Below are 71,908 nucleotides of genomic sequence, written 5' to 3'. Positions count from 1 at the left end.
AGAAAGGGTGCTTCTATAGACTCTTCTGAAAGAAAGGGTGCTTCTGTAGATCATTTCTGAAAGAAATGGTGCTTCTGTAGATCATTTCTGAAGGAAATGGTGCTTCCATAGATCCATTCTGAAAGAGAGGGTGCATCTATAGACCCCTTTTGAAAGAAGGGGTACTTCTATAGACCCTTTCTGAAAGATAGGGTACTGCTATAGACCCTTTCTGAAAGAAAGGGTACGGCTATAGACCCTTTCTGAAAGGAGGCTGCCTCTATAGACTCTTCTGAAAGAAAGGGTGCTTCTATAGACTCTTCTGAAAGAAAGGGTGCTTCTGTAGATCCTTTCTGAAAGAAAGGGTGCTTCTGTAGATCCTTTCTGAAAGAAATGGTGCTTCTGTAGATCATTTCTGAAAGAAATAGTGCTTCTGTAGATCCATTCTGAAAGAAAGGGTGCATCTATAGACCCTTTTTGAAAGAAAGGGTGCATCTATAGACCCTTTTTGAAAGAAAGGGTGCATCTATAGACCCTTTTTGAAAGAAAGGGTACTTCTATAGACACTTTCTAAAAGAAAGGGTGCTTCTATAGATCCTTTCTGAAAGATAGGGTGCTGCTATAGAACCTTTTTGACAGAAAGGCTGCTTCTGTAGATACTTTCTGAAAGAAATTGTGCTTCTATAGACTCTTCTGAAAGAAAGGGTGCTTCTGTAGATCCTTTCTGAAAGAAAGGCTGCTTCTATAGACCCTTTCTGAAAGAAGGCTGCTTCTATAGACTCTTCTGAAAGAAAGGGTGCTTCTGTAGATCCATTCTGAAAGAAATGGTGCTTCTGTAGATCCTTTCTGAAAGAAAGGGTGCTTCTGTAGATCCTTTCTGAAAGATATGGTGCTGCTATAGACCCCTTCTGAAAGAAAGGGTGCTTCTGTATATCCTTTCTGAAAAAATGGTGCTTCTGTAGATCCTTTCTGAAAGAAAGGGTGCTTCTGTAGATCCTTTCTGAAAGAAAGGTTGCTTTAATAGACAGTTTCTAAAAGAAAGGTTGTTTTAATAGACGCTTTCTAAAAGAAAGGGTGCTTCTATAGACCCTTTCTGTAAGATAGGGTGCTGCTATAGAACCATTCTGAAAGAAAGGGTGCTGCTTCAGACTCTTCTGAAAGAAAGGGTGCTGCTTCAGACTCTTCTGAAAGGAGGCTGCCTCTATAGACTCTTCTGAAAAAAAAGGGTGCTTCTATCGACTCTCCTGAAAGAAAGGGTGCTTCTGTAGATCCTTTCTGAAAGAAATGGTGCTTCTGTAGATCATTTCTGAAAGAAATAGTGCTTCTGTAGATCTATTCTGAAAGAAAGGGTGCATCTATAGACCCTTTTTGAAAGAAAGGGTACTTCTATAGACCCTTTCTAGAATATAGGGTGCTGCTATAGACACTTTCTAAAAGAAAGGGTGCTTCTGTAGATCCTTTCTGAAAGATAGGGTGCTGCTATAGAACCTTTTTGACAGAAAGGCTGCTTCTGTAGATCCTTTCTGAAAGAAATTGTGCTTCTATAGACTCTTCTGAAAGAAAGGGTGCTTCTGTAGATCCTTTCTGAAAGAAAGGCTGCTTCTATAGACCCTTTCTGAAAGAAGGCTGCTTCTATAGACTCTTCTGAAAGAAAGGGTGCTTCTATAAACCCTTTCTGAAATAAAGGGTGCTTCTATAAACCCTTTCTGAAATAAAGGGTGCTTCTAAAGACCCTTTCTGAAATAAAGGGCGCTTCTATAGACCCTTTCTGAAATAAAGGGTGCTTCTATAAACCCTTTCTGAAATAAAGGGTGCTTCTAAAGACCCTTTCTGAAATAAAGGGCGCTTCTATAGACCCCTTCTGAAATAAAGGGCGCTTCTATAGACCCTTTCTGAAATAAAGGATGCTTCTATAGACCCTTTCTTAAATATAGGGTGCGTTTATAAATCCTTTCTGAAATAAAAAGTGCGTCCCTAAAACCTTTCTGAAATAAGGGGAGCGTCTATAAACCCATTCTGAAATAAAGGGTGCGTCTATAAACCCTTTCTGCTTCTGTAGACCCTTTCTGAAATAAAGGATGCTTCTATAGACCTTCTCTGAAAGAGTGGGTGCTTCTGTAGACCCTTTCGTGATTTTTTTATACGTTTACGACATTTTGAGATCTTTCTATTATGTGAATTCTACATATCTTCTATCCATGGAAAACCTCTTTGTGTACTTTGTCAACAAAATATCTTTATGAGAATTTCACGTATAGAAGAAATTCAGAAAATCTTCTATGAACGACGTTTGTACCTTTTTGACAAAAGAAACTAATAAAATCATCACGTGGCGGTCATCCCTGTATGCTTCGTTTTAAAACGCAATATTTAATGTTAGAAGAACATATGTTTTGCACAGGCTGAATCTTCCCTTCAATGTCCAACTACTGTGTTCGTAGTGAAAATTGCCTTCAAAATCATTCAAGCATTAGGCAATAAAGATATTTGCGATTTTTTGTACTTTTTACGGGACCTTAGAACATCATTACTTTGTTTTTGTTGCTGTTGTTACACCATGTAGTTGTAGTTAACAAGCGTTACACCACATTTGACCAAATTCCACTCTCTAAATCCTTTAGCATTTTTTTATTTTACGTTACATACGATTTTTTTTGGATCCCTTTACAACAAGAAGTCTTTATCTGCATTCTATAGAACCAGGAGCGAAGCGCCGCCGCACATATTTTAGATACTAAGCTCTAAAATGTGTTACATTTTAAAAGTACTTAACACATGTGGGTTGTCGCACATAAATATCAAAAAGTTTGCCCCATAGCCAGCGTATGACTGAGGCTATTTATCCTTACTTACATGTGAATGACGGTCTTTGATGGTGATTTCAGTTCGGCTACTACAGACAAAACCCTTGGCTGGCGAATATTTCAGCTACTTTGTCAGTTTCGCTAGCTAGCCGAGAGTACATTCCACTAACAAAGTGTGAATTTTTCACTTTTCAACATTGTAAGCAACAACTATTTTTTTCACACTCTCCAGCACCCTTTTTTAATGGTTGTTACACCACCCAAACCCCACACGCACACACATGAGTCTCACATATCACCCAGCCGGAAGGAACACATAAAATTGTTTGTGGTGATATTGTCGTTCCATCAACAAACCCCACATACGTTTTCTCCTCGTTGTCTTGATTGTTGTTCTCGCGCTTCATATCATCCTCATCATCACAGCCACATTTCAAAAAAAGTTCATTTTTCAAATATTTTTTAGTTGGTTTTTATTTCTTTCCCTGCTACTAGCCAAGACCATCATCGGGCCATATACTGTTGTGGGGGGATGGTGTATCTAAGTCCTATCATATCCTTCCATTGTAAGTTTTACCATTCAACTATTGTTTTGACACCGCATTTAGGACTGCCATGACCGGAGTACGTTTTGTTTTTTCTGCCCCATTTGAAATCTTTTTAAAGCGTAACCATATTTGCAAATTGAGCGATTAACATCCTTTTTTATTTTCTTCTTAAACTATGTTGTCCTTTTCTTGTTGGGTTTTGGGGGAAGGAGGAGGGGAAGGAAGCTGTTTTTTGTTCGCGGCAAGTTTGGGTTTATACATATTTGGAAATTTGTCAATGGATACTTCCGTACATCATCAACCAGACCACATGTATAATTTCTAATGAAAGACCATGCAGTCTTCTAATAGAAGTCTATTAGGTCTTCTCATCGAAACACATAAGATCTCTCCTTCTTTCTCACAGAATACCCTTTATGTTTTCTCATACAAGTCGTAATTTTCGTTTCAAATTATTAGGTTTTCTTCTTTGAAAACTCCAATAGGACATCTCATTGAGGAGGGACAATAGACCCTTGGCCTCTTCCCACAAAATAACATTTTGTCATCTCAGAGAAGGCTAAGAAGACTAAAGGTAAGGTCACATTAGGCAAATATTTGCTCTAAATTTGTTTCCTCATATTTGCCCAAACAAATGTGAATTTCATGCAATTTTTTGTTTGCGTTCACATTAGAGGCAAATATTTGGCCTATTTTGTTTGCTCAAACAGTGACAAATAACGCAACGGGCAAACATGTTTGCCATGTGTTCACATTTAAAAAAATATTTTCACCCAAAAACTGTTTGAGCAAACTGTCGACAAACATAAATTAATTTGGACTAGAAAAATAGAAAGAGAGAAATAAAAAATATGGCGTTCGTTTATTGTTTGTTGTGGAGAATGAGAATAAAATACCATCTGTTTGGCAATGAGTGCCTTGTCGGAATGAGTTTATTTGCGTATTGTTGCGAATGTATGTACATACATACATATGTATATGATGGCACATTGACATTGTGCTTTGGAAAATTATTTTTATAAACAGTTTTTAATTTTTAGTTTGCAATGTAATGTTTTCAAAACCAAAAAGGGATTTTTTGTGTTAATTTATTAAAAATGACAGATAACACGGTGCGCCTAAATCAATTTGGAATAGAAAGTGCTTACACCTGGGAAGTTTTTTCGGATTTTGAAACTACAATGTTCAATGAAAAATCAAAAAACAAAAAATCGCCTAAGCGATATTTAAATATGTCGCGGTCAAAGTTCACATTTTTCGGGTCTTTATAGGCGTTCAAGATTTGGCTCGGAAACCGCAAGTGAAAATGTAGCATTGAAAATTCTATACACGATTGACCATTATGACTTTTTCCCATTGTTTACAATGTTTAAGATATAGAAGTTCAAATTGGGACAATGCACTGACTCCATCGACTGCTTATAACTGCATGTGACTGCAATGTCACAATTTAAAGTTATATATCTCAAGAAATATTACAATCTAGGAAAAAATTACAAAAGTTGTAGAGAATATTCACAGCTATAAGATTATCTCTAGTCCAATTTCTATAAGACTTCAAGCAAAATCCTTGAAGAGAATTTCCATTCAACGCCTTCTTTAGTCCCATTTCGATAGGACTTTCTGTTTCCAAGCAAAATAAAAACCTAAAACCCCCAAAAAATATGAACTTTGAACGGCAACGCGTTTCAGAATCCATGAAACTTCCCAGGTGTAAGCACCTACCATTTAAATTTGGTTGAGGCGCACCGTGATAAAGATGTAGTTTTTTTTTTTTTTTTTTTGTAAAAATTGGCCGACTTCTTGAAGACAATAGACACTAAAAAATAAATCCACGAAGTAGTACAATAATAACTAAAATAATTACTTAATTGTAATGCAAGCATTGAAATCAATGTCCATGGCATTTTTGCAGTCCCACTGACTAAATTTAGAAATATTTTCTCTAATTATGAGGTTTTCCAAAATAGGTTTGGATAGCGGTATTCTACTTCCAAAACATCCATCAACGATAGATTCCACAATAAAATTTCGCGTTTTGCCTCTTCTATTTTCCGTTATAAAAAACAGCTCGCATATTCCTATACCTAACAAATATACACCTAAAATGTTATCAAATTTGGTCCAGAGAATTCGGAAAAATTGATTTTGGGCATCATTCAGTATCAGAGAATACACACCTACATACATATATAAATCCCTCACCTTGCAATTGTTTATTTGTTTATTCATTAAATATTCGCTTTGTATTATATATTTACAAGTAATGTTAACTTTTTTATATTCATAATATCCTTTTTTAATAGGTGACAACAATGTGTTTCAGCAGATATTTGCCATTGTTTGCTCTTACAAAACTTTTGTAAGACCAAATAAATATTTGCACAAAAGAGTGAAAAATATTTGCTCAAGAGTGTTCACATTATGGGCAAACTGGAAAATTTTTTGTTTGCTGGCAAATGGTTTTGTTTCCCCAAAATCAGCTGTTTTCTTGTTTGCCCTTGAAAAATATTTGCTGGTCAGATTGAAGCAAACAAATATTTGTCATTTTTCGGCAAATATTTGCCTAATGTGACCCTACCTTAAGTCTCCTGATCGAAGACCATTAGGTCTGAACGAAAGAGTGCTTCTATAGGCCCGTTCTGAAATTAAGGGTGCTTCTATAAACCCATTCTGAAGGAAAGGGTGCTTCAATAGGCCCGTTCTGAAAGAAAGGGTACATTTATATACACTTTCTTAAAGAAGGGCTGCTTCTATAGACCTGTTCTGAAAGAGAAGGTGCTTCTATAGACCTGTTCTGAAAGAGAAGGTGCTTCTACAGACCCGTTCTGAAAGAAAGAGTGCTTCTATACCCCCTTTCTGAAAGAAGGGTTGCTTCTATAGACCTTTCTAAAACAAAGGGTGCTTCTATAGTCGCGTTCTGAAATAAAGGGTGCTTCTATAGACCTGTTCTGAAAAAGAAGGTGCTTCTACAGACCCGTTCTGAAAGAAAGGGTGCTTCTAATAGACCCGTTCTGAATGAAAGGGTGCTTCTATAGACCCATTCTGAAAGAAGGGTTGCTTATATAGACACGTTCTGAAAGAAAGGGTGCTTCTATAGACCCGTTCTGAAATAATGGGTACATCTATACACCCATTCTGAAAGAAAGGGTGCTTCTATAGACCCTTCCTGAGAGAAAGGGTACATTTATATACACTTTCTTAAATAAGGGCTGCTTCTATAGACCCCTTATTAATGAAAGGGTGCTTTTATAGACCTGTTCTGAAAGAGAAGGTGCTTCTACAGACCCGTTCTGAAAGAAAGAGTGCTTCTATAGACCCGTTCTGAAAGAAAGGGTGCTTCTATACCCCCCCTTCTGAAAGAAGGGTTGCTTCTATAGACCCTTTCTAAAACAAAGGGTGCTTCTATAGTCGCGTTCTGAAAGAAAGAGTGCTTCTATAGACCTTTTCTGAAAAAGAAGGTGCTTCTACAGACCCGTTCTGAAAGAAAGAGTGCTTCTATAGACCCGTTCTGAAAGAAATGGTGCTTTTATAGACCTGTTCTGAAAGAAAATGAGCTTCTATAGACCCGTTCTGAAAGAAGGAGTGCTTCTATAGACCCGTTCTGAAAGAAAGGGTGCTTCTATAGACCTGTTCTGAAAGAGAAGGTGCTTCTATAGACCTGTTCTGAAAGAGAAGGTGCTTCTACAGACCCGTTCTGAAAGAAAAAGTGCTTCTATAGACCCGTTCTGAAAGAAAGGGTGCTTCTATAGACCCGTTCTGAAAGAAGGAGTGCTTCTATAGACCCGTTCTGAAATAATGGGTACATCTATACACCCATTCTGAAAGAAAGGGTGCTTCTATAGACCCTTCCTGAGAGAAAGGGTACATTTATATACACTTTCTTAAATAAGGGCTGCTTCTATAGACCCCTTATTAATGAAAGGGTGCTTTTATAGACCTGTTCTGAAAGAGAAGGTGCTTCTACAGACCCGTTCTGAAAGAAAGAGTGCTTCTATAGACCCGTTCTGAAAGAAAGGGTGCTTCTATACCCCCCCTTCTGAAAGAAGGGTTGCTTCTATAGACCCTTTCTAAAACAAAGGGTGCTTCTATAGTCGCGTTCTGAAAGAAAGAGTGCTTCTATAGACCTTTTCTGAAAAAGAAGGTGCTTCTACAGACCCGTTCTGAAAGAAAGAGTGCTTCTATAGACCCGTTCTGAAAGAAATGGTGCTTTTATAGACCTGTTCTGAAAGAAAATGAGCTTCTATAGACCCGTTCTGAAAGAAGGAGTGCTTCTATAGACCCGTTCTGAAAGAAAGGGTGCTTCTATAGACCTGTTCTGAAAGAGAAGGTGCTTCTATAGACCTGTTCTGAAAGAGAAGGTGCTTCTACAGACCCGTTCTGAAAGAAAAAGTGCTTCTATAGACCCGTTCTGAAAGAAAGGGTGCTTCTATAGACCCGTTCTGAAAGAAGGAGTGCTTCTATAGACCCGTTCTGAAAGAAAGGGAGCTTCTATAGATCCTTTCTGAAACAAAGGGTGATTCTATATACCCTTTTTGAAACAAAGGGTGTTTCTATAGACCCTTTCTTAAAGAAGGGGTGCTTCTATAGACCCGTTCTAAAAGAAAGGGTACATCTATATACCCTTTCTTAAAGAAGAAGTGCTTCTATAGACCATCTCTGAAAGAAAGAGCGCTTGTATAGACCCGTTCTGAGAGACAGGGTGCTTCTATAGACCCGTTCTGAAAGAAAGGGTGGTTATATAGACCCGTTTTGAAAGAAAAGGCGCTTGTATAGACCTGTTCTGAGAGAAAGGGTGCTTCTATAGACCCTTTATGAAACAAAGGGTGCTTCTATAAACCCTTTCTGAAACAAGGGGTGCTTCTATAAACCCTTTCTGAAACAAAGGGTGCTTCTATATACACTTTCTGGAGGAAAGGGTCCTTCTATAGACACTTTCTGAAGGAAAGGGTGCTTCTATAGACACTTTCTGAAGGACAGGGTGCTTCTATAGACACTTTCTAAAGGAAAGGGTGCTTCTATAGACACTCTGTGAAGGAAAGGATGCTTCTATAGACAATTTCTGAAGGAAAGGATGCTTCTATAGACAATTTCTGAAGGATAGGGTGCTTCTATAGACCCTATCTGAAGGAAAGGGTGCTTCTATAGACCCTATCTGAAGGAAAGGGTCCTTCTATAGACACTTTCTGAAGGAAAGGGTGCTTCTATAGACACTTTCTGAAGGAAAGGGTGCTTCTATAGACACTTTCTGAGGGAAAGGGTGCTTCTATAGAACCTTTCTGAGGGAAAGGGTGCTTCTATAGACCCTTTCTGAGGCAAAGGGTGCTTCTATAGACTCTTTCTGAGGTAAAGGGTGCTTCTATAGACCCTTTCTGAGGGAAAGGGTGCTTCTATAGACACTTTCTGAAGGAAAGGGTGCTTCTATAAACCCTTTCTAAAACAAAGGGTGCTTCTATAAACCCTTTCTGAAACAAAGGGTGCTTCTATAAACCCTTTCTGAAACAAAGGGTGCTTCTATAGACACTTTCTGAAGGAAAGGGTCCTTCTATAGACACTTTCTGAAGGAAAGGGTCCTTCTATAGACACTTTCTGAAGGAAAGGGTGCTTCTATAGACACTTTCTGAAGGAAAGGGTGCTTCTATAGACACTTTCTGAAGGAAAGGGTGCTTCTATAGACACTCTGTGAAGGAAAGGATGCTTCTATAGACAATTTCTGAAGGATAGGGTGCTTCTATAGACCCTATCTGAGGAAAAGGGTGCTTCTATAGACACTCTGTGAAGGAAAGGATGCTTCTATAGACAATTTCTGAAGGATAGGGTGCTTCTATAGACCCTATCTGAGGAAAAGGGTGCTTCTATAGACCCTTTCTGAGGGAAAGGGTGCTTCTATAGACCCTTTCTGAGGGAAAGGGTGCTTCTATAGACCCTTTCTGAGGGAAAGGGTGCTTCTATTAACCCTTTCTAAAGGAAAGGGTGCTTCTACAGACCCTTTCTAAAGGAAAGGTTGCTTCTACAGACCCTTTCTAAAGGAAAGGGTGCTTCTACAGACCCTTTCTAAAGGAAAGGGTGCTTCTATAGACCCTTTCTGAAGGAAAGGGTGCTTCTATAGACCCTTTCTGAAGGAAAGGGTGCTTCTATAGGCCCTTTCTATAGGAAAGGGTGCTTCTATAGACCCTTTCTGAAGGAAAGGGTGCTTCTATAGACCCTTTCTGAAGGAAAGGGTGCTTCTATAGACCCTTTCTGAAGGAAAGGGTGCTTCTATAGGCCCTTTCTATAGGAAAGGGTGCTTCTATAGACCCTTTCTGAAGGAAAGGGTGCTTCTATAGACCCTTTCTGAAGGAAAGGGTGCTTCTATAGAACTTTTCTGAAGAAAAGGGTGCTTCTATAGACCCTTTCTGAAGGAAAGGGTGCTTCTATAGACCCTTTCTGAAACAAAGGGTGCTTCTATAGACCCTTTCTGAAACAAAGGGTGCTTCTATAGACCCTTTCTGAAACAAAGGGTGCTTCTATAGACCCTTTCTAATGCAAAGAGTGCTTCTATAGACCCTTTCTGAAGCAAAGGTGCTTCTATTGACCGTTTCTGAAACAAAGGGTACTTCTATAGACTCTTTCTGAAACAAAGGGTGCTTCTATAGACCCTTTTCCCATGGTTAAGGAAAGTACGGGGTTCAGGAGTTACCAAGTTGGGTGGTTTATTGATGGAGAGGAGGATAAGGAGATGGTCCAACCCAAGAGATATGATGGGTTGCCATGTCACTTCATTCGTCAGACCAGGTGCACTGTGCGCCTGAACTAACTTTGAATGGAAAAACCTTAAAAATATGAACTTTGGCCGCCATTTAATTTAAAAAGCGCTCCGGCTATTTTTTTTTTTAGTTTCTTCACCCGTTGAACATTGTAGTTCCAAAATCCGCAAAAACTTCCCAGGTGTAAGCACCTTTCATATAAAGTTAGCTCAGTCGCACCGTGGGTGGGTTCGTCCTCCCTCATTCCCTAGGGCTGTATGCCACTATTCATGATGCGCATTGAAGCATTGTGTGACGGCTCCTAGCCGAGATGGTGTTTCATTGGATCAATCCAGTACATAGAACCAGCCGTTGCGGCTTTGAAGGAACATAAGTACTTTTCATTGAGAAAGTTGTCTCATAGAAGACTTTAGGTCTTATAGTATATACTAATTTTTCTCTTAGAAGAGCTTATACAAGAGTTTTGTCCCTTATTATACCATCACACTATAGGTAATTTAGCCTGTTTTTGAGGCAAAAATTAATAGCGGTGGATATGTGGGCTTTTTATACATTTTTATTGCTTTATATGCAAAAGTAAGATAAAAGAAAGAATTACAACGTAAAATTCGGATATAGCGAACATCGGTTATAAGAAACTGCGTTTATAGCGAACAAAGTTTTATGTTTCCAAAGAATTTTTCTTAATATTTGTACACACATTCAACTTCTTAAAACGACCACGACTATAACAAACAAAAGCTGTTACCCCGCGAATAGAATTTTTTACAATTTGTTACGATTTTCAGGCCCGCTTTAAAGCAGAAGCGGATAGCGACGAATATATGATATTTAAAAGTAGGCTTTAATAAAAATTTTACAGACGAATACGTCTATAACGAACGCAGGATATAACGAACAACTTTTCTTTTTCCTACCCCCTATTCTCATTTTACCTATTTTATCCGTTCCAACCCAATAAAAGCGGTTACAATAAAAGAAAAACGGTTACAATGAACTAAAGTACTGATCCGCCAAAAGATTTTTATAAACATTGATATGTTTAAAATATTTATTCGCGAAAAGATCTGTATAAATATTATATTTTTAAAGGACCAAATAAATCACGCAATCATGATCCCTAGTTAGAACTTATTACAGCTATAATTAACAAAAATGTTGACCACAACACGTATGTACATTTTTAGAACACATGGTGAATATTTCTTTAAAGAACATGTCTTTTTAGGTCAAATCGGATGCTTTTTCGTATTTAGTATTTCCTTCACCAAACAAAAAATTAAAAAAATATATATTTTTCTGCAAGGAGGGCACCTTCAAAAAAGTGATATAACTCAAAAAACGCAAAAAATCGCACCTTGGTAATTATGTAGTTGATTCAGAACCCTTTGCTGAAGATATTCCCAATAGCAGAATCACGGCCAAACACGGCCAATTTAGTATAAGTCTATATGAAGTGAGTTTAAGAAAAATAAAATATTTATTTTTGACTTTTTGTGTTTTTTGGTCGCTACCCATAATGTTTAAGCTATATTATATATTAAATAAATTCCTCTCGCAATTACCAATCTATTCCATTTTACATATATTTACATTTGGTTTATTTTTCCGCGGTTTTAAATACATTGAAATATGTCTTACAATATATATATTTTTTAATTCTTCTTCGAAATTCTCACTTTGACTGCAATTTAAACCGCGATAATGACACTATTTTGAAATATATCATTCATATTAATAAATTTTGACATGTTCTTTTTTTAATGCCAACTAAAAAATTATTATTATTAAAAGTTGCAAAATCGACTTTTTGCCTCAAAACTGGGCAAATTACCTATAGTGCATCAGCCTTTTGGGCTAAGGAGGGTATATACACTTTGATACGATGAAAATGTGCCTCATCGAAATAATGGTTTTAGGCCCCAAGTATGTTTGGACGAAATGTGTTTCAGACAATTTGGAGTCGATCTAGCCATGTCCTTCCGTCTGTCTGTCTGTTCTGCTGGCTGGAGCGCACGATAACTCTCGAACGGATGAACCGATTCGGTTCAAATTTTGGCTTTCGTAATATTTTGCTCAAACTTAGTTTAAGTTCGAAGATGAGCTACATCGGTTTACTCCTTCCGGTACCTCCCCCACAAAAGTTCGAAAATGTTCGGAAAGTTTGTGAGCACGATAACTCTTAAGGGAGTGACCGATTTGGTCCATACTTTGTATAGCGTAATATGGTCTCAATAGGTCCACTCCTTCGGGTACCTCCCACACTAAATTTCAGAAAAGTTCAGTTTAGGACCATCTCTCGAATCGCTTTGATTTTTGTTTTAGCAACTTGTATTCACTGCCCTCCATACGACGGTACAAGTTTCATCAGGGGCAAGTCCATACATCCTGCGAAAATAGCATAAAAATTGCAAAAATCCCCTATGACACCGTGTGAGGTGGTTGGAGCGCAAGATAACTCTCGAACGGATCTGCCGATTCAGTCCAAAATATGGCCATAGTAATATTTTGTCCAAACATAGTTTAAGTTTGAAGATAAGCCATATCGGTCCACTCCTTCAGGTACCTCCCCCACAAAAATTCAAAAATGTTCGGAAAAATTGTTTGCACGGTAACTCTTGAAGGGAGTGGCCGAATTGGTCTATACTTTACACATCCTAATATATCTACCAGATATAGATCAAATAGGTTCAAATATGGACTATATTTGTCCACTCCATCCGGTACCTCCCACACAAAATTTCGGATAAGTTTACTTTAAAACATGCTCTCGAATCACTTTAATTTTTGTTGAAGCAACTTGCATTCACTGCCTCAATTACGATGGTAAAAGTTTTTGTAGGGGCATGTCCATACTTCTTGAGCAAACAGCCCGAAGACTGTAAAAACCCCCTATGGCACCATATGTTGTGGCTGGAGATCCACTTCCATAACGGTCAATGTCGATCCATACATTTTAGTATCTCCTCCGCAAAACTTTTAATCTTTAATCCTAATCAACATTTTTGTCGGTTCAAACGCCCAACATTTTGAAAACCCCCTAAATACATACGTAATTTGGGAAAAAAATTGTTTAAATATACACAGGCTGTCGGCAAAGCCGACTGATACTTTTTTATACTTGTTTAGAAGAGCTTTAGCCCTTCTATAGAAGACGGCTTTCTTATAGAACTTAATGCACAAGTCTTTAATTTAAATAAAGTCTCACCATACACGAACATATACATATGTAGTAATAATCTCTCCGTGGTCATCTCTGATTTAAGGCCATATAAGTCCTTTACGGTTTCTTAGAGAAGTACATTAGGTGTTATTGTGTATGTGTCTCTATATCCTTTTGATTTTTTACTATCCTGTCTTAACATTTTTTAACCAAACATTTTTTAGATTCCAAATTTAAAAATTACATCTTTCTTGCTAAATTTTTCTTCTCCCATTAGCCTTAAGGCTTAAGAAAATTGTTTGTAAATAAATATTAAAAAAGTGACAAACTTGTGAATATTGCACATTTACCCGTAGCTGGGGGCCATGTGCTTTTTTTTATTTCAATTTTGTGGGTGAGGAAAAAAAGGAACATTTGTGTCATGTTTTTTTTCGAGCAGAGGTATCATCACAGTAAGTTACTTGATGGTTATCAATTTTACACTGTTTTTTCGCTTCTCTACAGTGTGGGATTAGTGAATGAACTTTTTTCCTATATTTTCTCCATCAATAAACAAATTGCATTAGTTCAGCCAAGCGAGAAAATAGTTTCCGTTTTACCGAACTTTATTTTTTAAATAGCTTAAGAGGCATAAGGAGATGTATTTTTATTATTTATTTGGTGAGTAGAAATGGAGGAGAGTTAATGTCTGAGACATATTAAAACTAACCATGGGCAACAAAATAATTGTAAGTTGTGGTGATTACTGTCAGTATCTCTGAAACCAAGCAATTCAGGGGGTTTTATGAAAGCTACTTTTAAGGGACTCATTTCTTCCCTCTTCCTTTTGTTCTTCAGATCCATAAACTCAAAATTATTTCATGAACAGTTTCAACGTCTGAATTTGAAGCAGAAAGAACGATATATTTGGTTATAACGAAAAAATTCTTTAAAAAAATAAGTTCTGGTAATAAACGGACTTGAATTTTGTCTGGAATCGTACTTACATTATAGTCAGGCATACCAAATTTCAAACATCCGAAATTCCATTTCTGGGGACACTGAGACGGGGAAGTGTTATTGATATTAATAAGCAATAAATCATAGACCAGAAAAATGTGTAGAAACATTTATTAACCTACTACGAATAAAATCTGAATAGCCCCTAAGACACCTACTGATTTTTAACCTCTACTAAAGTCACAAATTGAAAGTGTCAATAGTGTGCCAATAATATTATTCGTGAGGTAGTGACAATATTCGCAAAATTGCAGCTCATATCATAAATGTTTCATCATCATCATCCTCAGCATTGGATGTACAGCATAAATTACCATGCATGGCTCCACAGTTTCAATCCACTAAAATAAGTTGCTGCAAAGTGAGAAGAAGTTGATATGCAAGTAGACCAACTACCACCAACCAAGCAACAATGAAATGAAACATAATCTGCCACAATAAGATGACGACAAACAGCTACTGTTTGTTGTTTCCTCTTCATTTGGTGGCTGTGGTTAAGTTTGTTGATCACAGCTTCCTTTTGATTGTGGCAATGAGTGAGTGACTGTAAATCACCATAGCTGGTCAAACAAATCCGGGTAGCAAGCAGCTACCCGCTACCCAACTTCTTACCTACCTTTTTCATAGACATCCTCCAACTCATACTCCTGGTGAGTATACAACATACCTGTCTCAGGCACAGATTTGCTTAACGTTTTATGTTGTTGTTGATATTCAATGGTAGTGTGGTGTGCTCTGCTGTGGCTGCAATAAAATGTTTTATTCATGAATTTTTGCAGTGCCCGCTCCCTCGCTCGCTCGCTTGACTTGTTCACTAGTTATGCTAATTTTGTGATGATGCTGTTGCTACTGCTGCTACTGCTGCTCTTGTGGTTCCTTTGGCATTTCCTCCTTGGCAGCCACTTTTTTCCTTTTTAATCTTGTCGGCTTGAATGCTGCTGTTGCTGCTGCTACCTCTAACTATCTGGCACGTTTATATCTTGAGCCTAGGCGGCATTTGCCTTTTGAACGCTTCGGAAAAACATGTTGCTAAACATATTGTTTTGCCGCCACTCGCCACTGGAGAGCCATAACAAATCGTGAGGATTTCAGGAAACAAATCTTCAGTTTATGCTTCACTCCATACATTCACTCAGGCAATAGGAGGCCGGCGGCTGTTGGTTCGTTGGTTGGCTGGCTAATCTGATTGAAATGAAATTGTACAAAATGTTATGGTTATTATTGATTGTTGGTTAGTTGACTGTGTGCCAATGTCGTTTTCTTTTACTTCTTCTTTTTATACCCTCCACCATAGGATGGGGGTATATTAAGTTTGTCACTACGTTTGTAACTACTCGAAATAATCATAGTAGACCCCACAAAGTATATATATTCTTGATCAGCGTGCAATTCTACATCGATATAGCCATGTCCGTCCGTCTGTCCGTCTGTCCGTCTGTCCGTCTGTGGAAATCACTCTAGCGTCCGAACGGATTGACGTAGGTTGATGAAACTTTGGGAAAATATATTATATGTACGTAGGACTTTTGGTATTGAAAGCGGGCTATGTAGGTCCACGCTTTCGTATAGCCCCCATACAAAATGACGCGTGACGCGTCGTCGTTTTAAGGAATTTTTAAGATATCTGTTCCATTTTACCACCGAATTGGTTGTAATTTGGTACTTTGTGTCTCCAGAGGCCAAAAAACAATCCTACCAAAGTTGGGTTATATAGGTCCACGTTTTGGTATAGCCCCCATATAAGGCCCCATATAAAGTACGCGTCATTTTAATATTCTTTGAATGTATTAGACCCATTTGACCACAGAATTGGTTGTAATTTGGTATTTTGTGTCTCCAGAGGCCAAAAAACATTCCTACCAAAGTTGGGTTATATAGGTCCAAGTTTTGGTATAGCCCCCATATAAGGCACCATATAAATTACGCGTCATTTTAATATATTTTGAATGTATCAGACCCATTTGACCATAGAATCGGTTGTAACTTTGTATTTGAGTTTCCAGAGGCTAAGAAACATTTCTACCATACAATATTTATATGGGTCCACGTGTTGATATAGCCCCCATAATACGATATCTCCCGATTTTCGATATTTTGAAGATTTTAGCCTCATTATCACACCAAGATGGCTGAAATTTGGTATTTAGTCTTCTTTAGGCTTATAAAACTTTCCCCCAGAAATTTTTAGGTATAGGTCCACGTCATCATATAGCCCCCATAGAACGGTACCTTCCGAATTTCGGTTTTTTGAAGGTTGTGGTCACATTAACCCACCGAAATGGCTGAAATTTGTGGTGGAGGGTATAAAAAGTTCGGCCCGGCCGAACTTAACGCTTTTCTTACTTGTTTTTGTTTGTTTTCGTTTGCAATATCAATAATTGATTATTAGATAGAGGACAAATTCTAGGAAAGATTTCGTAAAAGGCATACAAAACATATATCACTGCCTATTTTGAATATAAACAGAAGGAATTTTATGGTATTTTGTACAAGATTAATTTATTGCTATGGTTTGAAAAGAAGTTGTCTGTGAAGTGATCTTCTTTTCTAGATGCAATTTTTAGATAAAATTGGAATGGGAATATGAATGGGAGGTGAACCCACATAAAATACATGTTGAAGTTAAACAAGGGTCCATTGATTTTTCTCTAAAATATTTTATATACTTCAACAGAGTCCCTATAAATCGTAAAGGTTGGGACCAACCATTTTATCGAATTATGAATATCAAATTTCAACCTTAAGTCTAAATGTTCTTAAAGAAGAAGTTTTAGAGATTTTCTTTAAATAATACGATCGTTTTTCTCTGAGTAAAGTAGCAGCTCTTCCATAAAATGAACAATTGTCTGAATGTTTCGTTCATAACGAAGACCTGTAGTGCGATTATCTAACTCCTTTTTGGGGTCACCGAAAAAAATCGATAAAATTAAAATGCTTATAAATTCGCTAATTAACTATGTTTTTCGGTAAGTTAGCGACGAATAAAATTTAGTCGTTAAGTTCTACCGACATCAAGAGTGCTGCTAACTTTTATTTTAATTTTTCATTCATATTTTTGCTATTTCATTTTACCAATTTTTGTCGGTAACTCAAAAATGAGTTAGAGAATCGCATTACTGATGTCCTTTAAATTACATAAAATACAATCCTATTACAAGTGGCTCACCTTCTGTTAGTCCCGGCTTACATTAGACAATTCTCAGTTTGTTGGAGTGAGAGGTGAGGCAAATAGAAACCCTTCACCTCCGGAACCCACCCTCTCTCACCGACAAATTGAGAATAGCCTCAAACAAAATTGCCTAAAGTAATTTGTGACATAAGCCTTTTAAATTTAAATAAATTTTTATCAAATTATCATTTGTTTTTTTTTTTTCTTTAAGAATAATAAAATTTAATATTTTATTGTATCTTTGCAGCAAAGTGGCAAAAACGTGACAAATATTACAATTTAAGAAAATGTGTTAACCGCCTCCGCGTTGTTACAGGTAAGTCTAACGTTTTTATGCATTATTGTACCAAGATTTCATTATCTATAATTCGATGTGGCTGTGTAAAAATGTTTCTTTACAAAGCATTTTGATTAGTAAAGATCAAGGAGATTGTAGAGGAAAAGAACAAAACTCTATGCGAACACCATACTAATGGGTACTTTACACGATATGTTTTTTACATATGGGTTGTCACTTTTTATATACAAAATGTATATGCAAAGTGACAGCACATATCGCTCATTTACTCAAAGAGTGACACATCTCGAAAAATCTAATTCCGAAAAAAACGCGTTTTAAGATGCCTACTGAAATTTGACTTCCCAACTTAAAAATATTATTACATTAAAACTAAAAAAACTACTTGGAGCATCTATTGGAAAGAGCTAGCCAGATATCAGTGCTAAATTTCTGTGCAAGTTCAAGCATGATTTGTAGTGTTTTAGTGCTTTATAACCTCAAAAAACGTTCTAGATGATTTATTCCAAATTCCTAGAAAATAAACTGTAACTCATTGAGTTTTAGAGATATCAATTTGAAAATTTGACACAAGATAAAGTAGAAGTCTTAGAAAAAATAGAAATTGCTAACTCAGAAAAGACATTTTTTGAGTTATGCCACTCTTTGAGTAAATGAGCGATATGTAAACGAACATATCGTGTAAAATACCCAAAGCTTAACAAAATTATAGGTCTGTATGATCATATACATACATATATGTATGTAGATAGATAATTGTTTCGATTATCGTGATTGAAATTTTTGAAATAAACCAGTATGGTCCGAGGAAGCCAACAGGCACTAATATGATTTCGTGTGTGGACCTTCCTAACCATGTTATGGTAGAGCCCAGAGAGTCCCTTCAGGACATATCTTCATGATCTAGAGATAGATCCAGCGTTACAATAGAGTCACTAGGACAAGAGGCATATCACACATGAATGAATAGTATTCAAACGCGTGCAGTCATTCACGTCATAGTCGGGAATTTCATCCGCGAAGTTCACCACCTCCAATTGCATTAGCTATCGTCATAATCCAATTCCACGGCGACGGGTTCTTCTATGCCGGATTGAGCCGAAGCCACACAACACCCGAGCATCGGGTGCTACCTCAATACGCATATTTGTTGTTTGTATTTGTATAGCTTTTCTGTGTTGGGAGCGACATATCCCGGAATGGCTGCCACGGATTCTTTTGGTTCGTGCAGGGGCGCAGGAAAACCCAGGACCAATATGGATGTGCTCCGTTTGTCACATACGCATCCACCACACTCAACCTTAGATGAGCTGCAATTAATGCGAGGGACTACGACGGGGACTATGTTGCTGCATGCTGCGCGAACACTGCAATCAGTGAGTCGCAATCTGAATACACGTACTTTTTTCAGAACCATTTCACTAAAAAAATACCGAAGTACCCCCACGGCAAATTCAGTACCATTTCACATAATCTAGTCCCACAGGTTGAAAAATTCTATGTGAAACTAAAAATGCGGAATTCACACTTTGCTTCCAAGATTAAGATTGTTATTGCAACGAAATATATGTACCTTCATATTTGGAATATACCAAAATATGAACCTTTATTGATCATTTTCTTCGTTGAGCTCTTCCCATTCTTCAGATTTCATGATATAAGCCTTTGTTGTTGTTTTTTTACTGAGTAATTGATTTAATAATAATAAGTAATTGATTTAATAATAATAATAATAATAATAATAATAATAATAATAATAATAATAATAATAATAATAATAATAATAATAATAATAATAATAATAATAATAATAATAATAATAATAATAATAATAAATAAGTATATAATTAAAAAAAAATTAAGTAACAGTGTTTTATTTATAAATGCACTTAAAAGTTGAAAATAATTTTTCATGATGGAATCTCTCAAATAAAACGCTTGCCGTTCAATATTGTCACAATTTTTAATTCAAATGCAAGCGTTTTATTTGAGAGATTCTATCATGAAAAATTATTTTCTACTTTTAAGTGCATTTATAAATAAAACACTGTTACTTAATTTTTTTTAATTATATACTTATTTTCTAGTTTTTAGTGCATTTAAAAATAGAACACTGAAACTTTTAATTTTACATTTTTACATTTTTTAGATTTTCAATTTTATTTGTATATACTTGAGATTGAGCTAAAGGAAAAAATGGACCCATATTGGTTTTGGTTTCATATTCATGTATTGTCATCTAAATCTGATAAGTGTACAAAGTTTTAGTTCGATTGGTCAACTACAATGTGTGAAAAATGAGTTACCAGGTTTGAAAAGCAAATTAGATAAAAAACTGTAAAACAGTGTAAAAATGGACCAATATTGGTTTTGATTTCATATTCATGTATTGTCATCCATATCTGAAAAGTGCTCAAAGTTTAAGTTCGCTTGGTCAATTACAACTGTGTTAAAAATGAGTTATGGGGTTTGAAAAGCATGTAAAATTGAACACTGTACAACACTGTACAAATGGACCAATATTGGTTTTAATTTCATATTCACAATACATCCAAATTTGAAAAGTTTGCAAAGTTTTAGTTCGATTGGTCAACTGCAACTGTGTGAAAAATGAGTTACCAGATTTGAAAAGCAAAATACCGGAAATCGGGTGGTACCGTTATATGGGGGCTATAGGAAAAAATGAACCCATATTGATTTTGGTTTCATATTCACGTATTGTCATCTAAATCTGAAAAGTGTGCAAAGTTTTACTTCGATTGGTCAACTGCAACCGTTTTAAAAATCAGTTACCAGATTTGAAAAGGGGGTTAAGTTCGACACCGTAAAAACACTGTAAGAATGGACCAATATTGATTTTGATTTCATATTCATGTATTGTCATCCAAATCTGAAATGTGTGCAAATTTTAAGTTCGATTGGTCAACTGCAACTGTGTGAAAAATTAGTTCCCGGATTTGAAAAGCAAATTAGATAAAACACTGTAGAACTGTGTAAAAATGGACCAATATTGGTTTTGATTTCATATTCGTGTATTGTCATCCAAATCTGAAAAGCGTGCAAAGTTTTAGTTCGATTGATCAACTGCAACAGTGTTAAAAATGAGTTACCAGATTTAAACTAAACACACACCAAAGCAAGTTAAATAAAACACTGTAAAAAGTACCTTTTCAGTCAAAAAAGTACCAATTTAGTACTTTTTGGATTTTTTAAATTTCCATCCCTGCTTAACACCAGCCGTTGCTGTTCCAATCCCCGAAAATGCATGCTTTTTGCAATTTAATTGCAATGGACTACGAGTAGAGCTGGCAAAAAATCGATGGTACTATCGATAATATCGATTTTTTTTTAAAAATTCAATATCGATATACAGTTTTTTCTATCGATATTATCGGATTAAAAATCCCTAACCTAAAATCTATTGAAATGATTAGAAATAAAAAAAAAAAAAACATTGTTCCACAACATCCCATACGGGACAAGGGGGACTTCTCTCATATCAGTGAGTGCACCCCGATTCATATTAAGCTCAATGATATGGGACCTACTGTTTATCGCCGAGTCCGAACGGCGTGTCTTAAGACACCACTTGTGGAGTTTTTCAAGCCTGAAATACTCAGGAAATGTCGCCAACATTACTGAGGGGTATTTTGCCACCGTTAAAAAATGTTTGATGTTGCCTGGCCGGGGAATCGAACCCCCGACCTTCTGTGTGCAAGGCGGGCGTGCATATCATTGCACCACGGTGGCACCCAATTAGGCGGCTAAAAACTAAATTGCAGTTTTGTGTATTTTTTTAAATAAAAGCAACTGTTTTTTTATACCCTCCACCATAGTATGGAGGGTATATTAAGTTTGTTTTTCCGTTTGTAGCGCATTGAAATAATCATTTGCGACCCTATAAAGTATATATATTCTTGAACAGCGTAAAATTCTGAGTCGATCTGTGCACGTCCGTCCGTCTGTGGTAATCACTCTAGCATCCACAAAAATGGAAATAGGACTCTGAAATTTTGGGAAGATGTGTCTTTTGTTTGCAGGCAGGTCAAGTTCGATGATGGGCTATATCGGTCCATGTTTTGGTATAGCCCCCATATAACGGTACCTCCCGATTTGAGGTATTTTGAAGTTTTTAGTCACATTTTCAAACCGAATTAGTTATAATTTGACGTTTAGGGTTCCTAGTGATAAACAAACTTATATTCCAAAGGATATGGGCATAGGTCCATGTTTTGGTATAGCCCCCATATAACGGTACCTCCCGATTTGAGGTATTTTGAGAATTTTAACAACAATTTTTAATCGAACTAGCTATAATTTGACATTTGAATTTTCAGTGATCACGAAACTTCTTCACAAAAATTCGTCAACATAGGTCCATCTTTTCGTATAGCTCCTATATAACGGTACCTCCCGATTTTCGGCATTTTGAGGGTCTACATTGTTTGATGGAACTACCCTCAATTTAATTTGACTTTTGAGGTTCACTGCAGTTACAAAACTTTTCCACCAAAAAATATGAAGATAGGTTGACACTTTGATATAGTCCCGTAGGTGGTACCTTTCACCTAGCTGAACACATTTTTATACCCTCAGCATTTATGCTAACGAGGGTATATACACTTTCATACGGGCAAAATGTGCCTCATCGAAATAATGGTTTTAGACCCCATGTATGTTTGGACGAAATGTGTTTCAGACAATTTGGAGTCGATTGAGCAATGTCCGTCCGTCTGTCTGTCTGGCTGGCTGGAGCGCACGATAACTCTCGAACGGATCAACCGATTCGGTCCAAAATTTGGCTTTCGTAATATTTTGTCCAAACATAGTTTAAGTTCGGTCCATTCCTTCCGGTACCTCCCCCACAAAATTTCGAAAATGTTCGGAAAATTTGTACGTACGATAACTCTTGAAGGGCTTATCCGATTTGGTCCATACTTTGCACATCGTGAAATGTCTACCAGAGTTAGATGAGGTTCCAATATGGACTCAATCGGTCCACTCCTTCGGGTACCTGCCACACAAAATTTCGAACAAGTTCAGTTTAGGACCTGCTCTCGAATCGCTTTGATTTTTGTTGTAGCAACTTGTATTCAGTGCTCCCCATACGACGGTACAGGTTTCATCAGGGGCAAGTCCATACTTCCTGAGAAAATAGCATGAAAGTTGCAAAAAACCCTATGACACCGTGTGTAGTGGTCGGAGCGCAAGATAACTCTCGAACGGATCTGCCGGTTCGGTCAAAAATTTGGCCTTAGTAATATTTTGACCAAACATAGTTTAAGTTCGAAGATAAACCATATCGGTCCACTCCTTCAGGTACCTCCCCCACAAAAGTTCAAAAATGTTCGGAAAATTTGTTCGTACGGTAACTCTTGAAGGGAGTGGCCGAATTGGTCCATACTTTACACATCTTAATATATTTACTAGATATAGATGATGTTCAAATATTGACTTTATCTGTCCACTCCATCCGGTACCTCCCACACAAAATTTCGGATAAGTTCACTTTAAGACCTGCTACCGAATCACTTTGATTTTTGTTGAAGCAACTTCCATTCGCTGCCTCACTTACGATGGTAAAAGTTTTTTCAGGGGCAAGTCCATACTTCTTGAGCAAACAACCCGAAGGGTGGAAACCCCCCTATGGCACCATATGTAGTGGCTGGAGATCCACCTCAATATACACCGGTTGAGGGTATATCTCTGTCGGCAAAGCCGACTGATACTTTTTTACTTGTTTAGATTAGATTTGATAATTAAGACAATTGGTGTATCTATCCATGGTCGAATTTTTTTTCCATCTAAAATTGTGAAAGGACAATAATTATTCCATTTTAATTAAGACTATTTTATGGTGGAGGGTATAAAAAGTTCGGCCCGGCCGAACTTAACGACTTTTTACTTGTTCTCCTTTATATTTCCTCCATTTTTATACCCTACACCACACTGTAGTAAGGGGTATTATGTGTTAGTGCATTTGTATGTAACATGCATAAGAAAAAGTGATAGACCCATAGTTCCTTCTAGAATGCATGGAATCACTTTCTGAGTCGATTTATGCATGTCCGTCCGTCCGTTCGCAACGTACAGGTCGCATTTATTTTCCGATTTGGCTGAAAATTTGTGAAGATAATTTTTTTAGCCGTCGGAAGAACGCTATTGCTTTTGGTGAAGATCGGTTCAGATTTGGATATAGCTCCACATATATTTTTGGCCGATTTGAGGTATTTGATGCATCAAACACGCTATATCTGTCCAATTTTGATGAAATTGGAATATATGACGGAATTAGGTCTATAGTTAAATGTGCCAAATTATATCGAAATCAGTTCAGATTTGGATAAAGATCCCATATATATTGTCGCCCGATTTCACGTATTTGCTGCTTCAAACACCTATATCTGTTCAATTTTGATGAAATTTGGGATGTGTATTGGAATTTGGTCTAGTAATAAGTGTATCATATTATATCGAAATCAGTTCAGATTTATATGTGTATATCTCCCATATATATATTTTACATATTCACAGTGGTGTAGGGTATCAAATAGTCGGCCGCGCTCGACTTTGATCCCTTCCTTACTAGTAATTTCCAAATTAATGGGGATCATAAATTAACGATAATATCGAAAGCCATCGAAAGTCATCTGTGTCGAAGAAGTATCAGTCATCTGTGTAAAGAAAACAAATAAACACGATATTTCTGACGCTTATAGGTTTTTTGTTTGAGGTTTTGGGTCAATTTCTCAGGAAGTACGGTCTAGCCCCCGAAAAAATTGTACCTTCGTAACTAGGGCCGCATACACAACATGTTGCCAAAAATTTAAAAGCAATACCAGACTAGTCTTCTACTCTCTTTCCAAACTTTGCATAAGAGGTAATTGAAAGAGTGGTCAGATGTAGTCAATATTCGGACATCGGATTATCTCTGTACGAAATAAAACTATGTACAACGTTTGGACCAAATCAGTTTCTCTCTTCGAGTGTTATCGTGCGCACCATTTTAGTGAAAAGTTTTGAAGTTGGTCCTGAATTTGGGTGTGGGTTGACCTTTCTCTACATCGAACTACAACGGTTGTCATTTCACGCTTGCTTTATCGGTAAAAATCATCACAATTTATCCCCAATTTATCTGTCAATGTAATTTCTATACATTATTTCTTGAGGTCGAAGCACTCAAGGTGTTTGTCGTCAAAGTCCATGCTCCACTTCTCCAGATAAAGCGTGATTACCAAGAATTCCTTCACGTGAGCAGCTTCCTCTTGGATAGCTTTGTGGATTCCTGATTGATATGGAGATGGGATTTCAATGCCATCAAAGCTAGTGGGACACGCTTATACGAGGGTTGCACGATAACTATCTGGCCTAACAATGAAAACGCGAATATTTACCATCAAAAATTGTTTTATTGCTTTCTTAAGTAGTTTCCAGCATGATTTATACACTTAACATTATTTTAACCAAAAGTTTATTCATTTCTGCTACAAGAAAATGTTTTTGAGAAAAAAGTCGAAAAGTCATCACCCTAAATAATGTTTACCTACATACATATGTATGTATGTATGTATGTACCTACATTCTAAAATGAATATCCTTAGCAATTTCATTAATATCACAATTGGTTTGCACAAAGTTGTTTTTGTTGTTCATTTTTTTTTTAATAATACATAATTGATTCTATTTTTTCACTCTTTAACTAGTCCTCATTTAATTATTCAAAACGGCATTCAAACAAAAGAGTAGATTGATTTCATAGATGTGTGGTCTGGTGGTGGATACACAGAATGAAAAACTGAAAAACGTTGCAACCACACCTTGTTATGAATATTTCATTTGTCAATTTATACTAACGAGGAGTAGAGTCTAACCTGGAAAAATTCATCCATCAACGATTGCATTGCATTTATCAGCAAAACGCGATTTATGTATATGCACACGTCTATGTAGAACGAACACTCACACACAATTTTACAACAAAAACAAACATAAATCCATGCGTAAAGCTAATAATGTGAAATCAATCAAGCGCTAAAATTATGCATCACTAAACTCCACAAACAAATTCAAAAAATGCCAAATGAAATGCAAAATGCCATGGGAGGAAAACGGAAAACGGGCAACGAACAACGAACAACGGTGCGCAAAATTAAACAATGAAAACTTTGAAAAACTTTGTGAGATTTGCGTTTCCAAATGGCATGAAAACTTGACGATTCTCAAGTAAAACTGTAACTTTGTATATAGCGGACATGACATAGAGAGAAAATAACTGTATATACCACATTTCCATTGTGAAAATAAAACAGTTGTAAGCGAGAAAGAGACATGTAACATAATTGTGTTATAGCTTCCCTCTTTTCGCTTTATATACTTTATTGTGATTGGCTCATGGATATTCGGCCAATGAGGGCGCTGTTTGAATCGCTCTCTTTCTGTTACACCTCCTTGGTGTGGGTTAGAAGATAGTTGTTTTCTGTCTTTCATTCTGCAGCAGCAGAGGAACGACTTCTGGGTACTTTGCTGTTGTATTTATTTGTCTTTAAATTACAAAACCAAATAATGATGAGTGAGTATTCCTGCGCCTCTACCTCTGCAAATCGATTCGATTGTTCTGTTGATTTCATTTGAATTGCAAGTGTTTTATTTAGTAGTCTAACGTTGATTTCTTGCCTTTTTTGCCAATGAAGATGGAATCTTTATTTTTTCCCAGAATATAGAATATAGTTGAGCATATTTGTGTTGAAAGTAAGACTTAAGAAAAATATATTTATTTGTATTAAAATCTTTACTTTTCATTTGAAACTAACACGAACAGTCCACATATGGATGCACGGTTAGTGAATGAACTTCATTGTAACAGGACGAATGTGCAAAGCCAAACTCAAATTTCGATGAGGATTTGAAGGATTTGATGCAAAAAATAGTCCTTCCATGCATTGATTTGAAACGACCTACAACAGAGCACTATTTCCTTGCTCAATAATATTGGAATTACTACATTTTTACTACACTCATGGTTCTATGGGCTAGGTTACTGTTATGAATAAAATTAAAATTAATAGAGCCGTAAGATCGATGGAAGAGAAGTAAGAGAGAATTTCATGGACACCAAACAACCCGTGGTTTTTGATTGTCAGTTTAGGTCACCGGCAGACAAGATGCTCGTTTGTTTCATTCAGTCTCTTCTATATCTTCACGTAGCAATACTCAATGTTGTCCTCTCACTTACTTGTCGTAGATCTAATGCCGCAATCACCAGTAATGACCCCTACAACAATGTTGATCTACGTTCTTCAGTTCTACGCCCAGTGATTGCCAGCCAGATTGACTTCGATACCTTGAAGGCAGATCATAGCAGTTTTTTGGACTGGTGGCTACTCCGTTCGATAGGTAACGAATGTTTCTCTATAGACCACTTCTAAAAGAAAGGGTGCTTATATAGACCCTTTCTAAAACAAAGGGTGCTTATATAGACCCTTTCTGAAAGAAAGGCTGCTTCTCGAGACCCTTTCTGAAAGAAAGGCTGCTTCTCGAGACCCTTTCTGAAAAAAGGCTGCTTCCAGAGACCCTTTCTTAAAGAAAGAGTGCTTCTATAAATCCTTTCTAAAAGAAATGGCGCTACTGTAGACCTTTTCTAAATGAAAGGGTGCTTCCAGAGACCCTTTCTGCAAGAAATGCTGCTTCAAGAGACCATTTTCCGAAAGAAAGCCTGCTTGTAGAGACCCTTTCTGAAAGAAAGGCTGCTTCTAATACCCTTTCTGAAAGAAATGCTGCTTCTAGAGACCCTTTCTGAAAGAAGGGCTGCTTCTATAGAACCTTTCTGAAAGACGGCCTGCTTCTGCAGACCCTTTCTGAAAGAGTGGGTGTTTCTATGATCCTTTCCGAAAGAAGGGGTGCTACTATAGACCCAATCTAAAGGAAAGGGCGCTTCTGTAGATACTATGTAGACCTTTTCTAAAAGAAGGGGTGCTTCTAGAAACCCTTTCTGAAAGAAAGGCTGCCTCTGGAGACCCTTTTCTGAAAGAAAGGGTGCTTCTGTAGATACTTTCTGAAAGAAAGGGTGCATCTATAGAAACTTTCTGAAAGAAAGGGTGCATCTATAGAAACTTTCTGAAGGAAAGGGTGCTTCTAAAAGGACTCTCGGAAATAAAGGGTGCTTCTAAAAAGACTCTTGGAAATAAAGGGTGATTCTATAGAGCCTTTCGGAAATAAAGGGTGCTTCTAAAAGGACTCTCGGAAATAAAGGTTGCTTCTAAAAAGACTGTCGGAAATAAAGGGTGCTTCTATAGAGCCCCTCGGAAATAAAGGGTGCTTCTATAGAGCCTTTCGGAAATAAAGGGTGCTTCTAAAAAGACTCTCGGAAATAAAGGGTGCTTCTATAGAGCTTTTCGAAAAAAAGGGTGCTTCTAGGGACCCTTTCTGAAAAATTCCTGCTTCTAGATACCCTTTCAGAAAGAAAAGCTGCTTCTAGATACCCTTTCAGAAAGAAAAGCTGCTTCTAGATACCCTTTCAGAAAGAAAAGCTGCTTCTAGATACCCTTTCAGAAAGAAAAGCTGCTTCTAGATACCCTTTCAGAAAGAAAAGCTGCTTCTAGATACCCTTTCAGAAAGAAAGGTTGCTTCTAGATACCCTTTCCCAAAGAAAGGGTGCTTCTATAGACCCTTTCTTAAAGAAAGGGTGCTTCTATAGACCCTTTCATAAAGAAAGGGTGCTACTATAGACCCTTTTTTAAAGAAAGGGTGCTTCTATAGACCCTTTCTTAAAGAAAGGGTGCTTCTATAGACCCTTTCTTAAAGAAATGGTGCTTCTATAGACCCTTTCTTCAAGAAAGGGTGCTTCTATAGCCCCTTTCTTCAAGAAAGGGTGCTTCTATAGACCCTTTCTTAAAGAAAGGGTGCTTCTATAGACCCTTTCTTAAAGAAAGGGTGCTTTTATAGACCCTTTCTTAAAGAAAGGGTGCTTCTATAGACCCTTTCTTAAAGAAAGGGTGCTTCTATAGACCTTTTCTTAAAGAAAGGGTGCTTCTATAGACCCTTTCTTAAAGAAAGGGTGCTTCTATTGACCCTTTCATAAAGAAAGGGTGCTTCTATTGACCCTTTCTTAAAGAAAGGGTGCTTCTATTGACCCTTTCTTAAAGAAAGGGTGCTTCTATTGACCCTTTCTTAAAGAAAGGGTGCTTCTATTGACCCTTTCTTAAAGAAAGGGTGCTTCTATTGTCCCTTTCTCAAAGAAAGGGTGCTTCTATTGTCCCTTTTTCAAAGAAAGGGTGCTTCTATAGTCCCTTTCTCAAAGAAAGGGTGCTTCTATAGTCCCTTTCTCAAAGAAAGGGTGCTTCTATTGTCCCTTTCTCAAAGAAAGGGTGCTTCTATAGTCCCTTTCTCAAAGAAAGGGTGCTTCTATAGTCCCTTTCTCAAAGAAAGGGTGCTTCTATAGTCCCTTTCTCAAAGAAAGGGCGCTTCTATAGTCCCTTTCTCAAAGAAAGGGCGCTTCTATAGTCCCTTTCTCAAAGAAAGGGTGCTTCTATAGTCCCTTTCTCAAAGAAAGGGCGCTTCTATAGTCCCTTTCTTAAAGAAAGGGTGCTTCTATAGTCCCTTTCTCAAAGAAAGGGTGCTTCTATAGTCCCTTTCTCAAAGAAAGGGTGCTTCTATAGTCCCTTTCTCAAAGAAAGGGTGCTTCTATAGATCCTTTCTTAAAGAAACGGGAGCTTCTACAGACCCTTTCTCAAAGAAAGGGTGCTTCTATAGATCCTTTCTTAAAGAAACGGGAGCTTCTACAGACCCTTTCTTAAAGAAACGGGAGCTTCTGCAGACCCTTTCTTAAAGAAACGGGTGCTTCTATAGACCCTTTCTTAAAGAAACGGGTGCTTCTATAGACCCTTTCTTAAAGAAAGGGGTGTTTCTATAGACCCTTTCTTAAAGAAACGGGTGCTTCTATAGACCCTTTCTTAAAGAAACGGGTGCTTCTATAGACCCTTTCTTAAAGAAACGGGTGCTTCTATAGACCCTTTCATAAAGAAACTGGTGCTTCTATAGACCATTTCTTAAAGAAACGGGTGCTTCTATAGACCCTTTCTTAAAAAAACGGGTGCTTCTATAGACCCTTTTTTAAAGAAACGGGTGCTTCTATAGACCCTTTCTTAAAGAAACGGGTTCTTCTATAGACCCTTTGTTAAAGAAACGGGTGCTTCTATAGACCCTTTATTAAAGAAACGGGTGCTTCTATAGACCCTTTCTTAAAAAAACGGGTTCTTCTATAGACCCTTTGTTAAAGAAACGGGTGCTTCTATAGACCCTTTTTTAAAGAAACGGGTGCTTCTATAGACCCTTTCTTAAAGAAACGGGTTCTTCTATAGACCCTTTGTTAAAGAAACGGGTGCTTCTATAGACCCTTTCTTAAAGAAACGGGTGCTTCTATAGACCCTTTCTTAAAGAAACGGGTGCTTCTATAGACCCTTTCTTAAGTATAGGGTGCTTCTATAGACCCTTTCTTAAGGATAGGGTGCTTCTATAGACCCTTTCTTAAGGATAGGGTGCTTCTATAGACCCTTTCTTAAGGATAGGGTGCTTCTATAGACCCTTTCTTAAGGATAGGGTGCTTCTATAGACCCTTTCTGAAAGAATGGATGCTTTTTGAAAGAAAGGGTGCATCTTCGCTTCAGTGCGGCTTAAGGCTAGTTCTTGTGATTTCGATTACAACGATATAATTTGTTCGTGGAGAAAGTCCATGCTTCCTGACACAATGACCCAGAGATTTCCTCCGAAAAATTAAATACTTGTTTTTTAGTCCAAATCAAATTTATTAGCAAAATGTACGAAGTTATTTGGAACGTCTTCAGTAGTTATGAGAAATGGGAAAATGTTTTCGATTGTGTAGCCGGTTTCGATATGTCCATAGATGAACGTCTCAATTCACCCAGGCTATGTGTATGTCTATGCTTCTCAGATATGGCTTGAAACAGTTTAGCGCCGATGAATATGTGATATGCGTCATTTTGTTTTTCTTGGCCTTTTTCAGAATTAAAATGTGGCATACGGCCGATTTGTCATGTCTAAAAAGCATTGGCGGGGTCAACTTATCTCGTTTACCATAGGTATTAACCATTCACAAAACCAACATTGACTGATTATGTTAGCCATGAAGAACTTCTCTACACCACTTGAACGTGGCTGCAGTTATTGTTATGTGGAAAGTCTTTACCGTTTCTTTTTTGATTGTTCTTGGGAAACAATTGTTTAATTCAACAATATGCTGAGTTTCTAATTATTTGGTAGGAGTTATTCTAACCAAACTATAAATATAAGTTAATCAACCCAATCATGAATATCAACTCCCCGTGAGTTGTTTCGATTTCTCCTTTAATTTTCAACGGCAGAAAGACAAAACCCACGGGGAGTTTACATTCATGATCGGGCTGAATACTTACCCTGCCCCTTATCAACATGTCGCCACCAGTCTTAATCAGTTAAGTTGTCAGTCGATCAGCTCCAAGAAGACTATTATTATTCCGCGGATTAATTTCTGCCCGGCCACCGCGACTATCTGCATCTTCCATCATATTTACTCGTCGTCTTGGAAGAACAAGGTTCCTTCTGAAACTGTTCCCTTTTCACATCCTTTTCTCCCGAAAATGTTCTTTCTTACTACGTTTTGTGCTACTGAATGCAATAATGGTAGAATAATAAGTTTTTTCTCATCACTCCTGACTTCAGATGGATTTTAAAGTGTTGATTGTTTATAAATAAAACGTCGGTTTAAACTGTTGTCACGATTCTTGGCCATCCACTTTATTGGGGAGAAAAGGTTTTCTTTAAGGTGGGGGGAAATGTGAGTTAAATCGCCTTCCGCCATCCGATTTGTTTGCAGAATTTTGTCGACAGTTTCCGTGCAGTGATTGATAGTATTGTGTCGTTAGTCCGAATTCGATATTCGTACATACCCCGAATCGATCGAAAATCTCAAAAACTGCATGAATAGCTTCTCTAAATAAAAACATTATGGAACGAATTTCTCGTTTTTTTAATAAATTGATGTAACGGCTTTTCTTCATGAAAGTGGAACCAATAAAATTCTCTCCTCAAATGTTTACATAAAACTCACATAGTAAAACCCCAATGTCATGGCCACCGTAACATTCATCATCAATGAACATGATTATAGATCTGCTGGTCTTTCATCTAGATCAACAGATTAATTCCATTTTATGAGGACGTAATGATCAGAATGTTGCTACGGCACTTCCTAAATGGAATAAGTTTCTTTTAAATATGCATTTTTTATATATATTTTTAAAGGTATATATTGTACATTTTTACATATAAATTTCTAGGTTAAACAATAAGCCGATTTTGTTCTTCTTAAAATTGGATTTTCCACTTTGTGCTTAAAATATGCCAAAAATATTTTTTTGAAAAATGGAGTCTGCGATCACTGACAGTTTATTTGTTATGAAACTCTAAATATTATTAACAATTAAATTTGTATGTGTTTGTGTGAGAAAAATATAAGAATAAACAAATAAATAATCAAAGAAAAATGGTAATAAAAATAAAAAAAAACATTTCTAATATTAAAAAAAAACAATAAAAACGATAAATCATATATCTGCTGATAGTAATAATAATAATACATCTTTAACAATATTTTCTGTTAAAATGGTAACAAATATGGGTTTAGGATTTTGGTTTGTTTTGATAAGTTTCTCTATATAAAATAATATACATTTGTTTTATGTTCTAAGAATATAATGAAGCTTAAAAAACTAATAATTGATCCCAAACAATGTTTGTTTTGTTTACGTACATACATATCTAAAGCCCCTCTTTTAATGTTTTGCTAAACAAAAGTCCTAATTCTCTCCTGTCGTGTGAATTTGTAGGGGCCTATAATTTTACACGGAAACCTCGCCTGTGTTTCTTCAATGATTACGCAAAGAACCATTGATCACTTTTAAAATGTCAATTTGAAGATCTGTAAAGGCCACTGGCGATAATTTGGCATTACGTATTTTCATGGCGACAGCCTTAAAAAAAGCACCAACTTCATCATCTTCACTGTTGACAGCGTTATTGCTACTAATTGTAGCAGCAGCGGTGTTGTTATTTAAAGGCTGTGGTGTATTGGTGGAGGCCTCTGATGTTTTGGGAACAGAAGCAGTGACTGGTGGTATATTGGTTGTAAGTTGAGATGATGAAGAGCACAACTCCAGGGTAGGTGTTAAACATATACTGGTACCATTTGTAAGATTAGACGTTTGATAGGTTGCTGTTTGATGCAGTTGGTTGGCATTTTTCAAATTATCCGGGGCTATGAGATTGCCAGAACTATCACTTGAATCCAATGAAGGCATATTTATAGATTGCGGCTGTTGCTCAGTCACGGTCGCTAGAGTTTGAGGACTTGTTGTTGTGTTCTTAAATGCCTGTTGATTTGATGTATCCAAATTTGCTGTCGATGAATGCATATTAACCTCACCGGCATTGTGATTTGTGTGATAAACTGAGAAATCTGGTTCAGATTTCTGTTCTTCATGATCTTGTCCATCTTCATGGTTGTTGTGCTCATCTACCACGCTATCACTATCGCCCATAATGTAATTGTCGATATCCATATCATCATACCCAACACTACCCGTAGTCACACACAGACTGTTTGATTGTTCCGTCTGTTGTTGATGTAAACTGTGATTGTTGTTGACCGCCGACTCCAATTCGGGTAATTGTAACTGATTTTGATTTATTTCGCATTTTATGTTGTCCAGTGGTGAGCTGCCACTCATATTCATATGTTCATCATCGTCATCATCCATATCACCATCAATGTCGGATTTTGGAATATGCATAAGGGACTTGTTTTCATAGTCGCTGTAAAAAAGATAATTATTATGAGATTTCGATTTCCAATTTGTCACATTTTTTTATATTTACCCCGTTGCTTTATATTTAATAAACTTTTGCAGAAAACTCAATGCGTCATAATGCTTCCATCTGGGCAGTGATTCAACATTATCACGATTCTTTAAGCGTTTGTGTTCCCTTATGAATTGATCTCTCAATGCCTTCCATTTGAGACGACATTGTTTTACGGTTTTCTTGAGTTTCCTTGCAATCTCATCCCACAATTCCAACTTGAGTTTAACATTACGATAATTGGGATGTTGGCTATTGTACAAGACATCTTCATATTGTATAAGGGCTATTAGATCCTTCTCAAAGTAGTCTTCTATCTTTAAATATGTGTGTATGTTATCATCATCTTCTTCATCGTTAATTGCCGATTGTTGTTGATGGGACGAGGTAGATTGGGAAAGTTGCTGTTGTTCTTGTTGGCACAATTGATGTTGCTGTTGTTGGATTTGGCCAACACAACTAACCAGAGCATTGTACAGAGCTTCATCAGTCTGGTGTTGCTGGTGGTGGGTGTGACTTGACAGTAGATGTGCTGCTTCGCTCAATGAATGATTGTCCAGCCTAGAATTGTTATTAGAAGATGTTGAGGAACCTGTTGTAATATAGGTCCAATTATTATCATCTCCATGTTGCTGCAAGACATTGTTCAGTTGTTCCTCAGTGAGATTTGTGGTAGTGTCTGTTTTAACACCCGAAAAATCACAGGTTGCAAAACTTCCCACATCATTACTTTCTATTTTGATGGTGGCAAATTTAGTGTTGTTGTTATCGCTGTGATTTAAGTTGTCTGTGGCAGGAGCACAATTGAATGCGTTTTGGTTGTTATTATTACTGGTGGTGGTGTTGTTGTTATTGGTCGGCATTGGATTGCGGGGACGATAACTGAAAGAACAATAACCTTCATTTAGAACATATTTCTAACGTAATGGTTACAAGGATCCTACTTTCTTGCCAAAGCATAAGGTCTTAAGAAATCCAATTCCTTAAAGTATTTCCATTTGACATTGGCCTTGATATTGAATTTACTTCTTTTCAATTCTCTACAATACTGATCTCTCATAGCCTTCCATTTGGATTTACATTGCACCTCTAGAAAAACAATAATATGTTATTGAAAGTGTTTTCTTCTGAGGTTTCACAACACATACCCGTCCATCCCACTCTCTCTGCAATTTCCATCCATTTCATATCCTTGCGTTGAGTATTTCGATAATGTTCATGTTTTGGATTGTAAAGGGCCTGTTCTTGGGATACGAGAGAAATCAATATTACCTCCTTTGGTATTGACACAATATCATCTTGCATTTCCTGTGAAAGGTCGGCCATGTCCGAGAGATTCATCATTTGTTCCTCATCAACAGGAGAGTGCTGATGATGGTGATCTTCCAAACCTTAAATGGACACAATACAAACAAAACTTGTTAAGTTATCTTATTGGGGGCTACTGTTTTTCTTACCTCCAGCTACGTGTCTGGAGTTTGGTGTTTTTACTGTGCCTAATGTTATCGTTTCCATCATTATGGGGCTTTCTGGCGGTTTGTTTACTTTTTCCCGTTACCTTCTAAACTTTGCACTTCATTTTCCTTTGTTTATTTGGGAGTTGAAAACTTGTTTTGGACACTTGGACTATGTGAGTAAATCTCTTTTGTTTTCTTATTTTTTTATTGTTTGACAGATGGGCTGACATCCGTATTGTCAATTGCCTTACAAATGATCGCCGATGTACTTAACAACTACGAAGCTACGTGTTTCTTAACGTCAAAAACGCCAATAAGGAGCACGAAAAGGAAACAATGATGAAACATGAAAACAAAGCAAAACGGCCGACAGAGGCTTGACGAAGCTCTATTGTTTACGAACGAGGGAACATAGGAACAGATGTAGTGATGGACAAATCGAGATGAGAGTCGATAAAACAGTATTCCTATAGTGTCGATAATACAGTGACGCATACGTATAACAGCTCTGTTCCTTTACGTGCAAGAATCTTCAAGTTTTACCACTTTTTACTAGTAAAGCGTTCCTTTACCAAAGACATAAATACAACAAGATAAGACATTTTGTTTGCTATCATTCTTCAGTGAATGGCTTTTGAATTTAACATAATGTTATATCACCATATGGTGATATAACATTTTTTTCTTTTATACATTTTTACGTATTTAACCGAATTTACCGATCCAATTGACATAGAATTATTCTTGAATAGATCCTTGAATTCATAAATTTCGTTTCTGATACCATTACATGAAATGTTCCTCCTTGGTTGCGATTTTGAATTAACTGCAACCTGTTAAGGGTAATGTTTCTATACAAAGTTTCGTAAACATTTTTTTGTTGCATGCATTTTGTCAAGTCTTAGTTGTATTTATGTCTTTGCCTTTACTTAAGACACCATCCAATTCATATGGAAGCAGATTTTATTCACAATAATGCATTTTGACAACTAGTATGATGATCAGCTGTTTTTGGCGCTACACCTTCTTATTCCACCATGAGCAATTCATAGTAGCTTCGTTCCAGTACTTTTTTAATGGTAAAATGTTCAAAAGAGAAAACTGTTAAAAATGAGTTCAACGCACACATTTTTCCAAAATGTACGGGAACGGAAAAATGGCAGAAACGTCAAAAAATCTGGAACAAATGTCAAAGTCGGCATGTCAGCCAATCGGAAGGCGGCAAACATGTTGCACATTTTTGCTCGCTCAAATTTGTCGTGTAAAAAGTTTCTAAGGAGAAAGCTATTCAGCACCATTTTTGTTCAAAGAGAAGTGAACATTTTGCAACTTTTTTGGTGTACGCGAACGCATTTCGAGTAAAAATGTGCAAAATGTGTTAAATGTGTAAAAACTTTTTAGTTCTGGAACGAAGCTAGTAATGCATTATTATGAGCAAATTTGACGTTTGAGATGATTTGATGTAACACCTTACAGCGTGATTTTTGTAAAAATGCTTGCATGTCACACGAACCGTTCGTATTAAAACGTATACGATCAAAATTTGGTTCTTGTAAAATTTTAAACCATTCGTTTTTATATGAAAGCTTTGATCTATTTTATAAAAGCTTTTATATGTCAGGGTTTCCATGATGCTTATTTTGTGAATTTTGCATAGGCATCCGCACGTAAAATGTGTTACTTGATGGCAACCCCGATAAACAGATGAAAAACAAAAAATAAAGGGGTGTTTACACTATCTATCAATGTCATATGAGCTGTCACTTCTTTTATCCATTCGACATCCCTTATGTTTGTCAAAGTCCATACCACTTTTAGTTTTTGCGTTCACACTAGCATACAATTTCATATGACCACAAAATATAAATCACGCAATTAACACAATTAATATTGTTAAAAACTTTAATCGCGCTCACATTTTCGTTTTCTTTACCTATTTCCTTCATTTTTTGGTAAAATTGTTTTCTTCTAACAATTAATTTCTCAACTGCATACAAAAATACATGGCCGAATAGAGCGCTCCCTAATAGAGTTGTTAAATCTAGTGAACTAGTTCAGTACCATAGTTCGTTTGCGTATGATTTATTTTATTTAAACAAAGAGATAATATAACTCATTCGCAGTTCGTTCATGGAAACAACCGGTGTCCACTGAACTATATTTTGAACTAGGTCGTTCAAACGAACTAGATTTTAACAACTCTACTCCCTAAATGAAAAATGCACATATGAGTTGCCACATCATTTTGATAGATGAACATTTTCATAGTGGTCACACTATTGGTCTGTTCCTTTACTTTTAAAAATGGTAAAACCGGCAAAAGTAGTAATAGTTGTAAACTGCTCCCATATGAATTGTATGGTGTCTCAAGTAAAGGAACGCTTTTCGAGTAAAAAGTGGCAAAACATGAAGATTCTTGCACGTAAAGGAACAGAGTTATTGTGTACAACATTCACAGGTAGCAAATTTGACATCTCATATGACATTCATATATAGTGTAAACACCCCTCAAGAAAAAAATGTAATCAAATTTGTCCAAAAATAATTTTGATAATATGAAGAAACGGACGCGTGTGCTTCTATGGAAATAAATAAAATTGCATTCCCTTCCAGTTTTCGTGTGGTTTGTTCCATTTATTACTCAAATTATTTAATTTTCATTCAAAACGATGGGTCTCTTCCGTTCGTCTGATTTGGTTACGAAAACCAAAAAAATTACGAAAATAAAAAGCTTTCATTTGTTTGTCACACGAATACAAACGTCAACCGCTATGAAAACCAAATTGAGTCTTCGTTCATGAAATCGACGAACGAATGGGCAAAAACTTTTTACAAAAACACGCTGTTATTCCACCATGGAACTGACCTCATATCAATTGCCTTTAATTGTGGCATCACCGGCATTAAATGGTGATATGGCAACATTGTGCTATTATTTGACAAGTAATTTGACATTTACTCATTAAGGTCCAAAAGTTTTTTTCGACAGCAAACGAAAAAATACGTGTTTTGTCAATAAATTGAAAGAGAACTATTCTAAAAACCATGACTTTGTACAAATTCAGTGAATTGGCCTATGCCAAGATGATATTCCATGCTGCCAAGTATCCTCATCTGGCTGTAAATGGTGTTTTACTATCCTCGAAAACAGAAGGCGAGATTGTGGATGCCATACCCCTCTTTCATCAGTGTTTGTATGTCACCCCCATGGCCGAAATAGCCCTAATGCAGGTTAGAACCACTAAATTATCATTACCGCTCTGTGTATGGTATATTAATTATATTTTCCCCCGTTTTGAAGATTGATTCATATTGTGAACGAGAGAATCTGGTGGTGTCTGGTTACTATTGTGCCGCTGAAAATTTCTATGACAACACACTGGATAAAGCCCCAGCTGCCAAGATTGCAGATAAAATACAAGAAAATTATAAAGCAGCCTGCTTTGTCATGATCGATAATAAGTTAATGACATTGGGTCAGGAAGTGCCACCACTTAAGGTCTACTCTTGTACATCGGAAGCTGGCCGTTGGGCTCGTGCAGAATATAAACTAGTACAATCTGAAGCCACACTGGAAGCTGTTGCGGCCTTATTGAAACGCGGAGCCATGAAGGATGTCATAGACTTTGATAATCATTTGGATAACCCTGAAAACGACTGGACAAATAAGTTTATGAATTGTGGTCTAAAACAAATAATGGCAATGTATTGAGTAGTTTTATACTCGGACAATAGTAGATTTCTTTGTTTTTTCCTATTTTCTTTTATTTCGTCGTCGTCTTTAGCTATAAGGGTGCAATTTAATAGAATAAAATTTCCAAAACATGGGTATTTATGAATAGATGAAAAATCCGTTGCCACTTTTATTATGCTCTAACCAAAGCAGGGAAATTATTTATTACAATTAAAATCCATCAAAATGAAAATGGGGATGGACGCCAGCCTGCCTTGCATCAATATGTGTGTTCGTTTACTTACAATTTGTACAAATTGTTACTGGATGTTGTTCGTTTACTCTACAGTACAATTCAAAAGACATTAGTCGATTACAAGAAGTTAGGACTTGTACAAATTTGTACAAATTATTGAGTAAACGAACAGACCTATTGTTAAAGTGACATGTTCTAGTTTCATTAAAAGAAGTGAAAATATTTGTATAAGAATAAAAAAAGTTTATTATTTCTCCCACAGACATTTTTTGACCATTCCGACCTCTAAATATTGTCTGATCGTCACTAAAATCAATTCGTGACCATACGATCAAAATTGACCTCAAGCATTTAGATGAACAAACTGAAGTAAGGACACAGCCGGTTCGACTCAGCTCGTCGAAACATTCATGAAACATCTCCGCATTGTTGAAAGCTTACAATTTCTACAGATTGAGGAAATTCGTTTGGTTGAAGTTTCAAGTAGAAAGAAAAACTACCTTAATAAAAATGCTAAAGTTTGTTTTCTCACAATTTATGTTTTTATTGACTCTATTTTAAGTTTTTTATTTCTTAATAGTCTTTGGGATATTTATTTTTGTTCAAAAATATAACGATATTTTAACCTTTTGTAAGGAGAATATGGATTACATTGCAAAATATAGGTGCTCTTAACAAATTTATAGCCATAGACGAACTTGTTGATCCCAACTGGTGGATGCCAAACACATGCCGTTTGGTGACAGACTTATACAAGTTATGCGATTTTCATGACCAGCCATCATTCCTAGAAACAAGAAAACATTTTGTTTAGATATGGGGTAGGCTTTATGTTTGCATTCGAAATTTACCATTATGAGCTACTTTCATGGTATCAAAGGAGTGAATATTACCCTCAATACCAGAGCACAAAAGATAACGGCCACTCGTTGACAAAGCTTTAAAGAAACAAAAATGTCTTAATAGTAATTGTATATATATGTATGTATGTATGTATGTATGTATATTTCTTTTTTTTTTGGATATCCTTACCGCATGAAGTAAAACCTGTATTCTTTTGAGGTGGTTCATATAGGGCAATTTGTTGATCAGCTCGTATATCATACATACGTGCTGTTTGATCTTCTGATGCAGAGGCAAAGCACACACCATTTGGATGATACTAAAATTGTAAAACATTTCAAACACACAGATACTATATGATTAACTTTCATATTCACTAACACAAACTGAGTTAACATCCATTTCATGCCCGAAAAACATTTGCTTGTGTACATCTTCGCGTACATCCCATAATTTTGCAGTTTTATCCACCGATCCCGTTATATATGTATTCATATCGGGTGACAGTGACAGACCGGCAATATCACCAGCATGACCATTGAAATCCATGGTCTTCACGCCTTTTTCCAAGTCCCAATGACAGCTGGAGGGAATTAAAGGGGAATTAATTATTAAATGCATCAGAAATATTTATTTTAACTTACATTTTCATATCGCCTGATCCGGTAATTAAATGAGTATCATCGAGAAAACGACAAGAGCTTAGAAAACCTTCATAACCCAATAATTCTCTGGTCAATTTTGCCACACCCGAGGCATCTCGATTGTTGACATCATAAACAGTGCACTGATTATCCATACCACCACAGGCCACAAAATTTCCGGATGGTGAAAATGCTACTGTCATGACCCAGGCCGATCTTAAAGGGATAATCTAAAGAGTAAGAGGAAAGAGTTTTGAAAGTAGTTATTGGGTGTTCCATCTTATAAAAATGAACTCAAAACGATATCTGAAAAATCGTTCTTGTTACTATTTATTGTTTCTATGTATATGTTTAGAAAAATTGAAATATAACGAAAACTATCACCAAGTAGGGTACTAAGCTTGAAAAACATAATAGGGGTTATTCGGAACGTGTATTCCCCGTTAGTTTTATCTCTCTACCTTTTCAACTTGAATGCGAAGGTGAGAAAACTCACTGGGAATTTACGTAAAGAATAACCCCTAATCAGTTTTGACATTGTGAACTGAACTATATACCTTACCTGTACTTTATTTGCCGTCCATGTATCCCATATAATCAGTTTGCCATCCAGCGAACCCGTAACACAGTGCCTGGAATCTCCAGCAAAATGTACCGAATTGACTTTGTTGATATGACCCTTTAACACCTTTTTCGGAGCCAATCTTATTTTGGGAACATCTGCCATGTCACCACATTTTTCTTGTAGTGTACAATCGGCTTTAGCTTTTTGATCCTCCTGAGAGATTTAAGAATAAAAGATTGTAAAATGTTATTTAAGAATTTAGAAATGAGAAATATTAATATTTTTCTATACTATTCAAGGCAAAATCACTTTGGGAGTATAATCAGAAACATCACTCCGCGCGGCAATGACGTTCATCTTCTTCCATTATGTGTCAAGCAGAATGATTGACTATATGATGTTTTCACAACAGTGGTCCATAATCCGACCTAAGTCTCAAGCGGCCAATTACATATGACTTTGAAATAACAATAGATCTGATACGACAACTACATTATTAACCAAATCCCGTGGCGTCGGCTCTACGACACGGGATTGAGCCGAATCCACAGAACAGGGGTGATATCTCTGGAACTGTTTAAACTGTACTTTTTTGAAATTCCACGTTGAGATATTTACAACGAATATGAAAATATCGGCTACTAAGTCAACAGTCACACATGGTCTCCGGAAATGAAGCTCCCACTGACTTGATGGTTCAATAATTCCGACTACTAACTACCCCAAAGTCCCTAATGTCCCATTCGACAGCTTATGCAAGTCGTCCGCGCATGCCATAGCTTTATGCGATTAGAGTACGAACGAGGTGGTCAAGTCCGGCTGCACACCCGCAACAGGGTGTCTCCTTATGTCTTTGGTTGACCTTGCATGAGGAAACTATGATCTTACCGGTACGTTGGCACAATATGACGTTGTCGCTGCAATATCTGCTTGGGTGCTATAGGCAAAACGATCCAAATTACCGCCAAGGCATGTCAGGAAAGATCTTCATGATCTAGAGAGGGAGGTCCAAAGGTACAAAAGAAAACCTCTGGATCAACAGGCTTATCAGGCAGGTTTGAGGGACATTCATACTGATGCAGTCGCCGAGGCTATAAGAGCCAAACGTATGAATACCGTCCTCGGAGATCACCCACCATCAGTGGCAGTGAAAGAAAAGCAGCTACCTAGACAAGCGATAGTTCTTTTGGCGCAACTGGTATCCGGTTGGTGTAGCCACCTCAATTCTTACTGGGCCAGGATTGATGGCACAACGAACGGGACGTCTGCCCAGCATGCACTACCAGTCCAACTCACCTAACTTCACTCTCATTTTGGACTAATCCAATTTAGGGGGCGTCTTTTCTGAACTTGGAGTTGGGACCATATCCGACAATAGTGCATGTCTTTGGGTGCTGTCCTGAGAACTGTTACAGATTGCCAATCGGCTCAACAACACGTTGCCAATGCTATATTGTGTCATCGCCTTATGGGCAGATAATTTGATTAGATCTATTCCCAAAACGCAAAAAACGGTTTCCGGCTCTAAAAGCACTCAGTTCCTTCATAGAGGTCATATATGTAAGTCATATATGCAAAAAAGGAAACAAACCGAAACATTCATTTGTATCGGCTTCGGGGTATATTCTGAGGAGTTTAATTTCCGGTACACATATTAACTGCATAAGAAATGTAGCGTCTTTCAAGTTGTAGCAGCGTATGATACTGGGTTGGCAGCAGCTGGTCGCAAACACTTTCGGTTTCGGATCAATCCGTTACGAAAAGACCCACTGCCGTGGGATTGAGTGTCTTTCAAACAAAGACAAAGTTGTAGTCAAAACTGAGCTAGACAGCTTGGTTTGTTGTTTTATTAAATCGGAGGCTGTCAAGAGAAGAATTCTGCAGCAGTCCAAAAATATTTGTGAACCCGCCGTTGTTCCCGTCAGATCTTACGATCTTAAATGCGGGGTGGTAACAGTAATATGGCGGCTTTTATAGTTTCGGAGAACTTATTTCTTAAGCAAGTTGAATATAAGGATTGATGTAGAAGCCATAAAAGAACGATTTAGAACTTGTTAGTGCAACGAAAACAATAAGGGCCGATGTTGATGTCGACATTTAGTCAGTATCGACAATGCATACCGTTCTATCACCCATCCATCCCTAAAAACGATATAAAGCTTGGTAAGGGGTCTGTGATGCTCCACAGAAGTAGTGTAAAATATGAATTCTAAGATAGGCTTGTAAAACTAATGTTGTGTCTTAGGTTGGGCTATTTTTTATTAAGTTCGCATTGTCTATCCTTCGCCTCTGGTCAACTCCAGTCCACTGATTAAGTGAATGAAGAACGAAAAATTGTCTACTTAAATCAAAGTAGACCTAATGAAATGAAACGTACTCCTTTATAGGTAGCAGAGCTCCGAAATACTCGCTCGAATTCTACTCGCGCGAGTTCGAACGGGACTACTCGCGTGAGTAGGAAAGTTAAATCGAGTATACTCTATTTTTACTCGCCACTCGCGAAGCATATTTCAGACTTGCTCGTTTTTATTCGCGGGTGAAAAGTGTTTGCTAGTACGAGTACTTGAAGAGTACGAGTATTGCAAGAAAAAACTTCCGAAACGACCTCCTCCGACCACCCTCCTCTGAACTTTCGAACAACTTGCACTTTCCATCTTCTTTCTACAGCAACATCAAAAACTGTTGCTACCACACACGGTCTAAAAATAAATAAAAAATAAGATTTCATACTCGATTTTACTCTTCGAGTAATCTCGTACTCTGTTTCGAGTATTTTCACTCCCACTCTTATTTTTAAACCAGGAGTACTCGCGAGTGCTCGCAGGTTCTTTTCGATCGCGAGTAAAAAGGAGCAAATCGGAGTTTTTGCTAGCACTTTTCTCGTACTCCCACTCGCGAGTACTTTTCTCTCGCCAGTAAAAACGAGCAAATCGGGGTTCTGGTAGGTGCCGCCCCAAATGACTTAATTAAAATAATATATCCACATATTGAAATCAAAGATAGTTCCATTCCTGAAATTTATGGCCTGTTTCTCTAAGACGATTCGAAATCAAAATCGATCGAATTACTACTAAACTCCTGTTGTTGAATAAAATAATTTTTCGATTGAAAACAAAAATGAAACAAATATTAAAAAAAAAAAAAACAGAAATTTGGTAGTAGTTCGGACTTGTATTCGAATTACTGAAACAGGACATTAATAAACCGGTCCATGTTTTTGGCGTAGCTCTTAAACGATACCCTACTATTTCGAAAAGTATTTTGAAAGTTTTAGAAACCAGGAAATTTTATAGTTCTAAGTGGGTAGATCCTAATATACGCCCTAAAACGTTTTAGTTCCGCATAGTCTGGTGTATTTCTAACATTTTTGTATCTGGCCACACTTTGCTACCGAGTTGTCTATAATTTAGCATATTTAGTTCTGAATGGATCTCGACTTTGGTTCCAGAAACAGTTCATATAGGTTCCAACTGTTCTAGTTATCAAATACCTAGGCTAATAAAAATTCCATTCATATTCTCCGTGATATGTGTCGTCTTTGTTCACATTTTTACTTTCAAAAATTATTATTCTTTTTATTCTTATACAGATTTCGAAACATCTCCAATCTCTTTTCTGATTACGGAGTTACTGTTTTCCGAAACGAAGGTTTTCATTTTTAGTTATAGTACAGAGTAGCCCAATTGAAGTCCCAGTATTTTTTAAAGATTTTTCTCAATACTACAATTTATAATCTTGCATTTTTTTAAAATGATTTTCAATATTATCTTTTAATTCAATTATAGTTTATAATTTATTTTAGATTATCACTATTCCAACATAAAGAAAATTTAATCACCCTGAATTTTTCAATCATTCCATTGATTTCATCGTATAATTTTTGAATTTCTGGATCAACTTTAGGCATGGTAGCTGATTTTTATAGATTTCTTTTTTAATATTTTACAAAATAATTTTATAAATCAAAAATTGTTCACGCGACCGCAAGTTCTTTGCTATTCTCGGTTATTTTCCGTTTTTCCTTTCGAAATGAAACCACCTGAAAAGACCGTTCGCTACTAAACGGGACAAAATTACCATAACATTGTTTTGCTGTGTGCCATTGTCGATGCCATTGATTGGCTGCTTGTCGGTCAGTTGTTAATTGCATTAGTTCGATGTTGTTTTAATTGGATTTGTTGGGTACACTCTTATGACAGATAGAAAAAAAATCTTTGTTGCTTTTTGCGTTTTCCTTTAAGGAAATGAAATTGAAATGTAATAAGTGTAAGGGGTCAAAATTAATCACTGAGTAGCCTGAGTCATAGTAATTCTTATTCTAAGTATATGTGATGGTCATGTTTGCAGGAATTTTTATGATTTTAATAAGGTCAATACGATAACAAACTCGTAGTGAAAACATGATTTGTTGCAAATATTTCCTTTTTTGTTTTTTTATTCCTTTTAGCCCCCCATTTAATAAAACGCTTGTTGTTTTTTATATTTTTTAATTTTTTTATTTAATTCTATTTTTACAAATGTTTATTCTTCTGTTTGTATTTCTCTTAAAAAATACTAAAATAATTAAAAAATGGTGTTACAGCTGCAATTGAAATAAAAAAACATATTTTTTGGTCTTCTATAAAAGTTATTAAAACACAGATGGCAGCTCTAAAAGGATCAATAGTAGTGGGGTTTTACTTAATAAAAAGTATTTTTTTTTTCTTTTTACAAATTTGTATCAACAATTCTAGTTTAAGCGGGAGAAGAAAAAGGAAATTCAAGTTATTGATACACAGATTGAGAAATGGCAGGAGAAAATTTTTGGATAGCAGACAGGAGAGAGAGATACGAAAATATACATTCATAGCAATAGAAGGAAAATAGATTAAGAAATAGAAATAGAGAAAGCGGAAATGAGTATTTTTTCCTTAGAAGACTTCGAGGTAGAGGTCTTCAGGTTTAAATTTGAGAGTTTGTTTCTTTCACATATTTCTTTTTCTTCTTTTTTTTTAAATCAGACTCTAGTTAGAACTACTTCAGTAACGTAATTCTTGGCTTTTAAAGATTTTTTCGTTTTGTAGAAAGCTCCTAAACAGAGCTTTTACATTCTTTCTTTTGTTTAAAAAAACTGAATCCTAACAAAAACTTAAAAATTATATAAATAAGTTCCCTCGTTGTTTAGTGGTGGACTTAAACTGAGAAACCATCACCAGTGGGATCCAAGATCCAGGGGTAGTTGTTGGGACATTCCATACAGGTGAAGAGACGCAATGTTTCACCGGGCAATTCGCGGGTGGTCAAGGGGCAGGCATTTGGCAATGAGCAGTAGGGTTGACCCTTGACATCACACTTCTCCTTCCATTCTTGGAAGTCACGCAAAGCGTTCAATTCAACGGGGTTTTGCATCCATTGGATGACTTGCAAGTTGGTGACGAAGAAGACATCGTTGCGGCCCAACATTTCTTCAATGAATTTGATCAATTCATCCTTGTATTCCTTCTTAGATTTCAACCAGGAGGCGTGGAAGTGGAGACCCAAAGGAGCACGGTTGCTATTGTAGTGACGGTTGAAGTTGTGACGCAAAAGTCTACCGAATTGATCACCGCTGGCAATGTTGGAGCACGAGTCAACCATGTGACAACCGGGCAATGATTCGTCGAAGGTGGGGTCATCACGACGATCCAATTCATTCATGACCATTTCCCAGACAGGGTGGCTACGGGATGGGCAGTTGTGGGCATTGCCGTTACACTTGTGTGGCATACGGAAGTACAAGGTGTATGGCCAGATTGGAACACGGCCCAAGGAGGCGGTGATGGAAGCATCATAGACGAAGAATTGATCAGCCATCATTTCGAATTGTTTGTTGCCACCGACACGCAAGTAAGGAGCACGCATACCAATGATGGAACCATCGGTGATGTTGGCGAAACGTTCAATGATCAAACGGGCACCAGCCATTTCAGCCAACCAATCGTCATAGGTACCACTGGTCCAGTAGTTGGGGTCATCCTTGTGAGTCAATGAGAAGACGGAGATTTCATGACCCTTGCGGTGCAAATCTTGGACGGCAGAGTAGTTGGTGTATTTGTGGGAAACGAAGAAGGTACCCTTAATGGAGCAGCCGTTGGGATTTTGGCGATTGCCGTTGAAGATTTCTTCGTACAAATCGATGTTGTCAACATTGACGGCACCGTTGAAGGTGATGGTGATCATTTGAGGTACTTGTTGGGGTTCAATGCCACCAGGGATACGGGTACCATCAGCAGAGCAGAAACAATCGGGCAAGGCGCACTGGGTGGGATCGCATTCGGGGGCGCGATTTGGATCATCATCAACAGCTGTTAGCGGCGAGAGAAGAGAAGAAGCAAGGATAAATTAATAAACGAAAACGATTAACGCACAAGAGAGTGTTCACTTACAGCAAGCGTTTTCATCAGATTCATCTTTGCAATCGGCTTTACCGTTACAGAAGAGCTCTTTGTCCAAACATTCACCATCACCGCAAGACAATTTGCCTTCAGGGCAAATGGGCTCGTCGGTTTTGAAGATGGGCTTAACCTTGCGTGGCTCTAAATTAAGAAAGGGAGAGAAAAGAATGGGGAATTAGTCTAAAGTTCCATAGAGGGAGATTTTCTTTGTTGTTATTAAAAGGGGAAAGGTTAGTAAACATTTGCAGTTGTTTCAGTGGAAGCGTTAGTGACCAAAGTAGTGATATACAGATAGAGAGGGGGTTTTGTTTAGTACAGAGTGTGAAGGCGTATACAATGTGTGGGGTTAGTTGTGCGGAAAAATTGTAATAGTTTATAGTTTTTAAGCCAAAAAACCAAAGTCCATGATATCTTTAGAATATAGTAAGGGGGTGAAGGGGGACAGTGTAATAGTTGGAAGGGAGTGTTCTTGTACTCTGATTGCGTTCTTTGATTTTTATTGACCCTTTGCCAGATTGTGTGTTTTATTTAATTGTTTTTGTATTCTATTGTAGTTTTTATTGTTGTTGTTGTTGTTTGAAAAAAGCTTTTTGTTGGTCGACTTACTTTCTTTCTCATTGCAGTTAGTTACTTTAGCCTTCCAGTCACAAGTTTGTTTCATAATATCGAAGGCCAGACCGGAGGGACATTGGATTTCTTTCAAACCTGATCTTGTACATCTAAAAACACACAAAAAAATGGAGAGTTTTTGTAGGGTATTTCTTTGCTTTTTTGTGGGATTTCTCATTACAAGAGTTATCATTTTTTCGAAATTAAATAGGATTTCAAAAAAATGAACAGGCTTCAACATTTAAATCTTTTGGATGTCCGTATTTATAAAACGTAGCTTATTTGTGGAGTTTCTTTTAATATGCCGAAGAACTTTGGTTTGCAGAGAATAAAAGATAAGGTAACGAACATGGTATATTACAGGTGGGACAGTTAGACTGCTTTTGACAATAAACTTAATAGATTTTACATTATTGTAATTTGCTTTGCATTGTATTCCAATCACAAAAATGGGTTTACTGTCCGACCATATATAGACCTTGGTAAGGAATACATTTTTCGATTCTTTTTTTGGTTTTTTACTATGCACAATGTTAACACATAAACAATTTACAGACACATACATAATGCTGACTTTGTTGTAAATAATAGTTGATGCATCAGAGGACTTGACGTTTAGACCTTTTTTTTTGGTCCGGAATGTGAGACACAAACATAGAAATATATATAGAATATATAAAGAATAATGGTACAGGTGATACATGTTGTTTGTTGGCGGTTAAGTAATGAGATGAAAAATAAATATATTCTTGTTGTTGTTGTTGTTCAGTTTGAGTTTCATAAACAAACCACCAGAACGACAGTGGAAACCAACGACATTCCAGAAATGATGAGTTTTTTGGTTGTGAAGAAAACACCTTAGAACATCACACAGAAGTTATTAGAGTAGAGTAGTAGTGAATTGAGGAGGGAGGAGAGAGTTAAGAATTTGGAACCATTTGACCATTTTCCGACTGAACATAGCCAAAAAAAGTTATAAATATACATATGGTGGGAGAAACATCAGAGGGGGGGAATATATATAGATCAGGACTGGTAGATTTTTTGCTTGGTTTTGGTAGGTTGGAGAACGAGGGGTTGGTGGGGGGAGGATAAAGGAGAAAAATGTTTGTTGCTATTTGCTAGCATCATGTTTGACTTACTCTCATTTTGATCGCAGTTTTTAACATTTGTTTTCCAATCACATGTTTGTCGTGTAATATCAAATGCTAAACCTCCAGAACATTTAATGGAAGTTATACGTGTTTTACTACCATTTTCGCCGGCATTATCACATCTTTATTGTGAATTATGATTTTATTAAAGTTAATACAAAAAAATATAATGTTTAATTAAAGTTGTCAATGGAATGGTGAAGAGAATTTGTTTGTATGGAAATTATTAGCATTTTTCTTTCAGGTTTTTGTTGTACAACGAACGCTGTTGAATTTAAAAATTTGATTTCTGGCTACTCACTAACTAAATAAATTTGTAAAAATATTGCTAAAAAGAGGAGAGGCCGCTCTTTGGTTACCCGTTAAGGTCATGGTAAGGGTCCTAATACTTTATTGCCTGCATATTCAATGAGTTTTTATATTAATAGGTATGAACTTACTAAATCAATGGAAATATTGCTAAAAAGTGGAGGGCCGCACTTTGGTTACCTCTGGTGAGGTCTTTAATACAGTATTGCATGATTTTGTTTAAATAAATATTTAGATTAATGGAATTAAATATGTATTAAAAAGTAATACCTATTTATTCGTTAAATTGTTCCTTGATGTTTGTGTGCTATTTTTAAAGCATACCTTTAGGCGTTTTATTTATGTTTATTAAAATTACTACAGTACTACCTTCAATTGATGTTTTAAATAGAATTTTCCTAAAGAAAATGAATGTACGACCAATTTAACATTTTGAAACCCAGTGATTTGGTTTACTATGCCTTCCTTTTTACTATAAACATAATAATAATTATTACTATGTATACGCCATTTATATTAACAAACGGCAGTAAATCCTATTTGTAAGTTTGGAAAATCATTATTTTGGTTCAATATATCCATTTCTTTACTATAAATCCCGTATTTTTCAATTCTAATTTTTTCGTTTGATTCATAGCTGATATCTAAAATGGGCTTTGTGTAAACCTGTCATATTAATGATTTAATCTCTTCTGAAATAATTTATTTTAGCAATGAAATGTAATGTAATTTACAATTTAAGTAGTGAAAACTCTGCCGAATTTATACATAAAGGTTTCTATATTTTTCCTGTTTCTGATGACCATTGGGAAGGTGAAAAAACTAAAGTTAAGGTCAGATTAGGCAAATATTTGCTCCAGCGATGCATTATTATCCAGCGATGCATTATAATGCATTATTTACGCTCACTTGCTCTCAGTAAGCTCACACTTACGGTCGCTGGAGGAAATATTTTCCTAAGCTCCCAAGGGTATCAAAGCAGTGTATTGTGACGTTAGGGAAATTTAATATTTTTTATGACCTCCTTTGCTGCTCAATTTTTCCAAACATTTTTAAAAACCAACATTTTTTTATCTTAGAAAATTTTGTAAAACGGGTGTTTCCAAGATTTAAAGTTGTTGCCAAACATTACAAAAGAAAATGTAATTTTCCAAAAGAATTTCTCTAGAATTATGGATACACTTGGCTTACCTGTACACTTCACGGCAATCGGACTCGGTTTCCAAACGGAAATATTCATCTCCGGGTCTGTCTTGGCAGACTTCTTCTACATCGATACCCTCAAGTTTATCACGGGTTTCTTGACTGGCAGCTAAAACAAGAAATAAAGAATAAATAATAAATTAAAAATAATTATAAGAAGTTCAAAACGAGCGATCAATTCTAAAGTACTTTCAAAGGTAGTGTAAAAAATTGCATGCCGGCATAATTTATATAATTAAATTTTAAATTGTATTATTGTTGTTGTTTTTTCAGTTTTAATGAAAACGAAAGGGAAACACTAGTAGTGTAACTTTAGACCATGGTTATTTATGGCCAGTTACTTTAGTTGCTGCACCGATGTTGTCTTGTTGCACTCAGGCGTTTAACCAGTTTCCGTATACTAAATAGCTGCGAAAATGCAATCTCCAGCTAGACACATTCCTTTTAGCCATAAAGAGTAAAAGTAATGTAAAGATATACAAATGAAAAGGCAAAATGTGTTGGCTCTCTACTAGAGTGGGGCAACAACAACAAGAACTGCATTAGCAATTGTCAGCTAGCTAGACAACAGACGATCGATCAATTGATTGCTATGGCCTGGGTTTTGTTTTAACCAGTTTTCTGTTGCTATTGCTTGCTGCTGCTGCTGCTGCTGGTTAAACAACAAAAATTCAAGACATTTTTTTACCATTTCTTGTGAACTGAGTGTGATGTGTGTGGATTGCATAAACAATCGAGGATATTATGACAGTTTCGAGTGTATTTTTTTGAATTTTTATAACACACAAAGAAAAGAGCAGCAGTCACATTATGTAAATATCTCCAACAACAACAAGTCATTAAGTCTATAAAAAAAATAACAACTTCAAGTTGTGCTGGCTAAAGAAAAGTATCACAAGACAAGGCAACTGCACCTTAAAAGTCAAGTATGACAAGCCAAGCCATAACTACATGGCTGGATGGTTGGATGGTTAGATGTATGGCTGGAGGTTTGAATGCTTGAATAGTGTAGAGGGCCATACAAATTTACATTTCAATAATGGATGTTTAAATGAAACTAAGAATCTCATTATTGTTGCTGTTGTGTGATCGATCTTCGCTTGACTTGTACTAAAGTTTTTTTTCTCATTTTTTGAACGTTGAGTTTTTTTTTGCCACTGTTCAATAGTTGTGTGTGCAAGCTGCTAACCTTGGCTCTTACTAATCAACCATAATTATTGGCTATTGTAAGTGTTTAAGTACTCAAAACATTGATGTGAGGCTCTTAAGGTCCAATAACTTTTTAAAAGGTTATGTCATTCAGCAACAGTTTTTAACTTGAATTAATTTCCGTTTTTTTAACACAAATTACGTGGCATCACTGTTTCAACCTTTGTAACTCAAATTCAAGATGGCGCATTTTTAACACTTCCTTTGTTTGAAATTGGCACAACTTTTTTTTTATTTTTTATTTTTAACACTTTTTTCACATCAATATTTTTTTAATATAAAAAATTAAAAAAAAAAACTTACCCAAAGCACAGCACAGCACTAATAAGCCTAATACGGGCAACACACGCGCCATCTTGCGTATGTGCTTTTATTTTTTGTTGGTCTTGGTACGGGAAACCTTTAAAGGAAAGAAATTTGAAGAATTTTATTATCAGCACTTGTGTCACTATTTTTCTTTTATTGCGTTTTTTCTTTTTTGAATTGGCTCAACGGATTATAAACGGAAAATAAGAAAAAAATTATTTGGTTAAAAATTGAAAAAAAAAAAATACTAACTCTTTTGTTTGTAGTTTATTTGCTATAAACTATAAACGTTAGCTGGCGTACTTGATCAATACACAGCCACGATTACACTAGGTGTAGCTTGACAGCGGCAAGTTCTATTTATTAAGATGCACAAAAGTCTTGACGATTTTCAAAGCGATATTTGCAGAATGGTGAATAAAAACAAATACCCCTGAAGTACACCAAATACCCAAAAAACCTGAACGACGAACCTCTGCTGAGCAACAAAAAAAGACGCCACAAAGAAGGAGATCAAGTTACCAATACCAACACCACCACCAGCAATGCAGACAAAGGTAGCAGCAGGAAAAAAGAGTTGAGACTTGTTGTGGATTTTACTCACGTGCCCAATACCACAGCATTGTGGGGGTCTCTCACTTTTTCTCTCTGATATTTTGGCCAAAGCTAAACTCTGCTAAAGTGGTGAATTTCTTGCACCGGAGGGGTAAAACTAGTTTAAGCTCAGCTCTGCTCTGCTTCACTGAGGGAGGGAGTAAATGACAAAAGACCAAGCTTTTGTTTAACGCCGAAACAACATATGCGATTAGTATGCACTACAAACTGTTAATGCAGTTGGAATTTGAATAAAAATCAAGTTTTAGTTTTTTTTTTTGGGATATTAAAGAGCTCATCTTTTTTGTTGTCATTCAAAGAAAAATCATTTTATATAACAGGCTGGGCTGGATGCCTATGAAATTGATAATGTAAATTGAAACTACTAATATAATTAGCAAACAAACAAACAACAACAACATAAGGGGCAATAATGAACTTCTCGTACTCACCACCAGCAAGTTTGTTGCCTAAGTCTTTTGTTTAAAATTTTAATAATTTTTTTGTTTCAAATTAAAAATCTTGTTTTTATCTTTTTTTATTAGAAATAAAATAAAAAAATTGTGCAAGATTTTTTTTTTTTAAATTTTATTGGGGTCTCTTAGTCAATTTGTAAATAATGGCTTTAAAGACAATACTTAGTAACTTTTGGTATCATCAAGCATCCACACACAACTCACACTCTTAGGCAAAAAAAAAAAATAATTTATTTTACTTCTTTAACAACAAGCCAAGACATGGGATGGACTCTTCAATGAAATTAAGGAGTGGAGTTTGTCAGTTTTTTTGTTTTCTTATTTTGTTTACTTCAAATCACCAGGCAAGCCAGGCCATCAACAAAATTCCAAAATCACACAGCAACTATTTTAGTAATGATGAAATTGACATTTAAACTCGTGCAGGCGTCAGCAAAAAAAAAAAAAAAAATACAACAAAAAGATTAAAAATCAATAGAAAAACATTTAAATGTCAAATAAACCAAACAGCGCCTTAAAAAGATATTCAATTTAAAATTACTTATTTTTTCTTGCAATTTCTGGATATTCCATACCTTGTAACAAATTTTTTTTAGTTTCATTGAAACACCATGTAGTTTTTTTTATAGAAAACAAAAAAAGCCGGCTTTATTCTTTTTCTTAAACTTGTGTGACTAAGAAATATATTTTTTTTTTATTTGTGTGTTTTGTTGTTTTCACCTCCACAATCTGAGGTGAATACTAATTATTCCATGGCTTGTAACTACAATTCAACGTTATTTCGTTCGTTTGGCTTGGTTTATTCCAGCACAATATGGAAAACAACAATCTAAGAACCATGAACAAACACATTGGATGCCAAAACACTTGCCGTGCTTTTTTCTTGAATGGTTAAATTCATTTCACGTTCCTAGTTCTCATAACGTGGCAGGCAGCAGTGTTTTGTTTTATCTTGACCATATATCAGTGTCTAGCTTTTTCTAGCCTTTAGGGGGGACCATCTAGACAAAATATTTTCTACAAAAATGCCTAAACCCCCACTATCGGAGCCTTGTGCATAACAATAATAACATCAATTATTTTGTATGCCGCGCTTTTTTTCTTTCATTGGTTTTATTTATTAACAGTTCTATTGTTTTTCGTGTGTGTGATTTAAACGGTTTTCAATTCAATTGAATTTCATAGATTTTTATGTGGCTCAATTAAGAGGTTATTCAACTTCAACGTTTCTTTAAGCGTTTTTGTAATTTAAAAGTTTTTTTTTACATATTTTTGGTTTACATAGATAAGTGAATATCAACTAAGAGACATCAGGCGCTAAAGGGTAATGTTTTTTCTTAAACATTCCACATTTTTCCATAAACAGATCCTCTTCAGACCTCAGAAATACTCAATTATGAAATATGTTCCTTGATCTAAATCTATTTCTCAATTGCATTTTAACTCCATTGAAACATCCCAAATTCTGTTTGTATGTAATATTAGTGACTTCAGACTTTGAAGTAAGTTGTTAAAAAGCTAATGGCGATCAGAACTAATCTCTTTGTTCAATATTTTTTCTACATTCAACACATTTCGCTCACCACATCGAAGGATGTTAGAGTCAGCACTCCAGTAGTACGATTCTCCAATTTATTGTTTGAGTTACCGACAAAAATCGTTAAAATTAAAATGCTTATAATTTCGGTAACTAACGACATTTTTCGGTAAGTTAGCGACCAATAAAAAGTAGTCGTAAAGTAACGTCAATTTGATAATTTTGTTGGTAACTCAAAAAATGAGTTACAGCATTCCGCTACAGGTGACACTACTCGAATCAGTTTTCACAATTATGGTGAAGTAGATCGGTAGCATTTGGGCTTAACAATCTTTAAACTTACCAGACTTGTTGAGTGCTGAGCGTAGCCATAAAGAGGCTAAAAGCTAAAGCCAAACATTTAATACCAGAAATGTGATTTATCGTTTCCCATAATTCCGCCATTTGTAAGGTTTCCCAAGGTGATTATGATTCGTTGATGTATGATTTTATGGCTTTAAGAGTCGGTTATCCAAAAATAGTCACCGGTTCAAATATCTCAGTAACCAAACTCATATCAAATCTCCTGTCATCCTGACCGTGAAAAATCTCAGCTTGGAGTACAGTCGTCCAGATGAGGATTACTCGAACAGCTTGGAGCCACCGCATTTTTACATTACCTGGAACCGGTGTAGTCAACGCAGTCTTTGGACTAGTGCACAGTAGTGTTCTCATACACATCTCCAGTGTCCGGAGACCTCTCTCATATCAATGAGTGCACGCCAATTCATATTAACTCAATAATATGGGATCTACTTTTTAACTCCGAGTCCGAACGGTGTATCTTACGACACTACTTATAGAAAAGGTTTGCAAGGCTGCAATACTCAGGTAAAGTCGCTTACATTACCCTGAGGGGTATTTTGGTTGGAAAGTATGATGTTTTTACCAGGCCTGGGAATCAAACCGCAGACCTTATGAGGGCAAGGCGCACGTGATTACCATTGCACCACGGTATTGATCAATAATTTACGGAAAAATTCCTTTAATTACACTGTGTGTAATTTTTTGAGTCATGTTTTATTAGCCGTATTCTGACACTGCAGTGTGATAGGAAACCAAAAAAGAATATACGTGCCTTGCCGTTTTCCATTTACTCTTAGTGGCAAAGTTGTAGCAAAAATTGTGATCACATAAAATCCATCAAACATAATCTGCAAGGTCAAAATTCTTTTATTTTTTTTCTGTTTGTGGCCTACAGATAACAATGCGATCAAAATTGAAGTAAACAACCAATGAACAAAAATGTACTTTAGGTCTCAATAAACAACATTCTAGAGAATGCGAACTCTGTAGAAACTGTTCTTAAAGGTCAAAATAGCAACTACAATAATGTTGCAAAGATATTAATAAACAACTTTCTGGAACATACGAACTGTCAGTGAAAGATTCTTAAAGGTCAAAATAGCAAAACACTTTAGAAAATATTCGATTTTTATACTATTTTCTCCGATGTTGGTTCATAGATACCAAACCGTCCAAAATTTAAGTATAGGGTCAATTACACTGTGCGACAACAAAAAAAAAAAGGAAAATCGAGTAGATTATGAAAGTAGAGCTAAAAATATGAGACACGTGTGTCGGCGTTTTTAAAGTTTACGTCGGAAAGTAACCAAAATAGGCGGGGCAAGTTCCGCCCATTTTTAATTTCTTCGAAATATTCGAATTAAGATATCTTGGAATACTTGCATTTTAGGTATATAGTGTATTTGGCAACTTTACTCAGGAGGGTGTGGGGAATATTTTTAATAAAAATGTTAACCCTCATGTGGTTCATCATAGGGGTCTTTTTTGTTCTTTTTTTGAAAACTTTCAAAAACTCCTTAAAAATGTGATCGTATCAAATCCAAATATTCTACAAAATTGTTCGCCATAAAATTTTATTATAGGTCTCAGAGTACACCAAATCTGTAACTCTTGTCTAATCGCCAGGAATCTCTAAAAATGAAAAACACGTTTTAGGGTTAAAGTCGGACTTCATCTGAGTTTATTCAAAATTGTCCCACAAAACAAAATTTTAGAGAGATGATGTCATAGACAAAAATATTCCTCATCAAATTCCATTATGGGTCACTAAAGAAATGAAATGTCTATTTACATTTTATAGCATGAAAATATCAGAATCAATTTTGCTAAAAAAACATGAAAATATTTTCCAATTTTTTTGATAAAAAATTTTTCCTTCTTTTTTCGAGTTGATACATGGAAGTAATATAAAACTTGGTTATAGGTGAAAAGTGTCAAAGGATGACAAATTTTACACAATATTTCACTATGAGTTTCAAAATAAACCATATATCTATGTATACTATTTCCTCTAAAAATTAGATTACAAATTTATATATATTAGGATGAAATTATATGTTTTAATTTTGGACTGTTAATTTTACATAATTCCATACTGGATCAAAATCTAGCAAAATCCTTTACTTTTTGGGAATATTGTTAAAGAAAGAAATGTTCCAAAAGAAATTTCATTCTGAGTCTCTGAATAAAAGAAATCTGTAACCATAACGTATAACATTCTTAGCAGCCCTTGTTTTTGGGGTAGGGTTTAGGGCCGTATTTTTAACCAGATTGTCGTGGTGATTAAAAGATATAAATATCTTATTGATGGTTTTTCGTTATAAATTCATACAGAAGATGTTGTTTGTTCAATTGAAATAGCTTTAAAAACATTTGTGGTGAATATATATTTGAAAAATATTGAAAACCCAGATCGGACCTGCCAAAATTGCGTATTTTTAATACTTTGAACTTAAATTACGTATTTAGGATAATCCATTGGTTGCTTATATTGTATGTGAAAATACATTAGAGGTCTACGGCTATGGTCCAGAGAAAATATAAGTGTCATATAGGCTCTCACATGCACAATTTGGAAAAAATATAAAAATCGAATATTTTCTAAAGTGTTTTGCTATTTTGACCTTTAAGAACCTTTCGCAGACAGTTCGTATGTTCTAGAAAGTTATTTACTGATATCTTTGTTATATTATTGTAGATGATTGTTGTCTTGAATATTAATCGTTTTAGTATCTGTTGACCAGAAACAGAGAAAACAGAATACAAATCCGATTTGCTTTGCTATTTTGACCTTTAAGAACCGTTTAACAGAGTTCGTATGTTCTAAAAATATGTTTATTGAGATTTAAGGTAAATTTTGTCGTTGGTAGTTTGCTTCAAATTTGATCGGTTTGATATCTGTAGATCAAAACCCGAGAAAAATGTCAACATAAATTACATCTTGACGATTTTGACCTAAAAGATGAAGTTTAATGGAGTTTATGTGTTCCCAATTTTTGTTCTTTAAGACAAGGGCTACAACTTTTCCTCTGAGAGTAAATCGAATTTCCTAAGGGTTTTGTTGTTAACGTAAGAAAAACACATAAGGGCCTTTGATAAACATCTGTTATTGGTCAGGTTTATTCACTAAAATAAAGTTGCAATTTATAAATCGAATAAATGAAAATGTTTAAATTATTAAATCTTACAATTGTAGACCCTTCTACGCTATCCAACAATCCAAATAACGATGAACGTATAATGAAAATTATGTGAAAATTTTTCAAGTTTTGGAAGGTTTAGAAAATGTAAATCAATGCCTGCTTGTGAAATTTTGGAAATTAATTTTTACAGTTTTGTATGATATAGTATATAAATAACAGGTTTGGATGATATGGTCCTGATAACACGACTCCTTTTGACATCAAAGCCTCAAATCATTGGAGGCCTATAACCGCGAAAGTTGATGAGATAGGAAAAAACGGCGAGACACGTGTAATGATATAATTCCATCTTCATTGCTACACCCAACGTCAAATTTAATAGCATTTAGTACATTTCGTATTTCTCAATAAATCATCCAGCCCTCAGCCTAATCCTACACTCCAAAAGTAATTAAATTCCAAGTTTCAGGATTCCAGCTCTATCCGTTCAGCCAAATCCAATTTGTACCAAATTTAGTACCGTTTACTACTTTTCGTACCCATAAGTAATAATTTCCAAAACTACCTCAATCCTTCAATCCATCAGTAATCTTAATTCCAAATTTAAGGTCTCCATGCCTATCTAAATCCAAATTGTACCAAATTTGGTACCATTTAGTACTTTTCGTACACATGAGTTTGAATTTCCAAAACTACCCCCATATCTCAATCGTACACTTCAACGGTAATCTAAATTCTCTATCCGTTCACCCAAATCCAAATTGTACCAAATTTAGTACTACTCGTACACATAAGTACGAACTTCCAAAATCATTTCCTTATATCAACACCACTTCCCAACCTTGATTCCCATACCAAATATGAGGATTGTAACTATATCCGCTCAAAATATACAATTGTTACCAAATTTAGTAACTTTTCGTATACTTATAGGTCGTATTTCCAAAAACCCTTTGGTACATCTTTCTAACTCTCCATCAGTTACCCTCATTCCGAGAATTCTAGCTCTTCCCTTTTGCCTAATACAAAGGATACCATATTAAGTACCTTTTAGTACTTTTCGTACCCTTCTAGGTAGAATTTCCAAAAACCCAGCCTTATCTCACCCCTACACACCGACAGCAATCCACAGTCAAAATTTCAACTTTCTAGCTTCAGCGGTTTCGTCTGGGCGATGATATGTCAGTCACTCACTCACTCACTAAGCTCTTTTATATATATAGATTTGATAAGTAGCAAATGCTTCTCCACTTGAGGTTTTTTTTCGAACGATCCCCGAATCGAAGTTTCAACCTGATATCCTGGAGTTCCGCTTGCAAAACATCCCCTGGGGACTTGTCAACAAATATGTTGCCTTCTGTATGCGTGCTTGTCCTTCCATGGTCTTAGAAGTTTTGGTGCTTGGGGTTGTGGGAGAGTGATCTATCTCTTCTTCCACAATCTCATCCGCCAAAGCATCCTATCTGGAAATGACAATACTATCGGTAAGCACTAGGGCGTACCCGACATTTAAAATTAAGTCCCATATCCCATCTTCAGTATTGCATTCAGAGCTGATTGGGGTGTACTCCTATAAGCTCCAGTTATTAGAATTGTTGTAACTTTGTTTTATGGACCGTACCGCAGTGTTGATGGTATTAGTCCCCTGGCCTTCCCTTCGAGTTTCTACATGAAGTTCCGTTCCTTAAAGTTCCGTTCCGTCGCAGTTGACAGTCCATAATTGTAGCTAGGTATTTAGCTTCCGAAGAGAGTGCAGTTTCAGCCTGTCAAGTTCTGGTAACCCAAAATTGTGGAATCAAGTAAAAAGCCAAAAATCGTTGATATGAAAGGCTACCCTATTGTCCCTTGTTGGGAAATAGTTCTTATTATCATGTTCTAAGCTTTCAATGGTAAATTGTTTTTGCATATGAAGCAGGCCGTAATACATTTTTTAAGCCATGTTCGTCCATCTGTCTGGCTGGCGGGTAAACACGATAACTTTCGAACGGATCAACCGATTCGAACTAAATTTAGTACTTCGTAATATTTTTTCCCAAACTTAGTTTAAGTTCGAAGATGGACCATATCGGTCTCTTCCTTCGGGTACCTCCCACACAAAATTCCGAAAAAGTGAAGTTTAAGAGCTCCTCTCGCATCGTTTTGGTTTTTTTCAGAAGGTTGTAATATCAGCCTCATTTACAACGGTACAATTTTTCCGGAGCAAGTCAATACTTCCATAGGTAATAGCCCAAAAGCTTCAAAACCTTGCCGATACACACTAAATTGGCTATTGTGCAAAATAAATCTAAAACAATTTCTTCCAAACTTAGTTTAATGTAATTTAATATTTCGAGTCCTTTATGAGGAAGTTTGGTTACTAAACATGTTTGGTATATGTCAATGATTTGGTATAGCCCCAGATTACAATACGTACAGATTTTAAAGCAAACTCGTGAAACAAAATCAATATCTTATACTTATAAAAGAGTTGAGTAATGATGACTGACTGACTGATAATCAACGCCCTGACTAAACGGCTAATGCTTGGTTTACATTTACGAAATCCACTCGATTTCAACTGTCAAATCCATAGGTTAAACGTCAAATGTGAAATCCAGATGAGATTTCATTTAACGTTTGATCTATGGAATTGACAGTTAAGACCCCCACTCATTTGTCAGTCTGTGCCGTCAGTCCGATTAACCCTTTCTGTATGTGTGACTGACAAGTGTGTAGCACGAACCATCAGTCAAGTCTAAAAACCTTGAATTTCTCCTCCAAAAATGAATGAATTCTACGTTTTTTGTGTTCCTACACTAACATTATTTTCTGTTTTTCAAAATTCTTTATTGACAATTTGAAAATAAACACAATTCACCCAGACTGATGGGGGTTCATTTTGAAATCAAAACTATTTTAATTTTCATCAGTCTTGAAAAAGTCACACATACATTCTCAAAATTTCAAAAATTTACACATACTACCATAAATGCTGGCAGTCAGACTGACTAATGAGTGGGGGCCTTTAAAATCGAGTGGATTTCGTAAATGTAAACCAAGCATAAAGCTAGAATCTTGAAATTTTGGGTGGTCCGAAGGTGTCAGATAAGACTGGATTTTTGGAAATTCGAACTAGAACGGTATGAAAAGTACTAAAAGGTACTAAATATGGTACCCGTTGTATTCGGCAAACGCGAAGAGCTAGAATTCTGAAATTTGGAATGAGGTTCACTGATGGAGAGTTAAAAAGGTGTACCAAAGGGTTTTTGGAAATTCGAACTATAAGTGTACGAAAAGTAGTAAAAGATACTAAATTTAGTACCATTTGGTATTACGTGAACGGATAGAGCTAAAATCTTGAAATTTGGAATGAAAATCAAGGTTTAGAAGATGAGTTGATATAAGGAGGTGGTTTTGGAATTGTGTACGAATAGCACTAAATGGTACGAAATTTGGTACAATTTGAATTTGGGCGAACCGATAAAGTTGGAATTCTGAAATTTGGAATTACTATTACTGTTGGTGTGTAAGATTGAGATATGGAGGAAGTTTTCGAAATTCGTACGTATGGGCACGAAAAGTACTAAATAGTACCAAATAAGGTACAATTTGGATTTGGGTGAATGGATGTAGCTGAAATCCCGAGATTTGAAGGAGTACTGTTGGAGTGTAGGTTTGATGAAGTTTTGGAAATTTTTAGTTATGGGTACGAAAAGTACTAAATGATACCAAATTTGGTACAATTTGGATTTGAGTGATCGGATACATCTGGAATTCTGAAATTGGGAATTAAGCTTATTGTTGAAACATAGAACTGAGGTAGTTTTGAAAATTCGTACTTATGGATACGAATAGTACTAAATCGTACCAAATATGGTACAATTTGGATTTGAGTGATCTGGAATCCTGAAATTCCGAATTAAGCTTATTGCCTGAACATAGCACTGAGGTAGTTTTGAAAATTTGTATTTATGGGTACGAAAAGTACTAAACGATACTAAATTTGGTACAATAGGGATTTGGGCGAACGGATAGAGCTGTAATCCTGAAATTTGGAATTGAGATTACTGTTGGAGTATAGGATTGGGGAAGTTTTAGAAATTCGTACTTATGTGTATGAAAGTATTAAATGGTACTAAATTTGGTACAATGGGGGTTTGGGTGAACGGATAGAGCTTGAATCTCAAAATTTGGAATTGAGATTACAGGTGGAGTTTTAGAAATTGGTAGTTTTAGAAATTCGTACTTATGGGTACGAAAAGTACTAAATTGTACTATATTTAGTACAATTAGTATTTGGGTGAACGGATGTAGCTGGAATCCTGAAATTAGGAATTGATATTACTGTTGGAGTGTTGGATGAAGGTAGCTTTGGAAATTCCTACTTATGTGTACGAAAAGTACTAAATGGTACTAAATTTGGTACAATGGGGATTTGGAATCTGGAATCTCGAAATTTGGAGTTGAGATTACAGGTGGAGTGTAGGATTGAGGTAGTATTGGAAATTCGTACGTATGGGTACGAACAGTACTAAATGGTACTAAATTTTGTACAATTTGGATTTGAGTGAACGAATAGACCAGAAATCCTTAAATTTGGAATTTATATTACTGTTGGAGTGTAGGATTAAGGTAGTTTTGGAAATTCGTACTTATGGGTACTAAATTTGTTACAATTTGGATTTGGGTGAACGGATAGCGCTTGATTCCTGAAAATCGAATTTAGGATTACTGTTGGAGTGTAGGACTGAGGTAGTTTTGGGAATTCATAGTTATGGATACGAAAATTAATAAGTGGTACTACATTTGGTACAATTTGGTTTTGGATGAACGGATAGAGCTGGAATTCTGAAATTTGAAATTAAGATTACTGTTTGACTGTAGAATTGAGGTAGTTTTGGAAATTCGTACTTATGGGTACCGAAAGCACTAAATGGTACTAAATTTGGTACAACTTGTATTTGGGCGAACGAATGGAACTGGAATCCTGAAGTTTCTAATTAAGGTTACTGTTGGAGTGTGGGATTGCGGAAGTTTTGGAAATTCGTACTTATGGGTGGGAGCAGTACTAAATTTGATACAATTTGGATTTGAGTGAACAGATAGAGCTGGACTCCTGAAATTCGGAATTAAAATTACTGTTGAAGTGTATGACTAATGCCTTGTTCAGACTGACGGTAATTCGTTCTCTATTCGTTGTTCCACCCCAAATTACGATACAATTACTTCATTTCCCATACAAAATTTTGAGAACGAACAACGATTTGTGTACTTTGTTCAATTTAAATTACTCTCAGAACGACGATAAAATATGTCCCATCTCTAACAAATGAGAGAATTTATCGAAATAAATTAATTATGACAGGAAAAAGATAAAATTTAAAATTTATTAAAAACCCAACATTTTTTAGTAAAACTGCAAAACCTGAATGAAAAGTAAACGGTTTAAGGACTAATAAACATTCAAATCATAGCAAATTTTCTATTTTCGTTTATTGCAGTTGCATTTCTTGTCCATCGTTTCAAATTCGCGTACAAATTTAAAAACAAAAATCAAATGCCTGCCAGAAAGTCTGTATACCAAAAAGTTATTTTGGCAGGTCTCTCTCTCTCGTTAATTTTGAAAATAGAAAAATATTTTTATTTGCTGAAAACATTAAAATTGTGAGAAAAAATAGAAAAGATGAATGAAAATAATGTAATTAAATATTAAATAGATATCTGAAAGAAGGACAAATAGTTTTTCAGTTCATATAAATTAATTTTACTCGTCTTTTGGACGAAACTTTCTTTAAAATCAGAAAATAAAAAGTATGAAAATATGAATCATGTTGCTATGAATTGTGTACCATGTCGTATGAACGGGTTAATTCGTGTACGTAATTATGAGAACGAACTACGTGATTCAAATTCTAGTATGAACATGGCATAAGGGAGTTGTGGCAATTCATACTTATGGGTAAGAGAAGTACTAAATATGGTACAATATGGATTTGGGTGAACGGATAGAGCTGGAATCCTGAAATTTGGAATTATTATTACTGAAATTTGGAATTATTATTACTGAAGAAATGTAGGATTTAGTTGGTTTTGAAAGTCGTTCTTATGGGTAAGAAAAGTACTAAATTTGGTACAATTTGGTTTTGGGTGAATTAATAGAGCTGGAATCCTGAAATTTGGAATTACTATTACAGTCGAAGAGTAGGATTCAAGTAGTTTTAAAAATCGTACTTATGGGTACTAAAAGTACTAAATTTGGTACAATTTGGATTTGGATGAACGGATAGCGGTAGAATCTTTAAATTTGAAGTTATGATTATTGTAGGCCTGTTGGATTAAGGAAGGAAAATTTGAACTTATGGGTACACAAGTTCTAAATTGTTCTAAATTTGGTACAATTGGGATTTGGTTTAACGGATAGAGCTGGAGTCCTGGAACTCGGAATTATGTAAGATTAATGTTAAAGTGAAGGATTGATGTAGTTTTCGAAAATCTTACTTATGGGTACTTCTTCTTTTATTTGCCCATCCGTTGTTCGGATATTAGCAATCATACATTAAATCGTTTTACAATAATTATATTACATTTCAGAATATATAAATATTTTCTTATATATATTTTTGTTATTTATATTGTCGGCAGTTCTCTATTTTTGGCCGCCCTAAACAAGTTCCTTTCGTCATCGTAGCCATTCCAATCTTGAATATTTTTAAGTCAGGAGAGTTCTCTTCTTCCTCTACTGGGTCTTCCTTCAATTTTCCCTTTGAGAATTGTTTGGATGAGTTGGTATTTATCATTTCTCATTATGTGGCTGAAATATGAGATTTTCCTATTTTTTATCGTTTTAATCAATTGTAGATCCACGTTCATTCTTCTTAAAACTTCATTGTTAGTTACTCGATCGGTCCAGGATATTTTTAAGATTCTTCTATAGATCCATAGTTCAAATGCCTCTAGTTTTTTTAATCTTTGGCTTTAATTGTCCATGTCTCTGCTGCATATAGTAGTACAGACCATGGGTACAGACTTATGGGTACGAAGAGTACAAAATGTTTCTAGGTTTGGTACAATTTGGAATTGGACGAACGGATACAGCTGGGATCTTGAGATTTGGTGTTAAGATTACTGTTATTATTTGGTATTAATATCAGTGTAAGGTTGAGATATGTCGTCGAAGTATACGAAAAGTGCTTAATGGTACACAATTTATTGTTGCGTGTAGGGATTTAGGGTAGTGTTGATGTGCAGCGTTGGTCTCGCTGTTAATGTGTAAGAATGAGATGCGGCTGAACTTTTTTAAAATCGAACTACAGGGGTACGAACAGTACAAAAATAATATAAGTATTAACAAGTAAGAAAAGTCTATAGTCGGACGGAGCCGACCATGGGATACCCTATGCCACTATCCCTGGACAATCGCTCTCCACGGAACTTCTTTTCAATGATTGTGAAAATTTAATTATCAAATATCAGAGATGTAATGTATAATACTTATGACCAAAACCAAAAAGTTATCTAGCATGACAAAGACATTTTTGTAGCAGGAAAGGAAAATTTAGTTCACACAAACTAAAAAGTAATGAAACCCACTTATGTAGTACTACTACTTCCGTTGTTTCACCGCTACGTTATTGAAATTTTTACCAATTTCACACAAAAGTTTCAGTCCATTTAACCCGCTAAGTATTATCTGATCTTCACGCTGGTTTGTGCGCTTCTTCTTCATCATAAACTCAAACTTTGTTTAAAATTTTGCGGGTTATTATTTTGACGTACAGACCCGCTACAAAATTGGTTAAAATTTAGTTTTTGGTCCATTTCATTCCCTAAACATTTCACGATCATCACCAAAAACTAATCATTTCTATTCTGGCCCGAACCCAGCCTCCTTAAAAAATTCGTTACAATCGGTCCAAAATTGCGGCCTTAAGCTTGTTTACAATTTTTAATGGACGGACACACATCGCAAAATCGCTTTATCTCGTCGAGATATGAATTTTGGCATAGCAAATAAGGGGTCTAGGACGAATATTTCGTGGTGTTACATAAACTTTTGGAGAGACAATATGTAGCATGGGATAAAAATGTGGTTCTCTACACAGAACCCATTATATATTAGGCAGTAGGCCCGTTATCTAGCAAGCACTTTATTGCAATTTACAACAGAGGAAAAGTCAGTAGTTTTTTCCTCAAGGAATTAAAATATCGACCAAAAATACAATTTTTATATTTTTCATACAAAAGTAATGGTCCATTTCACCCGCTAAAGAATACCAGATCATCATTCAAAATTGTAGGCATCTTTTTCGACCTATACTCTTACCCGGTGCAAAATTTCGTGACTATTGATATATAATTGCGACTTCTAGCGAGTTTATTATTACACTACAAACAAATAACGGAGTGTATATGTAATTGGCATCAATTGAAAGGCCAAGCGTTCTACTTTCAAGTATATCTCACTTGTCCGGAATGTCACTTCCAGGAATTAAGATATAAGCTGAATATTAAAAATGTTCACAATTTTCACACAAAAGTTTTGGTCCATTTAACCCTCTGAATATAATCCGATCGCCATCTCAAATTGCAGACTTCTCCTTTGTGATATACTCTTACCTTATTTAAAATTTCGCGTTGATCGGACTATTATTGAGACCTACAGAGCCGCTAGAAAATTGGATAAATATTATGTTTTTGGTCCATTTCACCCGCTAAATATTTCACGATCAGCACCAATAAGAATAGGGATCTATTCTGATCTGAACCCGACCTCTATACAAAATTTCGTGACGATCGGTCCATAATTGCGGCCTGGAGCGTGTTTACAATTTATAATGGACAGACGGACGGACGGACACACATCTCAAAATCGCTTTATCTCGTCGAGATATGAAGATTGGTATACCACATTGGGGGTCTCCGACGAATATTTCGCGGTGTTACATGAATTTTTACCAAAACAAACTTATAATACCATTTTCCACATTGTGGTATAGGGTATAATTAAAATTGGTATTAGTCCAACAAAATTTTTAGTGTTCGCCATTTCTATATTAAAGGATGTTTTTATAGAGGTATAGACTTTAAGTTGCAATAAAACAACAAAAGATAATCTTTTAAATATTATTTCTGGCATATGACCGCCACGGCTGGCGCGGATGTAGTCCAATATAGACGTCCAATTTTCGATGACTTCTCCCAGCATTTGTGACCGTATATCGGCAATGTTGTCTTCCAATGGCATTTACATAGCCTCACAGAAAGTAGTCTAGCGGTGTTAGATCACAAGATCTGGGAGGCCATTTCACAGGTCCAAAACGTGAAATTAGGAGGTCACCAAACGTGTCTTTCAATAAATACATTGTGGCACGAGCTATTGTTCTATTGTGGCACGAGGTATATTGTTGAGGCGTGAGTCTATTCTTCATGAATTGGCAAACCAAACTGTGAATAAATCACTTGACAGCTGGTAAATCGGTCGCCATATTGAAAAGTAATGACAACTTAATTTCTATACCTCTATAAAAAACACCCTTTATATATTGTTTATTTGTTTTTATATCCTTTCCGCATACGAAGTAGCGGGCACTTTGCTAGTATTTTATATACGACATAATTGTTGTGTTTGTTTTGTTTTTTGGTCAGTGGCTGAGGGTATATCTCCGTCATTAGCTGAGGGTTTCCTATATTTAAATGGAATAAACGTTATTTTAGTCAAAATATAAGCAAAAGCTCTTGCTACCGGAAAAACTTGACACCTCTTGGCTTTTCGAGGATAGTTCTGACATTTTTACCTCTGATTACAAAGGTCTTATACCTTCCTGTTCTTTGGTTTCCATTTCCCACAAACGTTGGAAAAGTACACTCACTTTTCTTAGTTTGTCGGTGAAAGAGAGTGTTGAGTGACAAACCATTAGCCATTAAATGTCAGTGTAAACGAATTAAGATATATTATATCAGTATAAATGTCGGACGTTTATCACATTATGTTTGCCTATTTCCACCAGAAGATGAGATCAATCCGTTAACCTATATAATAAACATCTCTCTTATACCCATTCCAAGGCTGACGTATGATTAACATAATTTATAGATGGTGCTGTCATTGCTCATACGCCGTACACCACTTCCTTTTCTTTAATGTTTGTAAGTCAGCTGTTATGGCAACCTGTATAGGAATTCTCTAACTTTTATCGATTAACAAGATGTTAAAAAATCTTTTCTTTTTGTAACAATTACAAAACAAAGAATTAAAAAAATTCGTAAAGTTGCACGGTGCGCCTTAACTAAATTTAAATGAAAGGTGCTTACAACTGGGAAGTTTTTGCGGTTTCTGAAACTACAATGTTCATAGATGAGAGGGATTTTCAAATAAATCACGGTCAAAGTTCACATTTTTAGGGCATTTTTAGATTTTCACGATTTTGCTTGGAAACCGCAAGAAATACAAGGGTAAGCTTTGTCAAATCCATTATACATATGTCCATATGAGAGCAAATAACTCATAACAATAATATGTACAGTCTCGTTTCTTACAACGTTTGTTAAGAAAACTTTGAATCTGATTATTAATAAATCTCCTCAACTTTAACTTCTGTGATATAAATCATGGAATATTCTAAAACAAAGACGGTGGTTTTTTGAAGTAGTTATTTTTTTTCGTTACGTAAACATTACGTGACAGCTTTGTATAACTTATACCGCCTCAGTTTATCACAATAATGATTAAGAAGTTTATTCGCATAATTGAATTGATCGTGATCTAGAAATGTTTACATTGTTTCCTACAAAAGTTTTGTGTAAACAAGAAAAAATAAAAACGGAATTCCAAACTACCATTTACGGTCATAAAAAAACTAATAACTTTGTTTGCTGAAGTTGAATCAAAGTACAAACCCAAATTGCATTCCAATTGTAATTGTGATGGTCAAACAGCAACAGGCAAACGTTGTTTCATTTTTTTCCTTTCTTTAATTGCAAGCTAACATTTAAAGACTAAAGGCCATTGAAGAAGTCAAAAGAGGTTTGGTGGGGGCGGAGGGTGGAGTGTTTGTTATTTGGAAACACCAACAAGATTTATTGTTTCACATTTATAGGCAGCAGTAACAACAACAACGAAGACAACAACATGGAAGACCTGTTGCTAATGCGGTAGTTGTTCAGTCACAAGTTTGCCCCAGGCTCCTCATCTTCAACTATGCGCCAACTTCTGGTGGGCCCTGCTCTAAGGCTATTTACTTGTGTTTTTTCTAATGCTATTCAACAATTTGCAACAAAAGCACCATTTTTGCCATTTGCTAAATTTTTCCATATTCATTGCGGCAGGCACTCAGGCCAGAGTACATCAACAACCAGCAAGATAGGCGAGCAGCAACTAATACATGGGCTGGGGGCTACTGTCCGGCATAACGTCGTGTCGTGCCATGCCGTGCACTCTGCATTTTAGTCCAGACTTGTTTCTCGTAGAGTTGAAGCGGCAAGCCGCTCACCTTGAGCAGTGATAAAAGTTATTCAGACAAACAAACGCCGTACCTACAAAAGAAACAAATAAAACACTCACTCATTCGCTGGCTGGCTCGTTCGCTCGTTCACCCAACGACATACATACAGATGAATGCGATTGCGCCCAACCACCGACATTTTTGATACGCTTCGCAAAAAGAAAACAGATATAAAAGAATTAACAACAACTATAAAATTCCAAAAAAATGGTAATATTTGTTGTTAAATAAACCCAACGACCCCCACCGCCCCATCAGCTGAAAAAAAGAAGAGACAACGAAATAAATATCTTAAAGCTGCTCGCAAAAAAAAAAACACTTAAAGATGCTGTAATAAATTTCGTTATTGGCTGGTTGGCTGACGGACTAACTGACTGACTAGCTGGGTAATTCCCTTACTCCACATCAAATAATCAGCACACCAAACCAGTCTTGCGATAATCATCTTCAGCAGCCTCAACACAAAAAAAACACTACATTACCAAATAGCCAGAGATGTAATCAAATTTTTGAATGTGGTATTCATTATTTTTTTCGCCTTCTTCTCGCTGTTGTTATTAGCCAATGGCTATAAATTAAATTCCCAAAATGAAAAGAATATTTACAAAAAAATCGTATTATTAACAACAAGAAAATTCCATAGAATTCTGTTAATGTACAAAAGCTTTTGTCTCACAAGCAATTAAGTTCAATAATTTAACCATTTACGAGATCCAAATACATTTGTTGTTGAACTACTTAAGTACATAAGCACCCATACCATACCCATGCAGGAAGTTTTTGTGGTCTTTCTTTGTTTAAGTTCAAAATAACTTTCTAAGGAAGTATTGAAATGGTGGTAGACTTATTATTGGCAATTGTTGACTGTTTTTTGTAATGTGCAAAACAACGCTGCCACTATTCTAAAGTTACTCCCATAAATTCAATTCTTAAATGACGAGGTCAGCCAGAAGCTAATATTCTTAGGTAATTCTTTTGTGTTGTTGTAAAAGTAAGCTAAAACGTTTAAGTTTGCGTTATGAATTTGTTACATTGTGAAGGCTACTTTCGTACGAGTATGTCATGAATGACTAATAATGCTTCAAAACAAAAGAAAAACAGGTCAGAAATCGCTACAAATTCTCTTCACTTTTGACGATCAATAGCTACGGTTTATCTTGGTTCCAAATAGGATTTCGGACATACATACATTCTCCCTTCATCATCATTCGGATCCAAGAGTTCCAGGACCTATCAGGATTTCTATGAAACTGTGGATTCCATTGCATTACTTGTGCTGAAATTCCGCAAGGATCGATTCATGCAAGTAAGTTCCAATTCCTGTTGAGCTTTGCTTCTTCGGATAGGTTAACTGTCCTCCAAATTTTGTGCAGGGAACAGTATGCATATCGCAATGAATCCTTTTTGCAATTCAATTGCAATGGACTCCGAGGTAATATCGAGGAAATAGTGGAATTTATGAGTCGAAGAAATATCATGGTCGTGGCGGTGCAGAAAACCAAGCTCAACAACAACTGCAGCTTACAACTGATGATGGTTACAATGTACTGATGAAGAATCGCACCAAAATGGAGGTGGGGGACTAGCTTTCATATTGCACCAACCTGTTAAATACAGAGCTTCATCTGTCCACCTTTAATTTATTTTTTTGTTTATTTAAACGTCACTATCGATAGAACCAGAATTTCGCCAGACGTGACCACCGTGTCACCTGGTCTGACAAATGACGTCACCAGGAAACCGTCGTTTCTGTTGGGTCAGACTATTTTCCTATAATCGTCTCCATCAGCACACCGCTCGATTTCGATCATCTCTGAACGACGTACTTTCATTACAAAGTAATGTAAACAAAAATAAGTACTTACATATATTACTTTTTACTAAGGTATGAGTACGGTGGCACAGAGCGTGTGTGTCCGACTAAAAATTCGAGGGTTGTGTGTTCAACGCTCACCGTTGGGCCGGGTACTTTTTGTTAAAAAACAAAAAACAAAAACAAAGAGCAGTTGGTGGCGCACATGTAAGCATTTAAAAACCCTTAATATCCGTACGCGTGGCCTTGTATGTAGTGTGTTCG

General features: G+C 36.0%; 4 protein-coding genes across 8 annotated transcripts; 1 reads left to right on the top strand and 3 right to left on the bottom strand.

Moving 5' to 3' along the window:
* Nucleotides 1-31,962: 31,962 nt before the first annotated feature.
* Nucleotides 31,963-35,369, bottom strand: LOC141401093 (uncharacterized). Of its 2 annotated transcripts, none has more exons than XM_073980928.1 (5): nt 35,073-35,369; nt 34,764-35,006; nt 34,560-34,704; nt 33,634-34,497; nt 31,963-33,570 (listed from the first exon to the last, which is right to left on the bottom strand). In XM_073980928.1, the coding sequence occupies exons 1-5, from the start codon at nt 35,131-35,133 to the stop codon at nt 32,625-32,627; spliced, it is 2,259 nt and encodes a 752-aa protein (XP_073837029.1). In that variant the 5' UTR covers nt 35,134-35,369; the 3' UTR covers nt 31,963-32,624. The 2 variants fall into 2 exon arrangements, with proteins under 2 accessions (XP_073837029.1, XP_073837030.1); XM_073980929.1 differs by having other exon boundaries at nt 35,174-35,329.
* Nucleotides 35,370-38,013: 2,644 nt separating this feature from the next.
* On the top strand, nt 38,014-38,922 carry EMC8-9 (ER membrane protein complex subunit 8/9). The gene is made up of 2 exons (XM_073980851.1): nt 38,014-38,303; nt 38,374-38,922. Exons 1-2 carry the CDS (start codon nt 38,118-38,120, stop codon nt 38,782-38,784), a joined length of 597 nt encoding a protein of 198 aa, XP_073836952.1. The 5' UTR covers nt 38,014-38,117; the 3' UTR covers nt 38,785-38,922.
* Nucleotides 38,923-39,520: 598 nt separating this feature from the next.
* On the bottom strand, nt 39,521-45,136 carry Gbeta76C (guanine nucleotide-binding protein subunit beta-2). The gene is made up of 7 exons (XM_073980850.1): nt 44,892-45,136; nt 41,051-41,266; nt 40,489-40,718; nt 40,226-40,427; nt 40,034-40,163; nt 39,853-39,939; nt 39,521-39,788 (listed from the first exon to the last, which is right to left on the bottom strand). Exons 1-7 carry the CDS (start codon nt 44,958-44,960, stop codon nt 39,682-39,684), a joined length of 1,041 nt encoding a protein of 346 aa, XP_073836951.1. The 5' UTR covers nt 44,961-45,136; the 3' UTR covers nt 39,521-39,681.
* A 390-nt stretch (nt 45,137-45,526) lies between these two features.
* verm (LDLa and CE4_CDA_like_1 domain-containing protein vermiform) lies at nt 45,527-52,680 on the bottom strand. 4 transcript variants are annotated; one of them, XM_073980925.1, is made up of 6 exons: nt 52,509-52,680; nt 52,254-52,350; nt 50,730-50,850; nt 48,073-48,185; nt 47,458-47,607; nt 45,527-47,376 (listed from the first exon to the last, which is right to left on the bottom strand). In XM_073980925.1, the coding sequence occupies exons 2-6, from the start codon at nt 52,303-52,305 to the stop codon at nt 46,226-46,228; spliced, it is 1,587 nt and encodes a 528-aa protein (XP_073837026.1). In that variant the 5' UTR covers nt 52,306-52,350; nt 52,509-52,680; the 3' UTR covers nt 45,527-46,225. The 4 variants fall into 4 exon arrangements, with proteins under 4 accessions (XP_073837026.1, XP_073837025.1, XP_073837028.1 ...); XM_073980924.1 differs by lacking the exon at nt 48,073-48,185 and adding an exon at nt 49,218-49,351 and having other exon boundaries at nt 52,509-52,642; XM_073980927.1 differs by having other exon boundaries at nt 48,073-50,392; nt 50,501-50,850; nt 52,509-52,587.
* Between the last annotated feature and the right edge of the window lie 19,228 nt (nt 52,681-71,908).

Source organism: Musca autumnalis, unplaced genomic scaffold (genome assembly GCF_047663935.1).
Source record: "Musca autumnalis isolate F117 unplaced genomic scaffold, ASM4766393v1 scaffold_4, whole genome shotgun sequence".
NCBI classification, from domain to species: Eukaryota; Metazoa; Arthropoda; class Insecta; order Diptera; family Muscidae; genus Musca; species Musca autumnalis.
Note: the sequence above shows the minus strand (reverse complement) of the source record. Positions and strands in the feature narration are given on the sequence as shown.

Bases quoted from the DNA above. Each gene is read 5' to 3' on its own strand.
- verm (XM_073980924.1), bottom strand. From the start codon at position 52,305: ATGGCGCGTGTGTTGCCCGTATTAGGCTTATTAGTGCTGTGCTGTGCT. The intron at 49,352-50,729 runs GTAAGCCAAGTG...TTCACAATAAAG, and splicing joins GATTGCCGTGAAGTGTACAG to ATGTGATAATGCCGGCGAAA. The intron at 47,608-49,217 runs GTAAGTCAAACA...TTCTTAATTTAG, and splicing joins AAACTGCGATCAAAATGAGA to AGCCACGCAAGGTTAAGCCC.
- EMC8-9 (XM_073980851.1), top strand. From the start codon at position 38,118: ATGACTTTGTACAAATTCAGTGAATTGGCCTATGCCAAGATGATATTC. The intron at 38,304-38,373 runs GTTAGAACCACT...CCCGTTTTGAAG, and splicing joins CCGAAATAGCCCTAATGCAG to ATTGATTCATATTGTGAACG.
- Gbeta76C (XM_073980850.1), bottom strand. From the start codon at position 44,960: ATGCCTAAAGTTGATCCAGAAATTCAAAAATTATACGATGAAATCAAT. The intron at 40,719-41,050 runs GTAAGGTATATA...CTTACTCTTTAG, and splicing joins GGACGGCAAATAAAGTACAG to ATTATCCCTTTAAGATCGGC. The intron at 39,789-39,852 runs GTAAATTTCGAA...TCTTGTTTCTAG, and splicing joins CATGAAAGTAGCTCATAATG to GAATGATGGCTGGTCATGAA.
- LOC141401093 (XM_073980928.1), bottom strand. From the start codon at position 35,133: ATGATGGAAACGATAACATTAGGCACAGTAAAAACACCAAACTCCAGA. The intron at 35,007-35,072 runs GTAAGAAAAACA...TGTCCATTTAAG, and splicing joins CTCCAGACACGTAGCTGGAG to GTTTGGAAGATCACCATCAT. The intron at 34,498-34,559 runs GTAGGATCCTTG...TTGTTCTTTCAG, and splicing joins CCTTATGCTTTGGCAAGAAA to TTATCGTCCCCGCAATCCAA.